The sequence below is a fragment of the Vidua macroura genome (assembly GCF_024509145.1).
Source record: "Vidua macroura isolate BioBank_ID:100142 chromosome W unlocalized genomic scaffold, ASM2450914v1 whyW_random_scaffold_30, whole genome shotgun sequence".
Classification (NCBI taxonomy): domain Eukaryota; kingdom Metazoa; phylum Chordata; class Aves; order Passeriformes; family Viduidae; genus Vidua; species Vidua macroura.
In genome coordinates, this window is record NW_026530534.1 from 5,436,124 (window position 1) to 5,508,212 (window position 72,089).

The 72,089-nt window shown below is 43.5% G+C and overlaps 1 protein-coding gene across 3 annotated transcripts; it reads right to left on the reverse strand.

Annotated features, from left to right (window-relative positions):
• Positions 1–6,717: 6,717 nt before the first annotated feature.
• On the reverse strand, positions 6,718–36,856 carry LOC128822720 (polyadenylate-binding protein-interacting protein 1-like). Of its 3 annotated transcripts, none has more exons than XM_054004533.1 (11): positions 36,516–36,856; positions 33,351–33,520; positions 17,954–18,142; positions 14,942–15,054; positions 13,204–13,315; positions 11,798–11,923; positions 10,340–10,446; positions 9,856–9,973; positions 9,674–9,728; positions 9,027–9,120; positions 6,718–7,070 (listed from the first exon to the last, which is right to left on the reverse strand). In XM_054004533.1, the coding sequence occupies exons 1-11, from the start codon at positions 36,742–36,744 to the stop codon at positions 6,977–6,979; spliced, it is 1,407 nt and encodes a 468-aa protein (XP_053860508.1). In that variant the 5' UTR covers positions 36,745–36,856; the 3' UTR covers positions 6,718–6,976. The 3 variants fall into 3 exon arrangements, with proteins under 3 accessions (XP_053860508.1, XP_053860510.1, XP_053860509.1); XM_054004535.1 differs by lacking the exon at positions 36,516–36,856 and adding an exon at positions 36,143–36,165; XM_054004534.1 differs by lacking the exon at positions 9,027–9,120.
• Positions 36,857–72,089: the final 35,233 nt, after the last annotated feature.

Consider the following 72,089-nt stretch of genomic DNA (forward strand, 5'->3'; position numbering starts at 1 on the left):
AACGTATGAAATAACTGTGACGTCTGCCCCTGTGTCGAGCATTCCTGTAATGACGACTGTCTTTTCGTTGCAAGTCAACCGACAAGTAAGGATGGGTCGGTCTCGGCTCAAATGTTTCACCCAGGATGCATGTACTTCCGCTTGATCACTAGAAAAGAAGCCTTGCCTGTCAAGCACTGGCATAATTTGTTTTTCTGCATGGGATGGCAAAGCCATGGCCTGGGCTATCGGTGTATTTTTTGGAATTGTCAAAGGTGGTTGAAGAGCTTTTGCCGTGACCATCAGCTCCTCTTTGCAGTTTGCTGAAATCAAGGATGGATAAACAACAAGTCCAAGAATACTGCTTCTGTCTCTGGCCATTATCAAAAAATCTTGTCTTTTCCAAGAAGTTCCAGTCACACCCGTGGGTATCACTGTGTGGCTGTTGTCCAAAAAACACGTCACTTTGGTGGTTGCCAGCACGCATTGGAATCCGGGTGGTACCAAGTCTGGGTCGCTGGGGATCTTGGAGATTGTTCTGCTGAGGGGATCTGCTTGTTCCTCTCCGAGGATTGCTCCTGCTGGTTTTGTGTCACCGCCATGATTTGTGTCGGAGCGCGCTGGCGATGATTCGCGCTCTTTTTCCCGTTTCCCGAATGCGGTAGAGGTCTTCCATCCACATCTGTCTGCGAATGGCATTCACTCGCAAGATGCCTTCCTCTCCTGCATCGGGGACAAAGATCTGACGGTTTATTAGATTTTGCAAATTGTGGGCAATTCTTTTTAATATGTCCTTGTGCCCCACATCCAAAACATCGCCTCCCTATGTTACCACTGTTCTTTGTGTAATCTGCAAGAACCTCCTTGACACTGCTCTTAATCTGCTCTGTTAACTCTTCTTTCACGATGGATGCTACATGTTGTGGTGTCCCCACCTTGCTGCATGCCTCTATTATGTCTGCCAAAGTGGCCTGATGTGTCATCAGGCTGATGATCCGCCTGCATTCCGGGTTGGCATTGGAAAATGCAAGGCTTTTGATCAAATGCGGTTTCGCCCCCTCTTCGACTACCTGTCGTTCCACTGCTTGGGAAAGACGATCCACAAATGAAGAGAATGGCTCCGAAGGACCCTGCCTGATCTCCGTGTAGATGCTGTCCTGGACTCCCGCCGGAGCAATCTGTAGGATTGCTCTCCGTGCTGCCTCCTTGATGTCGTTGAGCACGTTCCGTGGGAGCCTCACCGCTTGTTGAATCGGGTCGTCTTCGGGAGGATCACCAGCAAGCTGCGCCACGGTGAGGTTCGCGTTTGGCCCGCCCTGGTATCTGGCTCTCAGGTCCTCCAGGGATCTCCTCCATGCCTTTTGCCATATAAGAGCCTGGGTGTCTGTAAGAACTGATGTTGCAAGATATTTAAGATCATAGGGTGTTAAATCATACATACCAAAGATGCTCTTCAACATTTGTTTGAAGTACGGTGATGACAACCCGTTGTCTCGGATGGCTTTGGCTAAGTCTTTGATCGCACCACGATCCAGGCGTTCCCACCTTGGGTTTTGTCCCTGAGCATCGTAGGTCACTGGCATCGTGATGTTTCCCGAGCCCTGCAATAAACCTTTTTCCCGTTCTAATTCTGCTCGAATGTCCTGCCAGTCTAGCTTTGCGTTCGGTAGAGCTGGAAATTTTGTGGGTACTTGCCTGTAGAGTGGAGTTATTTGTTGTGATCGAGGCTTTGGTGCAGCAGAACTCACCGACATCTGTGGCATCTGCAAGGATGAGGACTGGGTGATTGCGGATGAAGATGGAACATCTGCCGCAGAGGAAAACACACGGCTGCCCTGTATTGTTTGAGAAATTTTCGAAAGATGAGTCAACAGCTCTGAATGCGACTCCAAGGCTGTGGTCAGATACTGTAAAAGAAACTCAACAACTCCTTTTGATATTATAATTGACTCTCCCTGACGTGAGGAATCAGCAGACCTTAATGCTGGAATTGTCCAGACTGGGACACCCTCCGAAGCAGTAATACATACAGTATCATCCTGTTGCTGCGCCTCAGCAGGAGTGTCCTGAGTCACATGTCGCTCTGGAATCAGCGGAGGTTCCTGCTGTCGTGCAGGTGTAGTCTTCCTCGCCCTAGACTTCTTCTTATATAAAACTGGAAAAAAGTGTTGCAGTGTTACAGACCCACCACTGGGTGGCGCGATGGCTTGGGCAACCGGCTCCGGCAAAATCTCCTGCAATATTGCAGTCCCGCCACTAGGTGGCGTTGTCGTCTGACCGGCTGAGGTCGGCACTGCAAAAGACTCGGACGTTTGTTCCCCTATCTGTATCTCTGATAAATCCCTGTGCAATTCTTGTAACAATTGATTTACACTTGCAAATCCCGCAGTCTGGGATGTCGACTCTCGCTGTATCAACTGCTTCAGCTTTACAATGTCTGAGACTGGCTGGGATTGGCTGTGGGTACAGGCTGAGTGCGCATGAGTCGATTGCCATGGGAACGGTGTGGAGGCGGTGCCCTGGCAAACGCTTGCACCCTGGACACGCCCCATCCCTGCCTGCGTCACCACGGGGGTGTGGACGCTCCCGCCCCGACCCTGGCCGCGCCTCCTTGCTTTTTCCAGCGCAGCCGCGATCTCGGGAGCGCTCTCCTCCTCCCCGAGACTGACGTCACCACCTTCCCGCTCCCACTCCGGCTCTGATGTATCCACCCCATACTGCCCCTCACTGGGACCTGCCTCTCCTGACTCTGCGCCAATGCCCACAACCCGAGCGCGTCGCTTCCGCCCCGTCTGTGCTCGTGTCGCGCCCGCCGCACGCGAGGTGCCCTCCCCCGCCCCGGCTTCTGGGTTTCGCCTCTCCACCACACGCATGCGCGTTGCCGCTGCTGTGGTTTGGGAGCCTTCACCCTGAGCCTGCCCGGCGGCTGCCGCTGCTGCAGCGCGGGCCCTCGCCATGGCACGCGTCACGGGACCCTCAGGACGCACGACCGCCGCGCCCACATCCCCCGCCTTCTCACTGGTCCCCTTTGCCCTCACAGTCCCCCCCGCTCTCCCTGGCGCCGCGGGCTGTTGCAAACTGCCCGCCGCCGCTCCTGCGAGAGACGGCTCCCCCTCCTCCCTGGGTTCTGCACTCCCATCTGCACCTTCCCCAGCCTGTGCTGCTACAGCCCCCCCCTCTGTGAGTGTAGACTCGGGGTATTCCCAATCTCCTCCCTCACCGAGGGTGACAACTGTCCCCGGCTGATCTGCAATCGACTGAGGGGTTTCTGCATCGGAGGACCCTAGAGATTCTGGGGGTTCAGGGGAATCTGAGGACCTGTGGGAACCCGGGGATCCTGGACGTGCTGGAAAATCGTCCCCTTGCTTTTCCACGGGAAGCGATTCTGCTTCCTCTTGATCTGTGGTGAAGAGAGCTGCCCCATGCTGCTGGCTGGGCAATTCTCCCTGTGCTCCTCCAGGAGCCTGAGCTATTTGGTGTAAAACAAGAGACTCCTTGCCGCGCTGTGAAAACGACTCTAACATTATTCTCGCGGAAGGTAAAAGTTTTGCGGCATTCTTATCTCTTTTTGTGACCAGATAATGCAAATGCCTATTGATCTCTTGCCAGAAATTTGGTTCGAACAAGAGATGTGTCTCAATGTGCGGATAATTACACCGCACCCACAACAACAGGGCCTTTAGCTCTTTTGGAGTCATCTCCACAGGATGTGTGGATGCCACCCTCTGTAGGGCTGACAAAACTTGGATCTGCTCTTGGGAGTATCCCCCCCCCATGTTCTCAATCTCAACCGATCTCACCAAAAGCCGAGTCGGCGCAAGGTCGGTCCGGAGATGGTCCTGATTACTGTCCAGCAGCTCACAGGCGAGAAATTCCAGGCGCGCTTCTGGTTTTTCTCCTCTCCGGGCTGTCCTTGGGATGATTTGTTTCGGTGAAGGTCAGGATGTTTCGTCTGGAGCTGTCCGCTCTCTCTCTCTGCGGAGTCTTCAGGGTGTGCCTGTTTCCCGGGTGGAAGTTGGAGGTCGTCTGGCAAATTAGTCTCTTGTCGGCGCCCACCCAGGGACGCCAGATGTCGGAGCCTTCCCCAGATTGGGGTGACTCCGGATGGTGGTAAAGTCTCTCCTCCAACCCGTGCCTTCAAAGAAAGACTCAGCAGTCTTCAGTCGTCCGGTCTCAAGGCAGTTTATTGCATGTTATCTCAAGGCACACAGACTCCCTGACATTGTCCCTGACTCTGTCTGTCCCCGTCTCTGGCTGTCTCCTCTCTCCCCTCCCCGAGGGGCTGGTGCCATCTTTTATATCACATATTACGTATTAGGTGTTTATAGTTTTTCCCCAATGCCCACTACCTATGTTGAACAGTGACTTTCTACTCTAAACCAATCTGTGAGTGCCAACATCACCAAGAACATGGAGAATAGGAAGAAGAAAGAAGGAGGACAGGGCACGCCCAAATTCCTCCATCTTAGAACCTCTGACCCCCATGTACAAACCTTAGACCCCCCTGTACAAGGCCTAAAACCCCCCTGTACAGCACTAAAAAATTCTACCATTCACCTTGTGACTACTTCTATTATAATATCTAAACTTTTGTGATTTCTTGTTCTTCCTGCAAAGTTGGTAAATTGTTCCATGGGTCAAGCTCAAGACCACAGGGGTCCCTGGCCGCCTGCCAGGGTCTCAGAGGCCTTTGCCCTGAGCCCAGAACATCCAAGAGTGTCTGAGGGACACCCTGGGTTCCGACAATATGGGAGTATATATAGTGTTAGGTACCACAACGATGTGGACAGACTGAGCAGCCTTGTAACCAGGGAGTTTTGTAGCTAATACACAAATGCATAGATGAAAGATGTTATCTCAACCCTATCATGCCTCATGTTGGGCACCAATTGAACATGGTGGTTTAACACCAGCTTGAAACTATACTCTAAATAAGGCACTCCCCTTCCCCCTACCCCCTTTGATAAGAGAGGGACAAAGGCAGAGACTATGGGTTGAGATAATTTACTGAAAGCAAACAGCAATGGAATAAGAAATCCACAGTGACAGCAGCAATATTAATAACAAAAGCATGTAAAAAAAAAAAAAGGTGCTTTACACACAAAAGGTGTTCATCACCTCAACTTAGTTCCATGTGGCCACTGGGACAAAGACAAGATGGCAGGCACTCCCTGCACTTGGCTCTCCCCATCCCTGAGCTTGAGACAATGGAAAACAACTATGGGAAAAACCTCTAAAAGCTAGATCATCCACACTGCAACATGCTGCCACTTCAGACTGCTACACTGAGCTTGGCTCCACTCTTTCACCACTGCTTCAGACTGCTCCCCTGGGCTCCATTCCGTGGGGCTGTTGCTGCTTTTCAGTTACGTCCCAGAGCCACATTTGCTGCTTTTCAGAACCACATTCCGGAGCTGCGTCTCAGAGGAGTAGGAAGGGAATGGGCAGCAGCTGTGGCAGAGGACAAGATGCACAGGGCTGATCCCAGCAACTCCCTCCCATGAAGAGGGAGACAAACGGTGCCATTTCAAGGGGTGTGCTCACCTTTTCTTCTCCCCAAAGCTACACTCCCCAGCAATGATGTAGGTGATATAGAAGAGCAACCTAGCCATGCCCACATGGCTCTAAACTCCACTTCCTCTCTGTAACCAGGACAAATGCATACTTAAATGAGAAAAAAAAAACAAACAAAAAAAACCAAAAACAGTTTAAAGCAAAAACACAAGATAGAGAAAGCTATACCAAAGAAAACAAAGCTGGTTATTTTTTTTTTTTCTAAAACCTCAACTTAAAAGAACATGTTAAACACCCAGTACTCACTGTATTAGCAGATACACAAGTCATTTCACCAAATAAGTAAAAATTATTTACATGCATATTTATAACACATGCTCTTTACAATTGCCTTTTGGGAAATATTTCCCATTTGCTTTTGATAAGGGGTTCTACTGAGTCTAACCAGTAACAGGTAATAGGAAGAAATACAACTGAATTTGGCAACAACTACAATGGTATATCCTAGGAAGACTAACATGATTATATGGGTTCAAAAAAACTAGCAGTTGACTTCAGAATGTCAACATTTATGAAATATGAGTTTACTTAAAATACAAAATTAAACTATATAAAATAATTAGAATAATGGAGAAAGTGACAAGGATTGCTGAGAGATTAGACATGTTAGATAGTTTCAAAAAATATACCAATCACTGCACGTACTCCTGGAGAAGCATGGGTTAAAACATAAATATATCCATGTAGTCTTGAAGAACACAGCAAATTACAGGATAGTTTTTGCTTGTAAAATTTGGAAATAAGCTTACCTGAACCAAAGGTCTTGAAATAACCTGATTTCCAAAACACTGGTTTTTCACATATCAACATGTAACATGTTTATTTTAGGAGAGAATCCAGACTTCATATATATGTGTTTTGGAAGAGGAAGGAAAAGGAAAACGAAAACCAAAACTCCCCACAAAAATAACCCTTCACAAACCACTTATCATGATTTCATGATTGTGATTTACAGAAAAAAAACCCAAAAAAGTAATTGATCATGTGCTCTTTAGTCAGAAAAAAAATTAAATACCAGATCTTGTATATGGTAAAAAGGATATGTCCTAGTGTATACTAAACCAAGCAAGCAATTAAATTGAAATTTATTTATTTTTCCTCTTTCCCCCCCCCACAGGTAATCCTATGGGACAGCTCCCCATTAAATTTTAATTTCCATTATGATACTTTTAAAATCAATTTTATTGCAGCCAAACATTGTTCATATACCTGTCCATAAAATAAATTGTGATATATACACAACACTAAGTTACAGAGCATAAGTTTACAACTTTTGGAAGATTCTGTTTAACAAAATGGAAATTGAGTAACTTGAGTACTTGGAGAAAGTGAACTTCCTTATTTTGTTACAAATGTTTTTTGCCTCCCTGTACTCTAACCAGACCTAAACTGGTTTAATAAACTAACGTTACTGTGTAACATCTCACTGTTTTCTCTTATGTTCTGATTCTAGACAGAATTTTTCATATGCTTCTTCAATTTCTGGATCCATCTTGTTATCAAGATCATTAAAATACCTAAAAAAACAAAAACAAAAACCCCCACCAAAACTGTTAAGTTTACGTACAGATTTTCAGAAACAGTAAATAGGTGAAATATTTTACATAAACATCAAGGATAAAACAGAGCTTATGGGCCCTAGGAAAAAGCAGCATAGATATGTACAAATTACTACAGTGTTTGTCACCATTTTAGATCATCTTAGGCTGTCCACAGGTTAAAAGACAGAAATATTTCCAAGATGACAGAAAAATGCAATAATGTAATACAAGCTTTCAAAAATGCAATAACACATTTGCACAGATGCATTTACAAAAAAATATTATTAGCATCATATTAGCAAAATTTTAGTTGGTTAACATCCCAGTTCAAATACTGTGTCAACTCTCTTGGTTGCACACTAGTCAGAAAAATATATTTATATAGAACACCTGTATTCCTATTTGTTGATATATGAAAGAAGGCGACCTTACTTCACCTCCCTTTTGTATCTGCATTATATTACCTTCTATTACATGTTAACCAGTCTTTTGGAAAAGATCTGTCTTATTTAAGTCACAGAAAAGACTGTATCCCAACAATGATAATCAGTATTGTGCAGAGCGGAGACTAACAGAGTTTCAAAAAAATCAAGATGGGAAGTGATAGGGATCACTTAACAGCTTTTATTTTTCTCCTCACCGTTACTGAGCAGTAACTTGAGTGTTCCCTGTTTTCTCTAGGTCCAACTGGAGTTTTCATCACCATAAACTAGGACAACAGAGTTGTAGCTTGAACATGATAGTGTATATAATTCTAAACAGCCTTAAAAGAAATCAGCAGCTATTGACTCTCATAAAGGGTGCATTAGTTTCAGGTGCACAGTTTATTACCTTCTGTGGTTTAGTCCCAAACAAGGGAATCAGCATGCACATTAAAGCAGATAACATATTTATTTTGTTTGTTCTTCCTTTCCTGTAGAAGTGTAGACTTGAGAAGAAACTCAAGAACCCTTCTCCCTGATGTCAGTCATGAGAAATAGCTGATAGAGGATCAGGATAGATTTGTCTAAGCTTTTCTTAAGCCTTCAAAGAAGGTTCCACAGTCACCTTGCATGAAGATTGACTCACAGTCTTTCACATGCCACTTTTCAGATTTGCTGTGTTTAACTGCTGTCTGTATTCATTTTGCATTTAAGTTGTTCTAAACACAACAGTTCACAAGGGTAGTTTTTTCCACAATATGATCTTGTTGATTTCTGATGACATCACTAATTTATCTTCCAAAGTTCCTGTAACTCCCCTCAGCTAGTTGCCATCTAAAAGTTTTCTAATTTACTAACAAAAACAATGATCCAGACCAGCACTCTTATCACACAAACACAACACTGAAAATGCTTTTGAGTATCAAATCATGATCTAAAAGTCCTCCTTCATCCAGTACAGAGTTCAGAGCAATTTATTTTAGACTTTCTTTCACAGATTTCCTATCAAATTCTTATAAATTGGTGTCAGAAGGTGAGACTATATTCCCATCTACTGCTTCCCCTTTGGCCATTAATTGAGGGAATACTACTTATCCTGAAGAGAAAACCTTAACAACCTTCTCCCTTTGAAAAACACTGAAAGTTCTGTAATTATCTCTAGCTAGAATGAATTCAGGTTGTCTCACTACCAACACCTGAAGGTATGATGCATCATTTTGCTTGCAAATTTTTTTCTAAAATGCAGAAGAGAGTATGTTTGCATATGGGCAAAAATATATGAAGTTTAATTGCCCTACTCAGTTGGATAAATATAAAATGTTTCAAACTTGTGTGATTACAAACCAACTTACATCTGAACAAACACATAATAATTATTATTTAATTTTGCAATGGAAATTAATTTCATTTTTTACAAGACTGGATTCCTAAATTTGCAGTAAAAATAACTAGTGTTAAAAAAAAACCCAAAACCACCCCACAACAACTATCACTCAAAAAGAAAACATACTGATCTCCAGGTCCTGATAAAGCCACACCATTTTCTTCATAATCTGGAAACAAATCCTCTCTTTCAAGCAGTTCTTGGTATTTTTCTTGGTAATCTGCCATAGTAAAAATTAGACCCAGTAATATATTAGTCCTCTAAATTAATGTACATCTATACAGTTTGAAAATAGCCTATTTAATGAAACCATAAATGGTATGAAACATTATCGAAAAAACTCCCACTACAGTGTTTTCTCAGGACATCAATCAAACTCCAAGAATGATACCTACTTTCCCAAAGAAACAAAGGTAGTCACAGTTGTTTTTACCTCAAATGATGTTGTGCCATGTTGTGTTCAGATTATAGGAAACAAAGAAACAAATCCTTTTGCTACTAACAATGGACAAACAAAAGAGCTGTGGAAACCAAGTGCCGAGGACTATGGCACAAATTCTTCTGAACTATATGAACTCAACTGCACATTCTCCATTTCAAACATTTACCTTCTTTTAACACAGAATAAGGCATGTGTTACACAAAGCCAGGAGTTCAGCTACAATTTTGTCTGTTAAATTGTATGAGTTTCAAATATTTTAAGAACAACTTTTTATGTGCTTCAACAGGACATAATTGCAACTTTTTAAAGATTGAGAAAACAGGGGACATACCCGGATCTGCTGCAGTGAAAGGAACGCCATCAGAAGTGTAAAATGTTGGTTCATTCTAAGAATAAAGTTATACGGTAAGTTATATGAGTTCAGAGACAGATGTTTGTAGCTTTTAGCAATATGATTGTCTATGAATCAAATTCATATTAAACTAAGGAACTGAAATATCAGTACATTCTTACCATAAAATAGTTAGGGTCATTTTCAGGAGTAGCTTTTGTATGTGGAGAAGTTTCATGAACTCTACCCCAGTTACTTGATCGTAGTTCCACTACTTTCAGAAGCATATGTTTCACATCTCTGAAAAAACAAAAGCAGCACAAAAGTTAGAATGATTTGTGCAAAACAATAATTGGGCTAATGGCTGGCAAATGGGGGAGGGAAAGGACTTAAACCAGACAAACAGAAAACAAACAGAAAATAAACATACACAAACATCTCATTAAGTGGAACATTAATCTCTAGTAAAAGATAAAAAACAGAACAAAACCAAAACTGAAAGAAACACTCCCCCCACAATTGCTACATGAAAGTGACCAACATACCTTACTTTTTATAAATGAAAGTTTTTAAAGAAACATTTTGGACATGGTCATTATTCTTGAAGATTTTTAAGATGCTCTGTTTAATATAAAAGCAAAACTGCAAACAAATTTATCTTCTCACCTGCTACAGTTTGCATCCAACACAACATTTTCAATTCTCTGAATCACTTCCTCCATATCATTCTTTCCTTTTTCTTTCCAGGCATCTTCTAAAACTGAGCCTGTCAACTAAAGACAAGGTATTAGGTTTTGTTGGGGATTTTTTTACTTAGTATTTTTTTTTCTCTTTTAAAGTGAATTATAAAAGTTTAAGAAACTGTCAACAAAAGAGTTTCTTTAGCAATTCATAGCATTTAGATTCATTATGTGACTACCTATTGAAGGTTCCAATCTTCGACATCTTTTTGTTGAACAGATTAATGACCACATAAATAGTTTATTTTAGACTACAGACAGTATGGTAACTCTATGTCCAATGTTGCCTAGAATTTCACAGCCACTTCCCTCATTTCAGTCTTGAAATGTGATTTTGAAACAACTCTTCAGTGATTTAATTACACTGCGAAACAGTCACATTACAACAAAATAAGTTTTTTAATATTGCAGTGATTTCTTGTAAAAAAGTGTTACATTTCATCATCTTTCTGAGACTGTGTATCAGTGGGACATGGACCATACTATTACTTGTGTCACGTCGACACAAAAATATTACAACATTCTGAATCCTGCTGAAAGGACTAACAGCATTTGTCAGATCTTAATTGCTTTAAATACATGCTATGAAAAAAGAGACCATATTTTTGCAGATGATGCCACAGGCTTACCTGATAATAACAATAGGCTAGTTAGCTTTAGAAAGACTTCAGTCAACATACCTAGAATCAGATATGCCACAGAATTTCACCTGGGTATGTGTAAAGAGGAGCCAAGAATTATCTGACCAAGCCAACTTGAGTTTTAATACATAAAATCTATGAGACTGAAACTGTTGCTGAGAGAGTGTTAGCAGCAGACAGTCTAGAACTGCTATGGATAAAAGCTTTTTCTGTTAAGAACAGGTACTTAATTCATTGTCCAATAATTGTACAGTAGGAGATAAGAGTTAAACTACAAAAAATTAATTTTCCCACTATGGTCAAACTTAACAGCAGTTCCTAATCTACTCTGCATAAATACTACATGATCTAAAAATGCTTGGAAAGGTGTCTGATGATACAAAGGAATAAAATGCAAATATAAAAGCAAGCACTTGTTTCACATTCCCAGTTTTCTACTGCGGTCCTGCATTGATCCTAGGTAATTAGATAACAACTCTAAGACAGTTTAATTAAAAATAAATATACCACAAAGCAAATAAGTGAAAAGCCTGTATCTACCACTATATTAAATTGAAAGGACAACAGGAGACATCTATTGCTTCAGTAGTGAATCCAGTGTTTGATGAGGTAGCCCAGTCTAGCTACAGATACACTTCAACATTTTTAGATACTTGGAGCTTCCCTCTTCATTCAGGACTATGATGATATATTAAAAGAAATTAAAAACCAACTTTTTTTCTTATTTAAAACTACTGTCTCACCTTGAGCAGTTTCACTGCACACATCAAATTATTATCCACAGGGTTAGAGAAGAGCACATTTAGTAATTCCCGAAGGCCTTCTTGAAGAATTTCTGCTCGTGTGACCTGTCCCTTTGTTCCTTTAATCTGCAAAATATATTTAAAGAAAACAAAACCCAACTACATTTAAAAGACTTAAGTTTTAGAAATTAATTTAGTCACATTTTCTCTCTCAGATGCTGTATGATTTGGTTTGTGATTAACATAGTTGAGCTCTTCAGTTGAAAGAACACGTCAAATACCGTAACTATTTCTAGAATATAGAGTAGTATCCTTGCAATTCTGACATATACATAACAATGCTTGCCTAGCATTTTTTCATTGCTAATAAATTGCTAAGAAAAGCTGAAAAATGCCTGGCAAGTGATCCACATCATCCCAAATTCTCAGAATCCCATGCTCTTTTCCCATCCTACATTATGCATTCTCTGCAGCTGTAGAGTACCTTACTTCTAGAAGGCATTCTTTATATATTTTAAAATTAGAAAAAAATGCTTTAAAAATAAATGGTACTCCAAACCGGGCAACTTCCCCTTCCCCAAATCCTTTGGAAAGCTTCCTTTTTACTTCTAGTAAGTGAAAATTAGATTTCAAGGCCCACTTATGAATAAAAATGGAAGTGTCAGAGTTTTCTTTCCTCATGCCAGCAGAACATTTTAGTAGTGTTTGCTTAAATCAAACCTTTGAAATAATTCAGTGAAAAATATATTTTAAGGACACTACACAGTAGTCAGTGAACTTACTGAACTCATGGGTATAAGAGTCAAAGAACTTTTATGTGTACATACATTTTTTTGTACATATCAGAAACAAAAAAACTGATCTAAATACAAAATTTCATGCTTCATGCATAAGCCAAGGACTCAACCTTCAGAAAAAATATCTTTCAAGGTCTGCATTTTTATTGTTCACTTTGAAGATGCCCATGCCTTCCTCAAGCATTTGAAAATAGCTCCTATTAGTGGCTGAATACTGAATTACATGGGTTATTGATATCTATCTGCTTCTGCTAGGTTGTAACATTTTCTATGTTGTTTAAGTGTAGTAATCTGGTGGGTTTACCAGACAAAAACAAATACCAAAAGGTTCATTCCCAAGGCGGTTTATGGCTGGTTCTTTTTAGGTATTCTTATACTGTTTTTTAAATCTTTATATATTTCTCTTCTGATGATCTTGTCCTTTTTCGTTTATCTGTTTCTTGGACACACATTATAATTAAACTGTTCTTAAGTTCTTTTACTTTATTCCCTTTTCCCTTTAAAAAAACAAACTCAAAAAACTCACACCTTAAATGATATTCCATTTTAGTGTTTACTTAAACACAACAAAAATTAATGAATATGAATGACATACAACTTTCTTCTTACCTCTAGGTTAAGGTAAAGTTCAGCTAAGAACAACACAAAGGAATGAAATTGTTTTCGAGCAGTCTCATCTCCTTTGGCAGCTTCATCTCTGTTTTCATACTCTGTTTGGCACCTGAAAACATTAAAGCAAAAATCAAATAATCTATAGACAACCTAACATATGCAGCATGCTACTTATTTAGTAGAATGCTAAGAACTTATTCACTGCATTAGAACTATTAAATACTGAATAGTAGGAACTTTGATTTGTGAAGGAAGTGAGAGGACTTCACAAAGGATGCAGATTTTTGTTCTTCTAGGTGAGCACTGAGGTATCTGAGAAAGCAAAACGAAATAGGGAAAACTACAACATGTAAAAATTAAGACAGTTACACAGTTTATATATCAGAATATGGGTCCAGGAAGTTGAACATGGGCAGACAAACATCAACAGAAATAAAATACGTGTACTCTGAAAGATGTTTTCCCCCTTTCAGGGTGCTGCCCACATTGTTTTAGATGCCTTTACATTTATTTGATAAATTCTTTATCCTACCATTTTAAGTGACAGAAGCAAAATTTAGATATAAATGCAAACAGTTAGGATTAAGATAACATCACAGTGAGGTAATTTTTTAGTATTCAAAAACGGTGTTCTTTTAAGTTTATCATGCATTTACTCCTAAAAATAGGTGGACTAAGTGAAACTTTTAAAGTAAGAATCAAGTCTGGAGCTTAGGAAGACAAAAGTCCTTAAAGAAAAAGACTAATTTCTAAAGACTTCTGAATTATTAAAGTCTACTATTCCTTCAAGTGTCATACAGTAAGATTTAAAAGGAAATACATCCATTTAAAAAATGTTGCATTTTTGTCAACTGTGAAGTCTAATCATTACTAAACCTTAATCCCCCAAATTCTGTAGTAAGTGAAAATTGAAGAAATTTATCCTTCGTGATTTTATGTATCATAGGTGTAAAGTCAGTGAGCAAACCAACAAACTTTTCACAGCAACTCCAGCCAGAAAAGAATTAAAGAAAAAACACAATGAAATAAGCCCTGGCAAGAGTCAAAGGACAAAGACAGTACATATACATGCAATTAGTACACATTTAAAGTTGACTACTGTGGCAGGCACTTTTTTCTCCTCTTAGGATTTTTTTATAGAGGAGCACAGAGAGAAGAAAGAGAAAACAATTTCTATTTCTGCTCCTTGTTTTTCCCATGTGGAATGTGTTTGGATAATTGTTTATCTGGGGTGATTGCTTGATTAGATTCTGGTGAGGATTGTTTGAGCCTGATGGCAAATCAAATCCACCTGTGTCTAGACTCTCGCAAGAGGGTCGCGAGTTAGATATGGTAGTTAGAAAAAGTAGGTATGTAGTTTTAGTATCTCCTTTAAATAGTATATTAATGTATTATAGTATAGTTATAATAAAGAAATCATTCAACCTTCTGAACTAGAGTCAAACATCATCATTTCTTCCCACTGGGTTCACCTGCATTTACAATAGACTACCTTTTGAATTTACCCTATAACTTGGTATCAGTACAATATACTCAACTTAAAGGAGCCTACAGAATTTGGAGTCCTATTTTCATATTAAAAATATATGTGTTAGATATCTAGTATGTACCTATGCTTTAATAATCCTCAATCTAATTTTCTATTTTAAATATGCACAGTATGTTAAGAGTTACATACAGAAAAGGAAGACAACCTGAGAAAGCAGCAGGCTTAAAATGACACACTGATACTGACCTTTGAAGTAACAACTGCCGAAAGCTCCCACTTTGTGTACTAATGGTTAGATTATGAGATAGATAGTTACATAATCGTGCTCCCATGTAGGAAAAATTTGGGACAGATGTGGCCTTCCAAAATAAAAGTGGAAAAATAAATTATTCATAGCAGTCATGATTAGGTTATCAGGAAATATCTTTAAGAGATTTTTGAAAATCTGTCTTTAACAACAGTTGACTAGACAATTGCAGAACAGAAGATTAATAATTACTATTTCTCATGTTAATTTTTCTCTCATAAACACTTTGCTATATGCATTTCAGCACTTTGAAGTTCATTATATTGATTTTGTGGCTTTAAGAAAATAACCAGCATTGTGCCATTTGTTCTCAATTCTACTTCTCCATTGTGACCTACACCAAAGAGTATCTGAAAGTCACTTTCAAACTGTTAATAAAAAAAAAAAAACAAAAAACAAAAAACCAAAACAAACCCAAGAGTAGACATTAAGACTTTTTTCAAGGACCAAACAGTGTGTTAAAATAAATATATCACCTTCATTCAGTCTAAGAGCTATTTATCCCAGATTTTTATTTTTGGGAATAAGGAACGCTCAGGGAAAGAGTACGAGAACATGGTAAGTAAAGATAAATACTTTCTCCTGTACATGCTCCAGCAAACTTCTGATTCAGATATTAAAACTGTATCAATACAGTTAATAGTTCTTGAAAAGTCCTTTTTTCTAAAACAAGTCCTGTTACTTTGAATATTTATACTTTTATAATCTAAAAACAGGTGGTGGCAACGAAATTCCACAACATAAGTTATACATTGTCTGAAAAATATTTTGCTTTGAAACTGATACTTGAAAATTCCAAGAGGTGGTAAAAGTAATTTGGAATCCATTAGTGTTTACATTCAACCTCTCTTAGAACTTAAAGTAGAACATTCCCTTATTTTGGCAATTTATTACTGCTCATTTGTTTTGAGCTCTCTTCTAACAAGACTTGAATTTGATATCATTTCTCAGATATAGTTTCAGTGAGAAGAGGCTCTGGTCTAAGTAATTTTATCAGCTCTGCCTAACCCCCCCCCCCCCCCCCCCATGGATGCTAAGAATTCATTAAACTTTTCCTTTGGCTTTATCATCTTCGAACATTCCTTTCACATCTATCAGTGCTACAACTTTAGTTTCCAGTAAGAGGCATATGAAATAGCTAACGAGCATTTTGGTGCTTTAGTTCAATCAGTTGCTTGGACTTGAAGAGGTGGCCCCCTTTTTATAAGGCAAAATATGTCACTTAAATTACACTTCTCTTTCCTAAGGGAAAAAAAAAAAAACAAACCCAAAACCAACCTCAACCAAAAAAAAAGCCACAAACAAACAAAAAACCCCAAAACCACCATAAAACACACAAAACAAACCACCAAAATCCCACCAAAACAAACTACCACACAGTCAAAACCAAAAACTACTTCAAACATCATCTGTATTTTTTTAAACCATTAGCTTCCCAATCAGTTGGTCTGTATTTGTGGTTGCATCAAATACTGAAACAATGCTATCTGGGGTATTCTGACCTGGCATAGCACACAGAGACTAAATAAATAAATAAATAAATCTCATATCTTACTAACCACTCATTATAGTACAATAATGTCTTTCCTGAATTATTGTTGCTTTGTAATCCCAGTTTATCTCCAAATCCAAAAAAGTCAAAATCTAAGCATGAAGGCTAGCCTACCAATACATATCTTGAGAAATTTTACTTGCTGTAGCAGCAACAGTACACCATACTAACTACACAATAGTCAAGACTTCTTAAGCAATGAAGTCAGATGCTTCTCAGTTAAGGAAGGCACATCTAACCCTACCACTGGACTTGTTTTAAATAGGGGGAGAGAAAAAGAGGCAACATTAAAATACTTATCTTAAACAAGAGTCAATTTATTAAACATCTATGAAGTTTCTTCAAATAAAGTTATATGGAATATTTTCATCTTTTATTAACTTTTCTCCATGTGTCCAAATAAAGGATGAAAAAATTATGCTGCCAAACACAGCACAAGTAATCTGAATGTATAACTAAACTGTTCTTAATTAAATGTGTATCAATTCTGTATTATAGTAAGAAACTTAAGACTCTACAGTTCTTAAGACTCTACACAATACATGACAATCATGTAGGTTCTACATACCCCAGATTATTTCACAGGAAAAAAATCTGCAATATCTGCACTTAAAAGGTGCATAAAGTTTACATTCTTCAATGTAGAATTTGAAAGCAACTCAGGATAATGGGAGATACCTAATGTAATAAATAGCAAGCAGAAGTGTGACTTCATTTTCTGCAGCAAGCCCAGAAGACAGTAGCAGCAGCTCATTTGCTAAACAACACAGATTAAGCTGGTTTTTCCAATAGCTCCCCCAATTAGTACAGAGTTCAGCTCAAGGTCTCTGTCCTCGTTTCCATGACCATCAATGGGACTAGACCGAGGTACCAGCAGACTAACTTTCCTTTTTTTCTAATTATGATGTTCTGAAATAGTTATAATACCAAATTAAGAACAAAGCCTGTCAGTAAAAAAGAGCATTTCCCAAAGTAGGTATCATTTTTTTTAAATACAAAAGAACAAAAAATATCTATTATGAAGAATATTTTTGTAGGATAGAATAAAAATGTACAACTGACAGTCCCTGCTATGTAAATCCAGCAATTCAAATATAACTTCTTTAATGAACTGCTGTAATTTCAACTCTAGTATGTGATCTGAGAGATTCAAATACACAACAAAGGAAACAGAGTAAATTAGGGAAATTTATCAATCAGCCAAGTATATCTCACTTGAGATATCATTACAATTTATTGAGAAAAATCTTTTGCTATACATTTCAGTCTAAAAAGAAAAATTCAAACCACTAAAATACTATGTAGGCACAATGATATAACAAATAATACTAGCATGCATATCTTGCACACTAGGTAACAGAGGCATAACATCCATGTTAAGACAGAATACACAGGCTACCTGTTGATATATGAGTTCAACAAGTTCTTGCAAAGTTTCATCCGCAGTGACCCAGCCATTCACTGTTTCGGCAAAGTGCTCTATTTCAGTTTCAAAACAACCTGGTTGCTCAGCGAGGTGATTTAGAAAGTCTTGTACATATTCTGCCAAAGTCAGATAGCCATCATATTCATCTTCAAAGGAAGAATCCTATAGCAGTGAAAGAATATACCAGCTATTTAAAAGAAACCTTAAATAGTCACACTTACTATCTCCAGAAGTAACCAGAGCCCTTAGTCTTGAGTAACTCCTGATGCTCTGCATACTTGATAGTGATCTTTATTACACATTTCACTTAAACATTTTTAGCAAATATAGACCTCTGCAACAAAAAGCTCCAGTAGTCAAGAACTAGGTAACATGTTTTTATAGAGATTAAGGTCTCCCAGCAAAACACATAAAAAGACAGATTAAAAAGAAATTAGTTTGCCAAGTTGACTGTAAGATTAACTAACAAACTAACACGTAAGTATACCTGCTAAGAATAAAATTACCAAACTGAGGCTCAACACCCTTTCCTGATGCACACACAAACTTTGCTACAGCTATATGAACTGTAGAAGAAAAAATAATTGAAAATTGGAAACAAAATATTTTGAGCTTACCTAGAGTACAAAAGTGCTCCAAAATATTCAGGAGGGGGAGAAATTGCAGAAATACAATACAGTATAATGTTCCCATGTATAAAATACAGGCAGGAAATAATGCATACTTTATCAATGTTTACGCTCCTGCTGATGGAACAGAAAGCTGCCCTACTGGGTTTGTGTGGCCAGGTTTTGGTAGCAGGGGGAACTGCAGAGGTAGCTTCTGTGAGAAGCTGCTGGAAGCTTCCCCCATGTCTGGCAGAGCCAACACCAACCGGCTCCAAGATGGACTTGCCACTGGCCAAGCCTGAGTCAATCAGAGATGGCAGTGATGCCTCAGGGATAACATAGTTAAGAAGAAAAAAAGTTATTGCACAGATGTAATTGGGGCCAGAGGAGAGTGAAGTGAGAATATGTGAGAGGAACAACTCTGCAGACACCAAGGTCAGTGCAGAAGGAGGGGCAGGAGGTGCTCCAGGCACTGGAGCTGATTCCCCTGCAGCCTGTGGTGAAAACCATGGTGAAACAGCTGTGCCCCTGCAGCCCAGGGAGGGCCACAGGAATACAGAGATCCACCTGCAGCTTCTGAAAGAGCCCATGCTGGAGCAGGGGATGCCTGAGAGGAGGCTGTGACTCTATGAGATGCCTGTGCTGGAGCAGGGTCCTGGCAGGGACCTACAGACCCGTGGAGAGAGGAGTCCACACTGGAGCAGGTTTCCTGGTAGGACTTGTGACCCTGTGGGGGACCCACGCTGGAGCAGGCTGTGCCTGAAGGACTGACCCTGTGTAAGAGTGACCCACGGTGGAGCAGTCTGGGGAGAGCTGTTGCCTATGGGTGGACTCACACTGGAGAAGTTCATGGAGAACTAGCTCCCATGGGAGGGACTCCATGCTGGAGCAAGGGAAAGACTGACTCCTCTCCCAGAGCAGTGGCAGGAACAATGGGCGATGAACTGACCATAACCTCCATTCCTGTCTCCCTGTGCTGATGAGGGTGGAGAAGGTAGAGCTGGGAAAGGGAGGGAAGGTGTTTTTAAGGTCTTATTTTACTTCTCATTATCCTGCTCTGATTTTGTTAGTAATAAATTCAATTAATATCTCTAATTCAAGCCTGTTTTGCTCATGGACAGTATTTGGTGAGTGATCTACTCTTGGTCCTTTCCTCAACTCATGAACATTTGTTATATTTTCTCGCCCCTGTCCAGCTGCAGAGGGGAGGGAGAGAGAGGCTTTGGTGGGTGCCTGGCATTCAACCAGGGGCAACCCACTAATTTTGTCCATTCAAAAATGAATGTATGTAAGTCTCTAAAGTCAATGCTGTCCTGGATAATTACAATGATAGTATATGAGAGGAATAGCATAGGAAGCAACATACTTTGTGATGTAACTAGTAATAACACAGTACCAGTAATTCACCTTTTCATACTGTACAAAAGATTGTGAAAAGTATCTCATGAAATCTCAGAAGAGCAAGCAGGAACCTGAAGAGGGAACTGCTAAAGAGCTGACAATTAGTGATTCAAGACATAAGGGTAACATAGAAGATACCAGAATTCTCAACTGATCTACTATTTAATGTGAAAAAGATTTAAATATATCTACTGTAATGAAAAATCAAGCTAAAAATGGTAACTGCTTTTTCTTTACTTAGTGGACATAAATACACTGATAAGGTTTATAATTACATTCTCCCTCTCCCCACCATCCCTCCCTTAATGAGGGAATATCCTTTACTTTCTGTCTTCAAAATGCCTCATTCTTTTCTCTACTGCAAAGCAACATGGATCTATGAAAGATAAAAGCTCTGGATACAAACTGTGGAGAAAGACAGATACACATTGCTGAAAATCAAGTATTGGCATTAATTTCACAACCTGTAAAGAATGTGTGGGGGAAAATTCAGATTTTCCAAAATTCTTTAAAGACCTGTGTTGTAAGAGTATAAAACTTAAGCTAATGAGGGACACATCAATATAACAGAAGAAAAACTAGAAAGGTTTCATATGATGCTTAATTAAGTAGAATATTTGCCCAGTGAATAATACTGAAGACAAAGTTAATGTGGCCCAGCAGAAATAGGAAAAAAATTATGGATTTAAGGAAATGGTGGCAAATCATTACTCATAAGGATAAAGCCTTCAACAACCTGATCCAAGTTGATTTTGCTCTGAGTTGGGATCGGACCAGAGGAACTTCAGAGGTCTTTTCCAACTGAAATTATTCTATGATTCTAATGGTTTAGAGCTTATGAAGCCAAAGAATAAAAGCTAACAAGCATCTAACTTGCTAAATATTCTATTTCTCTAAAGGAAATAAAATTTTACTAGGCAATTTCAAATAGCTCAGTAAAGGTTTTGTACAACTATTTTGGTCCACAGAACTATGACATTATTTGTGCAACAACTGCAGCTTAGTCACATACAGCACAACTAGTATCTCTTCAAACAACCTGTTTGAAAACTCTCCAGCCAAGTTGCAGGGGGTGCAGCTGCTGTAGCTAGTAAAAGAAGCTGCTCTTTCTGAAAGCCATCAGGTTGTTATGAGATCCTCATTTAGTAGAGAGGAAGGCATATTCCTCTCATCCTCACCTGATAAAAATTCACTCTTGGAGGAAACATCCTTGTTCTGCAAGGGACTCCAATCCCATTTGGTATACTGGTGTCCTCGTATTCATACTCCTCTTCCCATTTTGCAATTAAAAGACTAACCACAGAGGCTAAACTCAGCCCCACATTCATCTATGTAATAAAAAGGTCTTTGTTCATTAAAACGAACATTGAAAGAAAATAAGAATTTAAACTGAATAGAAAATTTCAGACTGTGAGAAGAGAAAGAGGAAAAAAAAAAGGGGGGTAGTTTGATAAACAACAAGTATTCTACTTAAGAATTGTGCAAATGCAGCTAGCACAGAAGACTGTAACTAACTATATACAAGCTAACTTTTAGGCCAAGGACAACCGGCAAAGAAGATAAGGAGCCTTCATCCCTATGACCACCAAGGGCAGAGAGAAAAAGGACCCCCTAGCAACCAATTGCACCGGCGCAGAGTACATCGAGAGAAAATACGTCAACCGAAAAAGAGGGGGGACTATAAAAACCAAAAGGTCAAAGGGGGAAGGTGCGCCGTGGCAGAGTAAAAACTCCCCGGCCGCCCAGTGCTGTTTTTTTTGCTTAATACCGCTTGCTTAATAAATTCTTGTTAATTGATTTATCTATAATTAGCCTCCCCAATTGAATTTGTCCATAACAAATTTGGTGCCGTGACTCGGATAAGGGCAAACGGGCAGGAATTCCTAATCAGGGAGGCGCCCCGCTGCCTTTTCAGCGGCCCTGGTGCAGGCTTTTCCTTCTCGGGCCCTTACCGACGAACCTAAATTCGGTATTAAGCAAAAGGGATACCGGTAACCCCGTAATCTTTGTGCACGAAGCCCGGGCGAAGACGCAGGACAGTGTGAGTATAAAAGTAAGATCCGCTCAGTTGGGGTTGGGATCCCAAGACATAACGTACGAGACGTCCTTTTAAGACGAGGCAAGTGTGGACCTCTAAGTAGTGCGGTTTCCAGACCCCGAGAGGGGCTGGGCCACGAACAAGGGGCCGCGAGTGTGTGTGTGCATAAAGGTGTCCTAGAAGATGGGACAGAGGAAAAGCAAGCCCTCTAATTCCATGGGGACGGGGACCCCAGTAAAGTTTCCCCAGATACCACCTGACAGTCCGTTAAGTTTAATAATAAAATCTTGGGATAAATACCCTTCAAGAAAAGGGAAGGATAGGGCAAAAATGATACATTATTGTATAGAAGTATGGGGAGGGAAACAAATCCGTGGTGATAATTTATTTTAGCCAGTGTTTAGAAGCTTCGAGGACTAGATTTGCCAGGCATTAAACATTTATGTAAATTCTAAAGAACCTTTTGATATAGAAGAGAGCAAGTACGCTGCTCTCTGGATAGTGGGGGAAACAAGAGCAAAACTTTTTGCCTTAAGCACCCAGGGAGAAAAAAAGAAAAATAAAAAGCCTGAGGAGGTTCCAACTACACCCCCTCTACCATACATACCTCCCCCTCCTCCACCTCCACCAGCACCACCAGTAGTCTACCCCAATTTAGATCAAGGGGGGGGGGATCTTGAAAACCAGGAAGTAGAAATCCTAGAACCGGTCCCTGAGGAAAATCGTCGTGTTACTCGTAGCCTAACAAGGGGGAAAAGCGAGAGGGAAAGGCAAGCTCTATATCCATTAAGGGAAGTAGCTTTGGGAATGATCCCTAATCCTAATGCTAGTCAGCAGGGACAACCAGCCCAAATTCCGGGAATAGGTTATGTGGAGGTACCTCTTAATTCAAGAGATGTGAGGGAGTTCAAGAAAGAAATGGGACATCTATTGGAAGACCCCCTTGAAGTTGCAGAGCGGGTGGATCAGTTTCTGGGGCCTAACGTGTATACGTGGGATGAAATGCAGTCAATACTGAGGATTTTATTCACATCTGAGGAGCGAGAAATGATCAAGACAGCCAGTATGAGAATTTGGGATAAAGACCATCAGGCAGGACCCCAAGCAGATACTAAATGGCCTTTACAGCGTCCTAATTGGGATAAGCAAGATCCCCTGCATAAGACACATATGGCAGACTTAAGAACAATTCTTATCCAGGGGATCAGAGAATCAGTCCCTAAGGAGCAGAATGTGAATAAAGCTTTTTGTAAGAGTCAAAAGAAAGATGAGGACCCCACGGAATGGTTAAGACAGCTCCAGAGATCTTTTCAGCTGTACTCCGGAGTAAATCCTGACACTCCGGAAGGACAGATGTTGTTAAAGACCCAGTTCGTGGCCAGAGCCTGGCCTGATATTAGGAGAAAATTAGAAAAGATTGAAGATTAGCATGGTAGAGGCCTGGATGAATTGTTGCGGGAAACTCAGAAAGTGTATATACGGAGAGAGGAGGAAGAGCATAGGAAACAAGCAAGAGTGATGATAGCTGTAGTACGTGAAGGGCAGAGGGGAACGCTTAGTCAGTTCCAAGGAAGTAAGCCGAAGGGCCAGAAAGTAGAAGAAGAGAGAAGAGAAAAGGAGAGTGGACAAGGAAGCTGCTTTTATTGTAGTAAGAGAAGGCATTTTCGGCGGGAATGCAGAAAAAAGTTGGCAGATGAAAAGCAATTCAAGGAAGATTGAGGGGGTCAGGAGCTCTATTTGCTAGGGACCCAAGAAAAAACAGAGCCCCTGGTAAAACTAAAAATTGGTCCCCAGCAGCAAGAATATGAGTTTCTTGTGGACTCAGGAGCTGAGAGATCAACGGTTCAAACCCTTCCCTCAGGGTGTAAATTATCAAGAGAAACAATACAAGTAGTTGAGACAAAAGGGGAAGCCTTTAAAGTGCCTGTAATCAAAGACGTGATTTTTGAAACCAGCTCCAAAATAGGTATAGGGTCACTGTTGTTAGTTCCAGAGGCTGACTATAACTTACTGGGACGAAATTTGATGATTGAATTAAGAATTGGAATCGACATAAATGACAAGAAGCTAAATATTAAATTATGTCCTCTTTGGGTAGAGGACGAACAGAAAATTAACCCTGAAGTGTGGTATACCCCAGAAAAAGCAGGCCGATTGGACATAAAAACTTTTGAGATAATATTAAGAAATCCTGAAGTCCCAGTTAGAGTTAAGCAGTACCCAATTCCAAATGAAGGAAGGAAAGGGGTCAAACCTGAAATTGAAAGATTAAAAGCACAAGGGTTATTAGAACCCTGCATGTCCCCTTTTAATACTCCTATCCTTCCTGTTAAAAAACCCGATGGGAAATACCGTTTGGTACATGACTTACGAGAAATTAACAAAAAGACTGTAGAAAGATTCCCTGTAGTAACTAACCCTCATACTTTATTAAGTCAGTTAGGCCCCGAAAATCAGTGGTATAGTGTTATAGATTTAAAAGATGCATTTTGGGCATGTCCCCTTAAAGAAAGTTGTAGGGACTATTTTGCCTTTGAATAGAAAGACCCAGACACCCACAAGAAACAACAACTCCGTTGGACGGTACTCCCACAAGGGTTTACAGAGTCCCCTAATTTATTTAGCCAGGCACTGGAGCAGCTGCTTACAGATTTTCAGTTGGGAGAAGGAGCTGTCCTGATTCAGTATGTAGATGACTTGTTAGTAGCTGGGAAAGAAGAGAAAATTATCAGGGAAGAGAGTATAAGATTACTCAATTTTCTAAGCCTGAAAGGACTCAAAGTGTCAAAATCCAAATTACAATTTGTAGAAAAAGAAATGAAGTATCTCGGACATAGACTGAGTCAAGGAACGAAGAAACTAGACCCAGAAAAGGTTAAAGGAATCTTAGCTATGCCAAGGCCAAAGACAAAGCGAGAGGTTAGACAGCTGTTAGAATTGTTTAGGTACCGTAGACAATAGATAGAGGGATTTAGCGGGAAAGTAAAATTCCTATATGAAAAACTAACAAAAGAAAGCTTGCTTAAGTGGACTCGGGAAGATGAAATAAAACTACAGGACCTCAAGGCAGAATTAGTAAATGCACCAGTTCTCAGTCTTCCTGATTTAAAAAGGCCCTTTTATCTTTTTGTAAACATTAAAGATGGTACAGCATATGGAGTATTAGCTCAAGATTAGGCAGGGAGTAAAAAACCGGTGGCCTATTTATCAAAACTGTTAGACCCAGTATCTAGAGGTTGGCCCACTTGTTTACAAACAATAGTTGCAGCAGCAATGTTAGTAGAAGAAACAATAAAAATAACTTTTAGAGGGGAATTACATGTACTATCTCCCCACAACATTCGAGGAGTGTTACAGCAAAAAGCAGAGAAATAGATTACAGATGCTAGGCTCCTAAAATATGAAAGAATTCTGATTTCCTCACCAAAGTTAAGCTTAGAAACCACTTCCCTCCAAAACCCTGCTCAATTTCTGTATGGAGAACCTAGCGAAAACCTGACACATGATTGCCTAAAAGTTATTGAAGAACAGACAAAAATAAGGCCTGATTTAGAGGAAGAAGAATTAAAAGACGGTGAGAGATTATTTGTAGATGGGTCGTCTCAAGTAATAGAAAGAAAAAGAAAATCAGGTTATGCTGTAATTGATGGGAAAACTTTAGAAGTAATAGAATCAGGGCCATTAAGCTCAGGGTGGTCGGCACAAGCTTGTAAATTATATGCTCTATTACGGGCCTTAAAGCTGTTAAAAGGAAAAGCTGGAACTATTTATACAGACTCAAAATATGCTTATGGGGTAATACATACATTTGGAAAGATATGGGAAGAAAGGAGCTTGATTAACTCACAGGGAAAGAGATTAATTCATGAAGATTTAATTAAGAGAATACTGCAAGCTCTAAGGTTGCCTAAAGGTATCGCTGTAGTTTATGTAAAAGGCCACCAGAGCGGGATATATAACCAAGTAAGGGGAAACAATGTCGCTGATCAAGAGGCAAAGAATGCGGCTCTTAGAGTGTTAAAAGAAACTGTAATTACCAAAAGGGGTAGGGAAGACTGCCCCGATTGTAGAGCTGATTTAGAGAGTAAACCTTGTCACGATTGTCAGAAAGAATTTAGGATGTGTAGAATAAATTGTGTTTGCAAGAATCCCAACAAGAAGTATTGTATACTACATAGACCAATCCAGATATTGGTGTTCACTAAAAAGGAGCAAGAAAAACTAAAAGAAATAGAGATTATAGAAAAGAGAAATAGAAAAGAATTACCAAATGGCCGTGAGGTACTCCCAAAATCAGTAGCTCGAAAAATCCTGGAAGCAATTCACACAAAAACACACTGGGGTACCCAAGCATTAATAGATCAATTTGCAATTAAATATACTTGTATGGGGATGCACACCTTAGCTAAACAAATAACACAACAATGCCTAACCTGTCAACGGGTCAACAAGAGGCAATGGAGACAAAGAGAAATGGGGGGACGGGAATTGGCACATAGACCGTTTTCCCACATTCAAATAGATTTTACTGATTTGCCTAAAGTAGGAAGGTATAAACACTTATTGGTGATAATAAACCACTTGACTCACTTTGTAGAGGCATTCCCTACCTCCAAGGCAACTACACAAACAGTAGCAAAAACACTATTAGAAGAGATAATCCCCCGTTATAGACTAGTAAAAGTAATAGACTCAGACAGAGAGCCACACTTTACCTCCAAAATAATTAAAGAAGTAGTTACAGCTCTAGGAACGAAGTAGCAATATCATACTCCCTGGCATCCACAAAGCTCAGGTAAAGTAGAAAGGGTAAATGGGGAAATTAAGAAACAACTAACTAAATTGATGTATAAAACACAGTTATCCTGAGTAAAATGTCTACCTTTAGCCTTGTTAAATATACGAACTCAGCCCAAAACAGATATTAGAATTTCTCCATTTGAAATGCTGTATGAGATGCCTTATGACATGAATTCTCCGATAGACCACCCTAAAATAAGTAATCAACAAATTAACCAATATGTCATGCAACTTATAAAGGCTCGGGAAGGGTTTAGAAGAGCTGGGTTACTAGTGCAACAACCTCCTTTAGACCTAGCAATCCATAATATAAAACCAGGTGATAAGGTGTTAATAAAAACCTGGAAAGAAACCTCACTAATCCCAAACTGGGAAGGCCCCTATGTTGTTTTACTTACTACAGAAACTGCAGTCAGAACCGCCGAGAAGGGATGAACACATGCGAGCCGAATAAAAGGACCGATTACTGCTGCTGCTGCCAAAGACCCCTGGAGAATAACCAGCCAACCCGGAGATCTTAAGGTCACATTTAAACGGACTTAATGGACTCAGTAAAAATTGTACAAACCAGCTAGTATAGTGAGATATTAGATTATGGATATCCTATAACTAATGATTTTAGAGTCTATTATACAAATAAAGATTGTGATTATTACCCTTTTGTATGCTATATTTGTAAAATCTGCCAGGAACAGTAGTGAGTCCATAGTTATAGAAGTACCCCTCCTAGGGGTATTTGTAAAGAGTGTTACCAATTAGAAAGAGAACTGACAAAGTCAGTCCTAAAGATTAGAGAAGAGAACGGGACCCTACCAAGGGAATCCCAAGAGTAGTGGAAGGTGTTTACTAAGGGGGCTAGGCCTGAAAATTGTTGTTACCACTCTAATGAACCAATTCCCCTAATTGTTCAAATTATAAAAGGGAATTGCCTGAAGACTTTACCTGGAATTCAGTGTAATTCACCGCAAGTGAAGGATAAAAATTGGGAATCATTCAAAAAAAGGCAGCAAAAACAGAGTAAGGGTCCTCCTGAAGAATATCCTTGCTGCCAAGAAGATAGTACACCTCGCGGCTCGAAGCAACCGAGTCGGCGAGCGAGGCAGAGGGATAAGAAGCAGTAGAAGAAAAAGCCCTCAAACTGAGACAATTCAAAGGTATTTCAAGAACTGCCTCAAGGGTACTGATCTCCCAAGGGTAAAGGTGAGCCCGGCAATAACATGTCAAACCAAACAGTGGGAAGGGGGAAATAATGATAATCAAGTTTTAGGGCGGTTTGGACTCCACCCTTGCTAGCAAATTCTGTACATATTAGTTATATGTTGTACCTAGCCTGTACAAGGGGACTATGCACACCAGCCATTTAATTGGACTCTGACCAAAATAGACCAAGAAAAAGTTGTTAAGCAAAATGCCACCACTGTAGCTCCTACTTTTTTAGTTACTAATGAGGACTTGGTGAACTCTATGTGGAGATCAAGTAAACCTGACTTCCACGCTATCTATTAGTGTCCTAGCTCCAATCCTGGGAGGGGATATTGTAATTACCCTGGGGAATATCTATGTGGATATTAGGGCTGTGAAACCATAGCAACTGCCTGGGCTGTCACCCATCCAGATAAATTTTTACAAGTCTCATGGTATCCTAAAGGATGCAAAGTTCCATGGTATGGCACTCAAGGAGAAATTCTGTATATAGGGAATTATAAGTCCTTAAAAATACAGGTGCTCAACCCCCTGGACCCAGGATGGCTGGTAAGAAAAACTTGGGGAGTAAAGTGTTAGGAACCGGGTAAGGATCGTGGAAGGTACATTCAAATAAAAAAAGAAATCCTACCACATGATCCTCTACCCATAGGCCCTAACTCTGTAATTGCTGAGGAAAAGTTAACCGAGACAGCTATAGAGACCAGTGACACCACAATGCCCAGAAATGGGACCCTCATACTCCCAACCCCGGATCCCCAGCAAAGTACCCTTTGAAAACTTATGCAGGCAGCGTACCAAGTCCTCAATGTAACACGACCTAACATTACTAAACAATGCTAGCTGTGCTTTGATATTAAACCTCCTTTCTATGAGGCAGTAGGGCTCAATGAGAAACCCAAGCGAGTTAATAGGAGCAATCCGCCACAATGTAACTAGAAAGACCCCCAAACCCAAGGGATAACGTTAGCAGCAGTAACTAGAAAGGGACGATGCATAGGGAGAGTCCCGTAGCAAAAGAAACATTTGTGTAAAACAGTCAGTAAAGCACAGCATAAGAGTAACCCGGCAAAATAGTTGATTCCAACCAAAAATACTAAATGGATATGCTCCAGAGGGGGGCTTACACCCTGTATTGCTCTTGACCTATTCAACGAAGTCTCTGAGTTTTGCATACAAGTGGTAATAGTCCCTAAAATCATTTATCATCCTGAGGAATATGTGTTTAATGCTCAAGTCACTTCTGAACATCACTTATCAAAAAGGGAACCCTTCACAGCCTTGACAGTGGCTACCCTAATGATTATAAGTAGAACAAGTGTTAGCACCGGGATGGCATCATTAGTAAAACAGAATCAAGAATTTAATTCCTTAAAGATTGCTGTAAATGAAGACTTAGCCCGCATTGAACAGTCGATCTCAGCCCTTGAAAAGTCTGTAAGATCCCTGTCAGAGGTAGTATTACAAAATCGTAGAGGATTAGACTTAATATTCTTGCAACAGGGAGGATTATGTGCTGCCCTTAAGGAGGAATGCTGTGTATATGCAGACCACACGGGAATTGTGAGAGATACAATAACTAAACTAAGGGAAGGCCTCGAACAGAGAAAGAGAGAGAGAGAGTCACAGCAAAGCTGGTATGAGACTTAGTTCAACAGCTCCCCTTAGCTTACCACGCTACTATCAACCCTTGCAGGTCCTGTGATATTGTTGTTACTAGGTTTAACTTTCAGACCTTGCATTTTTAATAAAATCATAGACATTGTAAAAAGAAGACTAGAGGCAGCTCATCTAATGCTTATTAGGGAGAGGTACGAAACATTGCCCAGGGACTCAGAAGTAGATGAAACCCTGGTCTTAAGCCACCAAGAGTTAAAGCGTTTTAATAAACAAATTGGTAAAGAGAAAGAGGAGGGATTGTAATAAAAAGGTCTTTGTTCATTAAAACGAACATTGAAAGAAAATAAGAATTTAAACTGAATAGAAAATTTCAGACTGTGAGAAGAGAAAGAGGAAAAAAAAAAGGGGGGGTAGTTTGATAAACAACAAGTATTCTACTTAAGAATTGTGCAAATGCAGCTAGCACAGAAGACTGTAACTAACTATATACAAGCTAACTTTTAGGCCAAGGACAACCGGCAAAGAAGATAAGGAGCCTTCATCCCTATGACCACCAAGGGCAGAGAGAAAAAGGACCCCCTAGCAACCAATTGCACCGGCGCAGAGTACATCGAGAGAAAATACGTCAACCGAAAAAGAGGGGGGACTATAAAAACAAAAAAGTCAAAGGAGGAAGGTGCGCCGTGGCAGAGTAAAAACTCCCCGGCCGCCCAGCGCTGGTTTTTTTGCTTAATACCGCTTGCTTAATAAATTCTTGTTAATTGATTTATCTATAATTAGCCTCCCCAATTGAATTTGTCCATAACAATCTACCTCTACTAATTATGCAACTTCAAAGGCAGTCTAGGTTTTAGTAATTATGCCAGGGAACAGAAAAAATGGGAGAGAAAAAAAATTCAAACTTTATTATATGTTGTATATTGTTAAATTAGGAGCTCTCAATACTTAAAACCTAATTAGATTTTAGTCCAGTAACTTCTAGACATAAACCCCTCATGTTTCTCACTGGGAGATTTTAAGCTTTAACAAAGGAGATAGAACCACGTACTGTATCAACTAAGTTTTGGGTTTTTATCTTCAGATTATACCTACTCAGCAAGTATACAATAGTTAATGCAAAATTAGGTATAAAGACTGTTACAGGTACAAACCTCATAAGACATGAATAGGTAATTTAATTGGCACCTTAATGTTTGACTAAAAGTATAAACCCCACTAGTGAGGCTGCTTAACCTCCTTTTGGAAATTAGTTGAAGAAAAAAAAGAAAAAAGGAGGTGGAGGAGAAATTCCACCTAAGATAATAAAAATATCACTCATAAAACTATTAATTGAGATCATTATGCCCTTCTGATAGAGTAAGTCATATTATTCTCATATATCCATGTCAGAGAACAAGTCTGATATTTCCTACTGGCAATCCAAACCTAAATCTAGTCACCAGTTCTACTGTAGATATCCACAACTTCCAATGGGATGGACAGCTGTATGCAAACAGAATCCTGTGGAAGGGGCTCACAGCTGGCCTGTGAATCAGAACAGGTTAGTGAAAGAAGAAAAGCTGATAAGAGTTGCCTTTGCTCCTGAAAGGAGCCTTACCAAGGCCGTCAGCATGGAAAGGAGGGAGAGAAAGAGAGATAAATGAGGGGCAGGTTGCTTTGCTCCAATGAATGTTGTATTGATTTATTTTGACCAATGTCTAAGTATAAACTTTGTGAAAGACTATAAAAGACAGCATGCTGTAAAATAAACAGAGAGAAGCCTTCCTAAATACAGTGTGCTCCTCAGTCTGTTATGACCATCTTGACAGTGACAGAATCCTACAGAGATCTTTCCTCCCCAAAGTCCTGGTAAAGTTTTTCTGAAAAATCTAGTATGCCTTGGATGCTGTAGCCCTTAAAGTATCTTCACAGGTAGCTGATATTTTTGAGTATCAGAACTAACTGGAGATTAAATAATCTAACAATCAAATGTTATATGGACACACATAGTAATTACAGTAATGTACAATCAAACAAGGAATCAACCAACACATTATTTCTAAAACTATAAATGTTTAATAAATAGCAAAAAACAACATGAATTTTCAGATCTAAAAATTTCAGGGAAAATTATAAATGAAAGCTAAGTATTACTTGTAAGAAAAACTGAATTTTCTCAAAACTGCTTTGTTTCAAATTTTAAAACCCATGGTGAAAATCTGTGTAATAGTAAAGTGTGCTAAATTCCTTATTTTTATTGCAGGTGGATCCAGTTTACAAAATTAATTCAGCTATTAAAGTAAAAAAAAAAAACAAACCTCCAAAAAACAACAACAAAAACTAACAAACAAAAAAATCCCCAAACTCGGTAATAGTGAAGAACTAACAAGTCTGAAACATCATTATTCTATCCCTAGTATACTCTGATTAGATTAGGGTCCCTACAACATACTTCCAAATAAATGTTCTAGGTTTTGCTACCATTTTAAGAGTTATTTTCGTTAACGGACAAGTCACTTGTATTCATAGCATATTCCTACAACATGCCTGTGTGTTTTTGCAAAACAGCTGAAAAGCAACATTGCTGGACTCAAAACTTTGTAATTATACATATGAACACTCATGCCATCCCAAATAGCATTTTTTATTTATTCATAGAAACCATGTAACATGTACTGGGGCAAAGTAGTATTTTTTCCTCCTAGATGATCCATTCACAGAAGCATGTTTGTACTGGCATTTGTCAATGGTTGTATATGATTATGGACTTTTATTATTCAGGACAGTGATTTTATTCAGTAAGCTGGTAACATCCAGATAACATCGATTTTACTGGTGAGAAAAATCCTTTCAAAATGCCAAACCACCATGTTTAGCATTCAAATCAAGTATTTTTCCCTAAGTTATTCAAAATATATTTGTTTCATATAATTGTTTATTATAATTTGATTGTATTTGTAAAAGCAATAGTTCCCACCTACTTATACCAGTATCAGTTTATCTGCCTGCATAACAAAAAGATATGCCAAGAATTCACATAGATCTTCCCTAGAGTAGAATTACTGTAGCAACAATATGGAAGACATGGAGAGTAGAAAATAAGTACCAACTTTTATTATGCGGTGAATGTACAATATGGATCAGAGATTACCCTTAGCCTGGCTGCAAATATATTTCATATTAGGTATGCTGCTAGGAATGAGCCCAAACCTACTTTTTGCCCTCTGGTAATACAATATCCCTGAAGGAATTAAAAGACATGTGATGGTACATAAAGTTAGGCAGTCATGGCAAATCATACCCATGGCATAGTAAATTTAGGAAAGGTAAAGGCTATGCTTAGAAAAGCTAAATTTCAAGTTTTTCCCACACTTGCTTCAAAAACCCATGCAATCTGAATAAAAATGCAGCTAAGTTTTTAATGAAAATGCAGTGCAGATATAACTATAACAGAGGTAGTTGTGAAAAAGACAGCTTACGCTGATGTTGGGTGTAATCAATAAGGAATGTAGTTATCTGGAGCAAACTTCAAGCGAAATACTAAAGGCTCTCACAGTATAACATTCACTTATCACAACATTCTGACTGCATCTCTGGAGGTTATCATCCAAATTTTTGAAATTTCTTCAGCAAATGCAGCATTCAAGTTATCTGATACACAAGAGCACAAGAAACAATGTTAAACTGAATTGGCATATACTAAGAAAAGACTAACACTCACTGCAAAGTTCTGGTTATATCCTGATGGATAAAACTCAGGTGCTTTAACAGACAATTTTGATGTTACCACAGGAGCCACAGCCATCTGAGATTCAGCCATTTCTGGTCCAGAATCAAGAACTGAAACTTTTTCTTGTGATCCAGATGGAATTCTTGCTTGTTGCAGGTGTTCTGAAAAGTTTTTGATAAATGGTTTTTGTTAATGGTTTTTCTTATAAACCACTAAATTAGTATGTATTCACACAGAGTACACAAAAACATCACTTTTTGGACTTTAAATATACTTTTATTTATACTATAAATATATTTCCTCCAAGCTCAGGAGGGATGCATCCCAATAAAGAGGAAGTCAGGCAAAATTTCCAGAAGACACCTGCATGGATGAACAAGGAGCTCCTGAACAAACTCAAACACAAAAAGGAAGCCTACAGAGGGTAGAAGGGACAGGTAGCCTGAGAGGGAGACAGATTGTCCAAGCAGCCAGGGATCAGGTTAGGAGAGCAAAAGCCCTGAGAGAATTAAAACTGGCCAGGGACATCAAGGGCAACAAGAAAAGCTTCTATAGGTATGTCCTACCTGACAAATTTGGTGGCCTTCTACGATGGAGTTACAGAAGTGATGGATGAGGGAAGAGCAGCTACTACCATCTACCTGGACTTGTGCAAAGCATTTGACATTGTCCCACACAAAATCCTTGTCTCTAAACTGCAGAGACATAGATTTGACAGATGGACCACTCAGTGGATAAAGAACTGGCTGGTCACACTCAAAGAGTTCTGGTCAATGGCTTGATGTCTAAGTGGAGACCGGTGACAAGTGACCTTCCCCAGGGGTCAGTACTGGGACCAGTGCTGTTTAACATCTTTGTTGGTGATATGGACAGTGGGATCAAGGGCACCCTCAGTAAGTTCGTTGATGACACAGAGCTGTGTGGTGCAGTCAACACGCTGGAGGGAAGGGATGCCATCCAGAGGGACCTGGAGAGGCATGAGAGATGGGCTTGTGGGAACCTCATGAAGGTCAACAAGGCCAAGTGCAAGGTCCTGCACCTGGGTTGGGGCAATCCCAAGCACAAGTACAGGCTGGGCAGAGAATGGGTTGAGAGCAGCCCTGGGGAGAAAGACTTGGGAGTGTTGGTTGACAAGAAGCTCAACATGAGCTGGTAATGTGCACTTACAGCCCAGAAAGCCAACGCCGTCCTGGGCTATATCAAAAAAGACATGACCAGCAGGGCGAGGGAGGTGATTCTGCCGCTCTATGCTGCTCTTGTGAGACCACACCTGGAGTAATGCATCCAGTTCTGAGGTCTCCATCCAGTTCTGAGGTCTCCAACACAACAAAGATGTGGATCTGCTGGAGCAAGTCCAGAGGAGGGCCATGAAGATGATCAGAGGGCAGAAGCACCTCTGCTATGGAGATAGGTTGAGAGAGTTGGGATTGTTCAGTCTGGAGAACAGAAGGCTTTGGAGAGACCTTATGGTGGCCTTTTAGTACTTGGTGGGGGCCTACAAAAAAGCCAGAGGGTGTGGAAGAGGTTTTACAGCAACTTCTGTGAGCCAGAGAGAAGTTTGATAAGAAGATCCATGTTTACCCCTGAAAGAATTTTATACCAAGGTCATTGACATAGAAACCAAGAAAGAAAGAAGAATAAATAAGAGAAACCTGCAACTGTCTATTCCAATAAGCACTCTGTCTTTCCTGACCAATGAGTAAAGCATAAACTTATGAGTTTTGTAAGAATGTATAAAAAGCATGCATGCTATAATAAAACCAGGTGTGAAGCCTTCTGAAAATGGAGTGTTGCTTTGTATTGTGACCGTCTCAACTACGACAAGAGGGGGAGTTTTTAAAAGGTCATGGAAGTGATAGGATAAGGAGGAATGGCTTCAAACTGAAAGAGTAGGTTTAGATTGGATATTAGGTAGAAATTCTTCCTTGTGAGGGTGGTGAGGCCCTGGCACAGGTTGCCCAGAAAAGCTGTGGCTGCCCCATCCCCGGAAGTGTTCAAGGCCAGGTTGGATGGGGCTTGGAGCAACCTGGTCTAGTGGAAGGTGTCCTGGCCCATGGCAGGAGGGTGGAACTAAATGGTCTTTAAGGTCCCTTCCAACCCAAACCATTCTATCATCCTATCCTTCAAATATATATATTTAATATGGATAAAGCTTTCACTTGAGCAAACTCTAGGCATCTTTCTACATGACAGAAAGTGAACACAATCAGTGTTCATGTGAAGATGACCAAAAAAAGGGTGAAAGAGAGCCCTCTCTTTTCCCATGAAAACATGTTTTCTAAGAGCTAACCTGAGAAACTAGTAAATTTTCTTATTATATTCTTGCTGCTTTTGGGTTTTTCTCATAGATTTTATATGTAAAGGCAAGACTCTAAAGGTCAATAAATGGAAGAAATCACTATTTTTTAACATAATCCTTAAAGACACTTAACTATCATTTTTGTACACAATTTTAAAAATTAATCCAATGAAACGGTGTTTTTTAAACCACATTTTCCAAATCCATGTTTATAAATTAGCTCCTAAATTTACTGAAAACATAATCTGGATCTACCTGAAAAAGGTAACCAACAAATAATGCTTGATGTTACTGTTGGGTTGGGTTTATTTTTTTGTCAAACCTTTAGTCCAGAGTTAGAGAATTCTTCTATAAGGGGAAGAATGAGAACATCTGTAGCCAGATGAACAAATGGCTAAAACACATACATACAGATGTGTGGGCACAAAAAGGGAGGGAGGGACAGACAGAAAGATTGTAAGCAGGCTACAACGGTACATCATACCTTTACTTGGGCACAGGTCCATAGCTCAGAAACATGAGTGCTCATCTAAGGAAAAGTGCGGTTGCCAGGCCCCCTACGCAGCTCATCTCCATGCGGTGGCCTCTAAGCCCCTAGGTGCGTGGGGTGGGAGAAAGTACGTGTCCCCGTGGCTAGGCCGAAGGGAGGTGTGTGAGGGAAGCCCCAGGGCTCCACTCTCAGTGGGACGGCGACGGGAATGGGGGTGGGGGGTGCCGGAGCACCAAGCGAAGCAGGAGCAGGGCACTTTGCACAAAGAAGGGGAGCTCAGCGGACTTTAGGGGGCCACTCCTCGATACCTTCGGCACTGGGGGCCTCTGGAAGGGCGGGGAAGGGGCCACTGCACGGCGGCCAGTACCTGCGTTTCCGGTGCTCAGCGGCGCTGTCTTCGGAGGTCGCAACGGTTCCTGCTGCAGCAAGAGGCCGCCCGTTTTATGCTGCTTTTCGGCCGAGACTGTACTGTGGGAACCACTACCCCCAAGACAGGCCCCACCACCGCTCTCCGACGCGTCCGCGCCGCTGAGAGCAGCGCCACCTCGACCCCAGCCCCGACCAGCACCTGGAGTTCGGTCGAAACTATCCGACATACTCGGGTCAGGGTGGCTCAGGCGCTCATGGGAAGGAGCCAGCGACTCAATCTCGCTTCTCCGCGACCGGAGCACTTCACTTTCAGTTTCACCCCCACACACACCGCCACGATGGTCGCAACCCAGGCCGGCTCACAGCGCCCCCTCGCGACCTCTCAAGAACTGTCGCCATAGCAACCTCGGTGGCACTGAGGCCTAGCACCACCCGCCGCCGGGAGGGGGAGGAGCACGGCCCGCCAGGCGGCCAGGACTCCGGCCCGCCAGGCGACCAGGACTCCGGCCCGCCAGTCGCCATAGTGACCCGCAGGTTTGGGTCAGGCGTGGTATTTGTGAGAGTTGTCTCCATCAGCTCGGCTGCTCGGAGTTAAAGGCTCTTGCCTGGATGTCAGGCTGTGTAGCTGTTATAAATAGAGGCGAATAATTTGTTCAGCCTTTCAAAGGGTCAATAAGAAATTTATTGATTACAGCAAACGATGGCAAGCAAACAGCGCTGGGTGCAGCCGGGGAGTCCCTGCTCCGCGAACGGCTCACACCGTTTCCCCCTTCCCAGAGTCTTTTTATACTCTCTTCCTTCCGTGTCCGCTGTATCTCTGGGTGTACTCTGCGCTTGCGCCCTCTGTTGCTAGGGGGTCTTCTTCTACTCTCTGGTGGTCGCTGGAGGAAGGCTCCTCTCTTCTTCCTCGGTGAAAGTCCACGACCCTGTAATGGTCTTTTCCATATAAGGTTATATGTTATATGCATCTAAGCTCAAATCCTGTTACCTACACAAGGCTTCCCCTTTGGCTTCCTGTTATTTACACAAGGCTTTCCCCTTTTTGTCCTGATGAACAAAGAGTCTTTTCTAACTTATCACATAGCCAACCTCATCTGTTCAGAATTGATGAGTCAGCGTGCCCCTCTTCTCCCCTAACACGGTCTCAGCTTCCAACAACAAAAAAGTTTGTGGTTTATTTGTGTCAGCAGCTGGTTCTGAGGCCTCAGGATGTATTTGAGTCACACCTCCCTCAAAAATCACAAAAGATTGGAAATGGCATTTTCAAAAAGACAATATTCTCTTGTAATTGTTTCCTACAGGAACTAATAACATACTGTGACCGTAACAGGACCAAGATTGTAGCTACACATGCTAAGAAACCTGTAGCTACAGGTGTCTGCTTTTAAAAGCATCATACTACACTGTGCATATGCGGTTTTTCACAAGAAAGGGGTTTGTGTGGAAAAGTTGTAGGCAAGATTGTAAATTTAAGCCAGTAAAGTTAACACATCAACTTTTATGTATGTCAGAGTGTCTGGTTCCTCTTTTGGGAAGCGACCTGTTAAGTAAATTGGAGGCTCAGATTATATTTAAAGATGGAGAAGTAGAATTATTTGTACTGGAGACTAAAGCCATTGAGGCAAGGACTTTTATGTTGCAGGGAACACCAGAATCAGACAATTCTGGAGGAATACAGTAAGCAGTAGAAAATGCAGTAACACCCTTGGTTTGGTCCAGTGGAACTCCAGGCCATTCCCAACAAGCTCAGCCTGTAAGCATTACCCTAAAACCTGTATCAAAGCCAGTAAGGCAGAAGCAGTATCCTTTAAAATTAGAAGCTAGAAGGAGAATCAAGAGTCTAATAGAAAATTTCAGGGAATTTGGATTATTGATAGAATGTGAGTCAGAATATAACACTCCTATTTTGCCAGTTAAAAAGCCTGGGATGAATAAATACAGGCTGGTACAAGACCTACGAGTGATCAATTAAATTGTTCAGGATATCCACTCTGTTGTAGCCAATCCTTATACCTTGTTAACAGCCCTTATGGAATATCACCAATGGTTTACAATAACAGATCTGAAGGATGCTTTCTTTTGCAAACCTCTCGACAAGCAAAGTCAGGGCATTTTTTCCTTTGAGTGGGAAAATACTCAAACTGGCCAGAAGACTCAGCTTACCTAGACTGTGCTACTGCATGGATTTAGAAATAGTCCAAGGATTTTTGGGAACCAACTGGCAAAAGAATTAGAGGTCTGGGAAAAGGACAACCCCAAAGGGTTGGTCCTGCAGTATGTTAATGACATCTTGCTAGCAACTGAAACTAATGAAAAGTGTATGGAATTGACTATCAGTCTTCTAAATTTCCTAGGCCAAGTAGGCTACAAAGTGTCTTAGGAAAAATCTCAGATCATGAAGCAGCAAGTTACCTACCAAGAATTTGAAATAATACCGGGACAGTGGAAATTAGGAATGGACAGAAAAGAAGCCATTTGCCCGGGACCCCAACCGGTGACTGCCTGAGATTTAAGAGCATTCTTGGGTATGGCTGGATGGTGCAGATTGTAGGTTTCAAATTATGAACTTTTAGTTAAACCATTGTATGAGCTTTTAAAGGAGGCCCTGGAAGGACCTTTGATTTGAACTCCTGAGGGTGAACATGCATTACATAACTTAAAGCTGGCCTTGATGTCTGCACCTGCCTTAGCACTTCCAGACTTAACAAAGCCCTTTGAGCTTTTTGTGCACGAAACGACAGCCCCTAGCCTTCAGAGTTCTGGCTCAGAAGGTAGAAGACTTCAAGAGGCCTGTGGGGTACTTTTCAAAACAGCTTGACAAGGTCAGCCAGGGATGGCCCAGATGCCTGCAAGCCATAGTGGTGACTGTTCTCCTCATCTAAGAGGCCAGGAAATTGACTTTGGGACATAGATAGCAGTGTACATTCCACACACTATAACCACTGTATTAGGACAAAAAGAGGAGTATTGGCTTTCCCTGAGTCATATGCTGAAGTATCAGACTATTTTAATGGAGCAAGAAGACGTGGAGTTGAAATTAACCACAGTGTTAAATCCAGCCTAATTCCTAAACACCCTGATGCAAGGGAATGAACAGCTAACCCATGATTGCTTACAGACAATTTAGCAAGTTTATGCAAGGTGACCAGGCCTACAAGACACACCCACTGAAGATCCAGAGACAGAGTTCTTTGTAGATGGAAGTAGCTTGGTGCAAGATAGAAAACGAAGAGCCAGCTATGCTGTAGTCATGTCAACCAAGATAATAGAAGCTGCACTGCTGCCCACGGACACCTGAGCACAAAGGGCAGAGCTCATAGCCCTATGAAGAGACCTGGAATTGGCAGCAGGAAAAAGACCAACTTGAAATATGCTTTTAACATTGTGCATGCCCATGGAGCTATATGGAAGGAAAGAGGCCTATTAATAGCACAAGAATCTCCCATTAAATATAAACAAGAAATATTGTCCCTTCTCAATGCTATCCAAATGCTCAAAGAAGTGGTTGTACTACACTGCAAGGTACATCAGTGTGGAGATTCCTGAATTCATACAGGAAATAGACTTGCAGATAAAGTAGCACAAAAGGTAGCACAATAAGGCATCCTAGCATTAATACCTGATAAAGCTATGTCACTGCCAGAAGGTAGCCCTGGATATAGCCAAGCAGATTTAAAATTAGCTACTTATCTAAAAGCCCAAAATAAAGAGGTTGGATGGCTGTGAACTCCCAATAACCAGGTCATAGTCCCACCACAACTGATGTTACAAATTGTAAAAGAGAAACACCAGCAAACCCACTGGGGAATTGATGCTATGATGACAAGTCTACGGACTCAGATACTCAGTGTTCAGATGACAAAAACTGTCAGGTCTATTACAGAAAAATGCCTGATATGTCTTAAAAATAATCCTTTGAATTCAAAAAGACCACCTATGGGGATTACTAAAAGAGGAAACACTCCCAGGGAGTACTGGCAAATTGATTTTTCTGAGCTACCACACCAACAAGGATACAGGTATCTCCTAGTATTGGTGGATACCTTTTCCAAGTGGCCAGCTTTCCCCTGCCTCACCAACAGGGCTAGAGAAGTTTCCAACATACTCCTCAAAGAGATCATACTCAGGTCCAGAGTGCCTATAGGGATGTTATCTGATAGGGGACCTCATTTTATATCTGAAGTGTTACATCAACTTAGTAAACAGTTGGGTATAAGTCAGGATTTACATACTCTGTGGAGACCACAATCCAGTGGAAGGGTTGAGCAAATGAATCAAACTTAAAAGAGACAAATTAGCAAAATTTGTCAGGAAACTTTCTTGAAATGGCCACAGGTGTTACCATAAGCATTGTTATGAATTAGAGTGCAACCCTGAACTAAACTGATGGCGAGCCTGTATGAGTTGATGTTTGGAAGACCGTATTCTGTTGCAATTTTCTCTGGATCTGAAGAAGAAATTTGGAATCAGGAAATAGAACAATATTTTGTTTCATTGGGGAAATCCTTGAATGAACTAAAAAGATTTATCATTGTCTCAGAACCTCTTACCCTAGACACCCCAGTTCATTCATTTCAGCCTGGGGATCACATATACATCAAGACCTGAAAATCTGAACCACTTCAGGAGCAGTGGAAAGGACCTTATCTAGTTCTGTTGACTACAAGAACAGCAGTGAAGGTGAAAGGAATTAAATCCTGGATACATTGCACCCGAATTAAGAGGGCTCCCAACTCAGAGTGGACAGCGGAAAACACCAGACCCCTGTGGCTGAAAATTTTGAAGACATCTGTAAACGAGCAGCAAAATGTACAGACTAATGTTTATGGGAATCTTTTTATCTTCAGGTGGAGGTGTTGAAGAAAATTTAATTTTGACTTTAATACAAGGGTTTGGTAAGATTCTCAATCTGTCCAGCATTACAGCCTGCCTCCCTATCCCCAGTTCAGCAGGGGAACCTATTCCTTGGGGGATTATCCCTATAGATCTGTCAATAGTGATTCAATATGATAATCCAACTAATGCAATAGCAAAGGCCAATATCACCCACTATTTGGATGAGAAGGAGAGATGTAGGCAATGAAGAGATGGTATTCTTGAGGATCCAACAGCTTGGAGGCCAGGAGATAATAGAACTATTTCTGGAAAAAAAAGAAGTAAGGCGTGTCCAACAGGATCCCATAGTCTCGACCAGCATTTTTTAGAATTCGCCTTAGCAGCCTCAGGAGGAGAAGCAACCCGGCTGTGAGATTTATGTGTTACTAAAAATCACACCCAAAATGTTTCAAACTTGCCAGAGTATCAAACTCTCTGAACCAAGCCTCATACCTGGATGAAGCCCTAAGACGGACAATGGCATGTCCCAGATTAAAAGGCAAGATGTATTCCATTTACCATCTGTATAGCAGTTGTCTTCTGTTAAGTAGGCAGTTTTCCTTATCTCTTCCACAACCAATCCTCTCTCAGGGGAGACATCTGCTATTGAATGTCACTGCATGACTAATCAGAACTATAACATCCCATTGTGAGATACTCCGCCCAGAGGGAGAAGCCAAGCATTTCTACCTGGATATAATCGTGAGTTTCTGGAACACCAGCACAGCTTTTTCTGCACTAGATTTCCCAGAAGAACAGCTGCCTCTGCAAGAAGACTACACCCTTTTCTACAAAATCACTGCTCCAACAGAACCACACCTAACACTCCGAGAAAACTGCAGCCATAATTCCCAATTAGACTGCTACCAACACCCTGACTAACAGAGTGTCAGGTTGTATTCTGACTCTGTCAGTGTTGTTTTAGTTTACGGCATTGTTTATTTTATCTTTTTATTTTCTTCCCTAATAAAGAACTGTTATTCCTGCTCCCATATTTTTGCCTGAAAGCCCCCCTTAATTTCAAATTTATAACAATTCAGAAGAAAGAGGTCTACACTTTTTTTTTTCCATTTCAGGGGAGGCTCCTGCCTTCCTTAACAGACACCTGTCTTTCCAAACGAAGACATGGAAATACTTGGAGAAGGTGGGATGTTGTCTAGATTGGGGAATCACATGTATGTATAATCTAAGTAAAAATCAATGGAGGTGTGGAGAAAAACAAAACAATGGAAGTCAGCCCAGCACTATAAGCTGGATGGCCAAATTACTTGTAAATTGAAGTAACCAACCTTTAAATTGCATTAAATCTCTGAAGTTCCTTCCCCAGGTTATACTGTTTGGGCTACCTCAGGCAGATATTGGGCCACCTGACTCCTGTTTGGACCCACCACCAGGCAAGTTACCTTAGAGTTATTAACCTTATGCCCAACTTGGAAAAGAAGCCCCATAAAAGCCCAGTATTGGGGTATGGTAAAAAAAGACACCAAGGATGAATGGGCAGGGCCTTCAGCTTCCATACAGTTTGGATGGGCCATGTAGAGTTTGCTCTTGTCAGAAGCCATGGCTCTGGAAAACAGAATTTGTTAGATAATCTAACTTGGCAAGTAAAGAAACTATCCTAAGCCACAGAAAGGGGATTTCAAATTATAAATTGGGAAATACAGGCAAATACTGAATTGACATTACAAAACAGACTGGCCTTAGATCTATTACTGGACAAAGAACAAGGGGTCTGTGGGTATTTAAAATTGAATAGAGAACATTGTTGTGTACACATCCCAAATGTAACAGAAGATCTTCAGAAACAACTTGACAAAATGCAGCAAGTTGCTGAAGATAGCAGTGCTATCCAAATGGCCTCAGAAATGAATTGGTTTGATAAAATTCTTCAAGGAATAGGAGGATGGTCCCTGAAAGGATGGCTGGCTGGAATACTGGAAGCTATCATAATTGTGATTGTGATTGTAATAATTATTGGTCTTGCTATTGGTTGTGTTTGCAAAATGATCAGTCATAATCTTGCAGGAATATATGTGACTATAGATAAAACCTGAGTTGAAACTTGTCAAATGGCCTAAAGGAATTTGAGACGTTTCAAAGGGGGGAATTGATACGAAAAGACTTAATCCAATTTCTACTGTGCCTGTGTACTTTTAGCAATAAACAGGGTATGTAGCATCTGTTTTCTCAGCAAGAACAATTGGAAGATAAGGGGAAGACATCTGTCTTAGGAATGCAGCTACAGCCAAAACAAGAACTGAACCTGGGAACTTCAGGAGGGTTTTATGGTAACAAGCAAATCATAATATGCATGTGGTGACCACATATAAGCAACACACTTGTAGAAGATCCTGTGCATGCAAGGCCCAGAGGCCTGTAATAAATAATGCCCTTCTTAACACTAAATTGGTGTTAAGGATTCTTATTTGACTGGTTTTCAGTTAATTTTGGTGACACTGCCAGGTTTGGGGCATCCACAACCTCCCTGGGCAAACTGTTCCAGTGTCTCACCCACCCTCACAGTAAAAAATTTTTTCCTAATATCTAACCTAAATTTCCCCTCTCTCAGTTTGTACCCATTACTCCTTGTCCTATCACTACAGTTCCTGATGAAGAGTCCCTCTCTGGCTTACCTGTAGGCCCCCTTCAGGTACTGGAAGGTTGCGATGCAACCTCCAGGCTGAACAGCCCCAACTTTCTCAGCCTGTCTTCATAAGGGAGGTGCTCCAGACCTCTTATCAACTTTGGGGTCTTTGTCTGGACTTGCTCCAACAGTTCCATATCCTTCTTATGTTGGGGACACCAGAACTGTACAGAGTACTCCAGGTGTAGTCTTATAAGAGTAGAGGGGGAGAATCACCTCCCTCGACCTGCTGGCCATGCTCCTTTTGATGCAGCCCAGGATTTAGTTGGCTTTCTGGGGTGTGAGTGCACACTGCTAGCTCATGTTGAGTTTTTCCTCAACCATCACCCCCAAGTCTTTCTCCACAGGGCTGTTCTCTATCACTTTTCCACCCAACCGGTAGGTGTGCCTGGGATTTCCATGACCCAGGTGTAGGACCATACCTGAGGGAGCCTACACTAGAGGTTACACTAGTAAGATTGGGGATGAAAAGATCTCTTTCCGATCTTCTTCAGCAACTACTGTGTCTATTCACTGCCTCTTTTAGCTGCTCCCATATGGTCACAGACTGGTGTCTGGTTGCTGTTTTGCTCTTACCTTGATTCTCTCACTAGGCTGGTGGAGTGGCCTCCTACAGAGAGGAGTCCTTCCTATGTGCCCTTCCTTGAAAACTGCCGTGCCACGCCCTGGCTGATGTGGCATGCCCTGTTTGCCAGCTGTCTTGGTTTTGCTGCAGGTTATTCATGCTCTTTAGGGGCCCCTTATGAGCGAGTGGGAGTGGACACTGTTTCTGCTGGCTCCGCCCATGCTAAGTCACTGCTCTAGTGTGAACTGCCAACCATATGGATTTTGGCACTCCTACTGTTCCCCTGACTCTAGAAACTTGCCCCATTTGCAATGATGGGGGAAATGCCTGCACTGGACCTGTTCACCTTGGTGAGTGATGGTGTTCAAGGCCAGGCTGGATGGGGCTTTGGTCATCCAGGTCTGTTGGAAGGTTCCCTGTCCATAGCAGAAGGGTTGGAACTAGATGATCTTGAAGGTCCCTTCCAATCCAAGCCTTTCTATGATTCTGTGATTCTGTGATTCAGGTAGAGTAAACAAGTGACTATTTCTACTGTATTGTGCTTTCATAAAACTGCTAAGAAGTTAATCACCAAAGAAGAACTCCCAAAGACAAAAGAAGTTGCTTAGCTTGTCAGCATCAGGGAATTGGAGATGTATAAATATGACTCATATCTAGAAGTGAATATTGCAGAAGCTAGTGGATGATCTAATGTCCAGTTTTAGTATTATGGGCCAACACCTCCCCTTGCAATACAAAACTGTAATTGTTCCTTCATATATAAATATGTTTTAAAGCACTTTCTGGGAATCTTTCACAATGGAAAACAGGATGGGTTATTTTAATAATTCCTGAAGTCACTGGGGTTTTCTTTAACATTTAGCATTCTCTAATTCTTGAACAGAGAAGGATACAAAATGCTGGCAATGATACTTGTCCAATAGCATATTCAGATAGTAGTTTCTGATTTTAATTTTGGGTAGTTTACCATTTTATAGGAAAAATCCTATCATCACTGCAAATTATTGGCCTACTGTCTATACAGTGCTGTCTGAAGGTCCCAACACAAGGTTTTCAGGAATATGCAGATCACAGTCATTTACAATCACATGAGATATATGAGCAAAGTATCTTTTGCTTTGTCCTGAACCTAATATAAAAACTCTGGATAATGCCCTGAGATTTTTGACTTTTCATTAGAAAACAATAGTCTTCCTATGAAAGCCTCCTCACTTGTTTCTTGAACAATTAGTAATATTCATTGCCTGCCTTACCGGAAATTGGTGGGTAAAAGTCTTCCTCTGAAATCTGCATCAATTTCACAGTCTCAATTCCTATTATTGTTTGTAGATTAAGTAACAGAATTTGTTCTTCCCAAGCCTCTTGTGAGCTCTTGGTAGAGCCTCTGTGATAACATATTTAAGAAGGGGGAAAAAACCCTGCACAACACCAGCAGCAGTCAGAAGAGAGGAGTGAGAATATGTGAGAGAAACAACTCTGCAGACACAAAAGTCAGTGGAGAAGGAGGGGGAGGATGTGCTACAGAAACCGGAGCTGAGATTCCCCTGCAGTCCATGGTGAAGACCATGGTGAGGCAGCTGTGACCCTGCAGCCCATGGAGATCAACCACGGGGCAGATATCCCCCTGAAGCCCATGGAGGACCCTGCGCCAAAGCAGGTGAATGGAAAAGTTTGAACAGAAAACAAAAACTCTTTCAATATCATTGTGGTTTAGCACATCAGAAATTTAAAGCTATTTTGTATTTTAATCTCACATTCTCAACTCACCTCAGCCATGAATCAATCTATGAAGAGATAAAATCTGATAAATAATAACAATAATCACTCATAGAATACTGTTAACTTTTTTTATATTCTAACTAAAAGTAATTTGACACAAATTACCATTTTAGACAACCAGATACTGCTGAGATACATGAATAGAAGATCCTGAATGTACACCCCAGATCCTGAGAAGCTACAGACCAAGGTACTGAAAATACAGTTTTGGACATTAATTGAGGGAATTGCAGATGCTTAACAAACATCGAAATTGTGAAAAATTCAGGGCAGATGCAGGAATACTTGATTTATCTTATGAAGAAACATATCTGAAGCACTGAAATAGACCATTAAATAAAAATCCTTTCTGTGTTAACCTAGTTTAAAAAACTGTATGGAAAGGGATATTTAAGACAACATGACAGAAAGCACATTGATTATTGCTCTATCTCACTTAACAGGCCAGGTAAAATTATGTATGCTATGCCCAGTTCCCATAAAAAAAGTGTATCAGACTAAGACATCAAATTCTTTTCCTCTCTCCATGTGAATCCCTGTTATCCAATAAGAAATATAGAATCAATACTATTAAAAAATTCTCTTGAAGAATAGACATTTCTTCTCTATAGTAAATTGAAGTTTCTTTGAACTAGATTCATTTTCAATGTTTTAGTGATGAGTATAGGGGGAAAAAGGAATGACAGCAGAAGGTGACAAAAGAAATTAGGAAAGAAAACAACTAGAGATTGGTTTTCAAGATTGTAGGGGTATGAACAAGGTGTCCATATTCAAAGGAGAACCTAGATTAAAAGTTAAAGAACCCTTACAACCAATCTTGTGGAATCAAAATCATATTGTTGTGTGAGGTCACGTGGTGGGGGGGAGTAGGCAGGAGACAAAGACCACTCACCCCAGTGTTCATATGGCCGCAGAGAGTGTTTACTTCCCAAGCCCTTCCTTATATAGTGAATTTGAAAGACCCAGTCTGGACGCCCTCATTGGTTTGAACTCTACGCCCCTTCGGGTCCTGGACCACTGAAATGCCTGCAGTCTTATGAAAGATCTCATTGATTGAAACCGTTGTCAATCAGCCTAGGGGCTGGTAACATGATACCAACATCTCACCCTTTCTTTTCTATAAAATTTAATTTGAATTAGAGCTGCAGCATTTACGTCTAGGACCTGATAGGGGAGAGCTCAGGTAAATATGCCACAGGCATTATGCTTATAGGTTACAAATTACAACTTATTTGTAAAAACAACAAACCTTTTAACCCTTGAAAAAAAAGAAAACTGTCTGTAAGAACAAAACTCATTCAACCCTTATAGAAAAACCCAACTCAAAAACTAGGAAACAATCTGCAGACAAGGAAAACAGTTTGTAATCAGGGAAATAATTTGTAAACAGATCGAGTCTTTATGTGAACTGTAGTCTCAGATTTCCATGAGGTAGTCATCAATTGCTCTGTTCACACAGCTCTGTGATGTCTGCTGAGAGTTTATCAGGAGGGTGCTGTCTGTGGTCCTGAGCAGGACACAGTGCAGGCCTGACACATCTGGCAGGTACCCAACGTGTCCCACTGTCTGTTGAAACACATGCATATCCCCGAGCCCAAGGAATGAGATCCCAAGGACCCCCCCCATGTATTGGTAAGGACATCTCTTACCATTACCTTGGGTTTGAGCAGTTGAACATCACAAGTTGATTGTAGTGATAAGAAGTGATTTAGAATAACTGGGTTCTGGGATTTTTCTAATGCTGTAAAGTGATTTAATGTGTATATAGCTTTAGCTCTTCTGCTTTGTGGGGTTTCACCACACATACCTCCCTTGTTTATTACGTATATCTTTTAAGGTACCATGTGCCCTTTCCACTATGACTTGTCCAGTTGGTAAATGAGGGATACTGGTTTGGTGTGATACACCCCAAAGCTGTAGAAATTGCCTGGTTTTCTGTGAAGTGAGAGCCATATTTGAGAGCCATTCAGGAACGGGAGGTGGAGCTTCCTTTGTTCCTGAGTGACTGATTATAAGAGGCCTCTGGGGAGTGCGGCAACCAGGAGCATGGCGAACAGGAGCGGGTAAACAGGTACGGGCAAACAAACAGGAGCAGGCAAACAGGGGCGTGGCACGTTGTCACACTACGACATGAAATAACTCACACATTCACGCTAGATGCAAAAGAGGGAAAAGAGAGGAAGTTTATTCCTGACCTCACAATATATAGAATTCCAAAAGTGACAGTGGATTGGAGGATCAAATTGCCACCTCTCCAACCACACTGGTCAAACCAACAGTCTATCAATTCTCTCCTCCCACAAAGAAGAATGCAAAACAATCATTATTTACATGAACAGTGTGAGAAACTCCAGTAGAAATATGTAAACATCAGAAGGCATTGAAAACTTTTAGAAGAACTTTAAAACTTTTAAAAGAACAGGGTGACAGCATGTCTCTGGGGCATGGTCATGGCAGTTTGTGCGGCAGTTCAGGCAGGCAGGGCAAGCAGGCAGGGTTGCAGGTTTTCTTGCTAGAAAGGTGTGCTGTGTGTTGTTTGAGGTGTTTCTGTTGGCTGCTTGATTTTGGGCTTTCTGCTAGTAATGGTTTTAACACGGTCGAAAACTGTGGTTGGTACAAGTGTATGTGACCAAGTGGAGCCCTCAAAAAAGGATGCATCTGTACAGACTCATTCCTGCCCGGAGTGTTTGAGCTTATCGGTGGTTTCAGGGGGTGTTGTGGAGGAGGACTGCCTATGGCGTGAACAGGTGAATGACCTCCTTTCGCTGGTGGCCAAGCTTAGGGAGGAAGTTGAAAGATTAAGGAGTATCAGGGAAAGTGAAAGGGAGATAGACTGGTGGAATTCAGCCCTTATATCTTTAAGGGAGGTCTACCAAGAGTCAGAAGACTCATATGCCTCTCACTCTCAGGCAATAGAAGGGCACCTGGTAGATGAAGGGGAGTGGAAATGGGTCCCTGCTTGGGGAGGTAATAATAAAAATTCCTCCCGACTCCCATCCCCTAGCCAGGTGCCACTTCAGAATAGGCATGAGGCCCTGGATCTAGAGAGCCAGACAGATGATTTAGAAGAAAATTATCAGCCCAGTGAGCCTCCCAATTATGACTCATCTGTAAGATGGATCACCACCTCTAAACATCAAGAAAAAAAGAAGGGTGATCGTAGTGGTTGATTCCCTTCTGAGGGGAACAGAGGGCCCCGTATGTCGACCGGACCCATTCCACAGGGAGATCTGGCTGTCTCCCTGGGGCCTGGGTACAAAATATCACTGAGGGACTTCCTGGGCTGATTCAGCCCTCTGATTATTACCCACTGCTGATACTCCAGGCTGGCAGTGATGAGATTGAAAAGAGGAGTGTCAAGGCAATTAAAAGGGACTTTAGGGCACTGGGTCAAGTGGTTGCTAGGACAGGGGCACAAGTAGTGTTCTGCTCAGTGCCTTTGGTGGCAGAGAAAAATTATGAAAGAAATAGGAGAACTCACATCATTAACAAGTGGCTCAAGTGTTGGTGTCATCAGCAAAATTTCGGATTCTTTGATCATGGGGCAACTTTTACGGCACCTGCTCTACTGTAACCAGATGGGATACATCTCTCTGTTAAGGGCATAAGGTTTTTAGCTCATGAACTGGCAGACCGTGTTGAGAGGGCTTTAAACTAGGTATGAAGGGGGAAGGGGATGCATCTGGGCTGTCTGGAAGCAGGCCCAAGGGTGGTAAGCCTGAGTTAGGGGAGAAATCAGTAGCCCAGCTGAGGTGCATGTATACCAATGCACGCAGCATGGGTAACAAACAGGAAGAGCTGGAGGCCGTGGTGCAACAGCAGAACTATGATGTAGTTGCCATCACAGAAACGTGGTGGGATGACTCATAGTTGGAGCACTGCACTGGATGGCTACAAGCTCTTCAGAAGAGACAGGAAAGGGAGAAGACGTGGAGGGGTGGCCCTTTATATTAAGGAGGCTTTTGACGCCATAGGTATTGAAACTTATGGAGTTGAATGTCTATGGGTAAGAATTAAGGGAAAGGCCAATAAGGCTGATAGCCTACTGGGAGTCTGTTATCATCTACCCAACCAGGAAGAAGAGGTGGACAACTTATTCTATAAGCAGCTAGATACTGTTTCAGGATCATCAGCCCTTGTTCTTGTAGGTGACTTCAACCTGCCAGACATCTGCTGGGAACTTAATACAGCAGAAAAGAGGCAGTCCAGGAAATTTTTAGAGTGTATGAAGGACAACTTTTTGTCGCAGCTGGTGAGTGGGCCCACCAGGGGAGGGACTATGTTAGATCTGTTGTTTGTAAATAGAGATGGGCTGGTGGGAGATGTGGTGGTTGAAGGCCACTTGGGGCACAGTGATCATGAAATTATAGAGTTCTCAATATTTGGTGAAATGAGGAGGAACACCAATAAGACTCTTACATTGGACTTCCAGAGGGCAGACTTTGGCCTACTTAGGAGACTTATTCAGAGAGTTCCTTGGGAAGCAGCCCTTAAAAACAAAGGAGTTCAGGAAAGGTGGGTGTGCTTCAAAACAGAGATCTTGAGGGCACAGGAATAGACTGTCCTTGTGTGCTGAAAGACAAGTCAATGAGGTAAACGTCCAGCTTGGATGGGCAAGGAAGTTTTGAAGGAACTTAGGAATAAAAGGAGGCTGTATCATCTTTGGAAGGAGGGTCAGGCCTCTCAGGAATTATTTAAGGGGGCTGCTAGAAAATGTAGGAAAAATTAGGGAGGCCAAAGCTCAGTTTGAACTTAAAATGGCGACTTCTGTAAAGGATAATAAAAAATGTTTTTACAAATATATTAATGGTAAAAGGAAGGGTAGGACCAAACTTTTTTCTTTACTGGATGAGGGAGGGAACTTAGTAACTACAGATGAAGAGAAGGCAGAAGTGCTTAAGGCATTCTTTGCCTCAATCTTTAGTGGGAAGACGACTTGTCCCCAGGACAACTGTCCTCTTGGGTTGGTTGATGGTGCCAGGGAACAGAATGGTCCCCCCATTATCCAAGAGGAGGCAGTCAGAGAACTTCTGAGATGCTTGGATATTCATAAATCTATGTGACCAGATGGCATCCATCCCAGGGTGATGAGAGAGCTGGCAGATGAGCTTGCAAAGCCACTCTCCATCATTTGCCAACAGTCTTGGCTCACTGGGGAGGTTCCAGATGACTGGAAGCTGGTCAATGTCACACCCATTCACAAAAAGGGTGGGAAGGAGGATCCGAGTAATTATAGACCAGTCAGCCTGACCTCAGTACCTGGCAAGATAATGGAGCAATTTATACTGAATGTCATCATGTCGCATCTACAGGATGGCCAGGGTATCAGACCCAGCCAGCATGGGTTTAGGAGGGGTAGGTCGTGTTTGAGCAACCTGATCACCTTTTATGACCAGGTGACCCACCTGGTGGATGCAGGAAAGGCTGTGGATATTATCTATTTGGATTTCAGCAAGGCCTTTGACACTGTCTTCCACAGTGTACTCCTGGAAAAACTGGCAGCCCACAGCTTGGACAGGAGCACTCTTTGCTAGGTTAGGAACTGGCTAGATGGCCGGGCCCAGAGAGTGGTGGTGAATGGTGCTGCATCCAGCTGGCGGCCAGTCACCAGTGGTGTCCCTCAGGGGTCTGTGCTGGGGCCAGTTCTGTTCAATATTTTTATTGATGACATGGATGAGGGGATTGAGTCTTTCATTAGTAAGTTTGCAGATGACACTAAGCTGGGAGCGTGTATCGATCTGTTGGAAGGTAGGATGACTCTGCAGAGAGACCTGGAACGGTTGGATGGATGGGCAGAGTATAACAAGATGAAGTTTAATAAGTCCAAGTGCTGAGTCCTACATTTTGGCCACAATAACTCCCTGCAACATTATAGGCTGGGGACAGTGTGGCTGGACAGTGCCCAGGCAGAAAGGGACCTGGGAGTACTGGTCGACAGTCGGCTGAACATGAGCCAGCAGTGTGCCCTGGTGGCCAAGAAGGCCAATGGCGTCCTGGCCTATATCAGGAACAGTGTGGCCAGCAGGAGCAGGGAGGTCATTATCCCCCTGTTCTCAGCACTGGTGAGGCCACACCTTGAGTACTGTGTCCAGTTCTGGGCCCCTCAGTTTAGGAAGGATGTTGAGATGCTTGAGCACGTCCAGAGGAGGCAATGAGGCTAGTGAGGGGCTTGAAACACAAACCCATGAGGAATGGCTGAGGGAGCTGGGGTTGTTTAGCCTGGAGAAAAGGAGACTCAGAGGTGACCTTATCACTCTCTACAACTTCCTGAAGGCTAGTTGTAGTCAGGTGGGGATTGGTCTCTTTCTCCAGGCAGCAACTGACAGAACAAGAGGTCACAGTCTCAAGCTGCTTCAAGGGAAATATAGGTTAGATATTAGGAAAAGGTTTTTCATGGAAAGAGTGATAAAGTACTGGAATGGTCTGCCCGGGGAGGTGGTGGAGTCACCATCCCTGGGTGTGTTTAAAAAAAGACTGGATGTGGCACTCGGTGCCATGGTTTAGTTGAGGTGTTAGGGTGGACTCGATGATCTTGAAGGTCTCTTCCAACCTTGTGATTCTGTGATTCTGTGTATGCAGGGCCACTATCAGTTTTGATGGTTTGAGGAATGCCCAAGGCTGCAAAAGCTGATTGCCAGTGTGCGATGGCATCCCGTCCTCTTTCCCCTGTGTGTACTGTAGCCCATATTGCTGAGGAAAAGGTGTCAATTGAGACATGGGTATATTTTAAATGACCAAATTTAGGGATGTGTGTGACATCAGTTTGCCAGATTTGCAAATCACGCAGCCCACGAGGGTTTACTCCCATCTGCAATGGTGCAGCATGACCTTGACAGTCAGCACAGATGCTAACAATATTAAGAGCCTCTGTGCTTGACAACTGAAATTGCCGCTGTAAAGCTCGAGTACCTTGGTAGAAAAAAATATGTGATGCCTTTGCTTGTGCCAGCATATCTGGTTGTGGTGCTGTCCAAGCAGGGCTAGCTAGCATATCTGCTCTGGCATTGCCCTCTGTGATAAAACCTGGTAAATTTGTGTAGCTTCTGATGTGTAGGATGCAGTATGGGCAAGTCCTGGCCTGGATGGTTAGGCATAGAAATTTTAGCAATTTAAACAACTTCACATGATCAATCTCCTTTAGTAGTGCTCAGTCTAATCTTTGTGCAATGTCAGCCACATATGCAGAATCAGTTGCGACATTTAGGGGAGAGTGTGGAAAACGTTGAAAAGCCATAGCTACAGCCCATAGCTCTACTATTTGAGGTGATCCATTCTCTTGTCCTTCCAATGTTTGCCACTCATCCTCCTCTATCCATGTCACAATGGCCTTTCTCGTTTTCCCAGAACCGTCAGTAAACACCGTAACACCCTTTAGGGGTGTTGGGCTATTTAGGGGTTTTAGAGAGAGTGTAGTTTCACCACTTAACTTCAGCAATTTATGGCTCGGTAAGTGGTAAGTGATTTGTCCAGGAAAGTTTTGCAGAGTGCATTGCAAGGCTGTGCAGTAAGCAAGACTCCATTCAAGTTGCTCTTGTGTCACAGGAATAATAATTTATGAAGGGTCTTTGGCATTCAATTGCAGACACCTGTGATGGCATTTAATGATTAGTTGTGCAGTTAGCTCAGAGATGGTAGGTGCTGTCTTTTTGATCGGTGAGGTAAGAATACCTACTCAAGAATGTGCAAAGGGTCAGGCCACTGTGTGCTCCACTGTCCAATAATACCAGTAATATGAGAGTCAACAATGATAAAGAATATGGTGATACATACCTCTGGGCATATCTGGTGGACCTGTCTGTTTGTGATAGCTTGCTCTACTGTTTTGAGAGCAGCTTTTGCCTCAGGGGTTAATTTTCTGGGGGAAGTTAATTCAGGATCCCTTTTCAGAAGGTCAAATAAGGGTGCTAATTGTGAATTGGTTATTCCATGGTATGATCTGACCCAGTTTATAGTACCCAAAAGTTTCTGTGCATCATTTAAATTCTCAGTTTTGGTTGAAAATTGAATTGATTGTGTCTGTATTTTGTTCATTATTTTAAGTCCCAAATGTTTCCAGGGTGCTTACTGTTGCACCTTCTCTGGCGCCACCTGCAGCCCAAATGATTTTAATGCTTACAGCAGGTTTGGTTGAATCTGTAAGAGTTCCCCTTTTGTTTGGGTTGCAACCAGGATGTCATCCATGTAGTGATAACAGTATGCCCCCTGGAAACTGTTCTCTCATGGATGAGAGTGCTTGTGCAATGAACCATTGACAGATATTGGGACTGTTTCACATTCCTTCTGGAAGAACACACCATTGATAATGCTACGCTGGTGCAGCGTTATTAATGGAAGGCACCATAAAGACAAACTTTGGGGTATCGTTTGGGTGTAGTGAAATAGTGAAAAAACAATCTTTTAGGTCCACAATCAGGATGTCCCAGGAGGCAGGTATCATTGTAGGAGAAGGCATACCAGTTTGCAAAGCCCCCATGCCCTCCATCACCGAATTGATTCTTCTCAGGTCATGGAGCAATCTCCATTTACCTGATTTCTTTTTTACCACAAATACAGGGGTATTCCAGGGGCTCATAGAGGGTTCTATGTGTCCTTGTGCTAGTTGTTCTTGTACAAGTGTGTCACCAGAGGACACAAGGAAAAACGATGCACCACAGCTATGGTCACAATGAAGAGACTAATTTATTTCCTCTGACTCCAATCATTTATAGTTCTCAAAAGGTGCCAGTGGATTGGAGGGTGAACGTGCCACCTCTCCAACGACACTGGACAAACTACCAGTACATCAAATTTCTCCGCCTCTATGAAAGAATGCAAAACAATAGGTTGTTTACAGAAAGTTGTGTGAGAAAGTTCTCTACAAGAATGTAAACTCAGAAGGCTTTAGAAAACTCTTAAAAATCAGGGTGACATCTCACCCTTCTCAGTTTAAAAAAAAAAGAAAAAGGAAAAGAAAAATGAACAATGTTCAGTGTCCATTCATGGAGGACTCATCAGAGTGATCACTCGTGTTGTCCGCATCCGAGTCATCACTCAATGATTCACCCACTTGATGCCTTTCAGGTTGGTCACGGCTTCCATGTTGCCCTTCGGCCAGATTCTGTCTCTGCGGTTGCAGGTCAGGGCGAACACACTTTGAAGGTACCCAGCGTGCCCCAGTATCTGTGGACACACAAGCATACCTGCGCCCCGAAGCGATAAGGTCATAGGGACCTTCCCACTGTTTGGTGACTAAATTCCGCACTCGAACCTTCGCTCGAGGCTGATGTGCCTCGTCCGCAGCCTGCAACGAGAAATGATGATTCAAAATGACAGGGTTATTTGAGTTCTGCTGCACCATAAGATGACTGATGGTATACAAAGCCTTTTCCAACCGACTGTGCGGGGTTTCACCCTGCATTCCCCATTTTTGTTTTTGAAGAACCTGCTTCAGAGTACCACGAGCACGTTCTACAATAGCTTGACCAGTCGGGGAATGAGTGATACCAAACTTTTGTGACACACCCCACAACTGCAGGAACTGCCGCACCTTTTGCAATGCATAAGCAGGACCACTGTCGGTTTTCACAGCAGAAGGTACACCCAGAATAGCAAAGGCCTGCCTCCAGTGGGCAATGACATCGCGGGCCTTCTCTCCAGTGTGAGCAGAAGCCCACATCGCAGAGGAGAACGTGTCCACCGTGACATGCACATACTTGAGCCGGCCAAACTTGGCAATGTGGGTGACATCGGTCTGCCAAAGCTCCAAGGCCCTAAGGCCTCTGGGGTTTACCCCTGCTGGTAAAGGTGGAGCAAGCGCATGGCAGTCGTCACAAGACTCGACAGTGTCACGAGCCTTAGCTGGCGTCAGCTGAAACTGCTTCTGCAAGGTATGTGCGTTCTGATGGAAAAACCCATGCGATGCCTTGGCCTGTGCGAGTGTATCAGGCTGAGGTGCTACCCACACTGGGTTAGCCAACTTGTCAGCCCTCGCGTTACCTTCTGCCACAAACCCTGGCAAACTGGTGTGGCTCCTCACATGCAAAACGTAAAATGAATGAACCCGGGCCTGAATGGCACACCACAAGGTCTTCAGTAAATGAAACAAGGCAGGATTACTGACCTCCTTCAAGACCGAATGACCCAGTTGCTGTGCAATGACAGCCACATAGGCAGAATCCGTGGCCAAATTGAAAGGTTCCCGGGAAAATCTCTCAAATGCCATGACAGCAGCCCTCGATTCAACCAATTGGGCTGATCCATCCTGATGACCTTCCAGAACCTGCCACTCAGATCCATCCTTCCAAGTAGCAATGGCCTTTCCTGTCTTCCCCGAACCATCAGTAAAGACGGTGGGCCCCTGTAGCAGTCAGAGGCCCTGCAAGGCCTCCATGGTGGTCACTAGCCTAAGATAAAAAATGCAGAGTCATGATGAGTGGACCAGAGCTGCCCCTCTTCCGCACTCAGACCCCTGATATCTCTCTGTAAGGCTATAGGTCGTATTCTCCTCGACCCCAGCCGTAGGACAATTCCCAATCCCTCAGCAGTCTACTTAAACCCATACCTTTGCCCAGTTCAGACAGAAGAGCTGTCACTGGAACCCTTTGCAGAAGCTGCCAATAAAGACATCTCCGCAGAACTCCACACAGCCTTCACCTCTCTCCATCCCTGCGTCTGCTGAGGCACGTTGCGAGCACAGAGCTGAAATCACTAAGAGCTGAAATCACTAGAGCTGAAATCACTCCACAAGTGCTCGCTAAATTTGCCAGCGGCTCGGAGCTAGCCGGGGGGCCCAGACAGGCTGTGCCTCATCAGCACAGTGCTATCCGGGACACCTACGGCAGCTGCTGCCCCGGAGGCCAGACGGACCCCCGGGACTCCAAGACGCGATACGTGGCAGCCCGAACGGGTGAACGGGCATCCTGGTACTCCTGAGAGCAGCATTCCTTCGTGGATCGTTACTGCCTTGGCCCGCCACGACCCTCTGAGGGTAACTTCTCCGTTATAGAAGAAGTTATCTGGAAGAGGCGTCCAACGAACCTGAACATCACCATCTGGGATGAAAGTCCTCAGGAGTTGGACAGAGCAGACCACCACCCAGCAGTTTCTGACCCAGTTTCAGCTGAAAAAAGTGTAAGTTTAAAACAGCCTTTCTGCGTGCTTTTAATCTTGGGTCCCCTTTTTTTTTTTTTTTTTCTTTTTTCCTCTTCTTCACTGCTGGGGGGGGGGGGGGGGCAAGGGAACTTACAGCAATGGGATCAAACTCTAGTAAATTAAAACAATCCCAGAACGAGAGAGATATATATTTACAAATCCTAGAAATCCTAAATGCTAACAACTTTTCTTTCTCTAAAGGCAATCTTTCAAAAACTAACTTGAAAAAATTTATAACATGGATCCTTTCTCAGTTTCCAGATGCTAACATAAGCATGATTAATTCAGACTCCTTTTGGGACTTAGTAGGGACAAGAATATATGTTTTCCAAACCAAAGAAGACTTTTCTGTTACGAAATTCCTGCCTATCTTTCACTATATCGCAAAAGCGGTGGAAAAAGCTAACACAAGCAGCTTAACAGCAGCTGAGGAAATTCCAAACTAATCTTCTATACCAGATCCTTCAAATGCTAATCTCTCAGATAACAGTCCTCTCTCTGTCGGCTCACTCCTTCCTGGGATGGGGAACAGCGGAACTGCGCCGCCCCCACCCACCCTTCCTGCACCCGCGGGGTCCGCGGAGCCTGCCCGTCCCTCCACCTCCCCCCACCCCTCCGCCCCCATTCCGGACGCGGCAAGCCAGAACTCAGCTCCCTCGCTTATGCAAAGCATGGAACGGTGCTTGCACTGCACCCCTGCCTCACGCTCGGGTACAATCGCGTCGATCTCGATTGGGTCTGTCCCGCCCTGCCCCAACACCACCCTGCAGTCCGCCGCGCAACCCGCCGCGCCCCCTCCTCTCCCCCCCGCTGCCGCGACTCTCCCCACCCCTGTTACCACCCCTACCGGCCTCCCTGCCGCAGATCCAGCGAATATCTCTGCAACCCCCGTGGTGCCAGCGGCAGCAGCTCCCCCCAACCCCACCGCCTCCTCTCCCGCCCTTCTCCCCTGCCTGCATTCCGAAGCGATGCATCCACCCACCCACCCTCAATGCCCACCTAACGGTAACCCCCAATACCCTGTCCAGTCTCCCACACCCCTGCAAAAGGTCGCTCCAACACGCCCAAAAAAGCACAGAGCACCTCCTGACCACACCTCATCAGAGGACAGTGAGTCTGAATCTGACACAGACGAAATTGATCCATGGGCTCTAATTAAAATGGAAGCAACTCGGGCAGGGGATTGGGAACTAGCTCAGAGAATTACTGCCTTCCCAGTAAATTATATAAAGGGGAAAAGAGGGGGGGCCACTACTAGAACAACGTGGGAACCTAACACAAATAAAGAATTGATACAACTATGAAATATAGCCAAAGAACATGGTAGAAGTTCACATATTTTCAGAAACTTCCTTGAAGCGCTTCTTTCGGCGCATATTCTGGTCCCTCATGACCTTAAAAATATTGCCAACTGCCTTCTTTCCCCGGCAGAATATATGCTATGGGAAAGACAGTGGAAAAGGCAATTAAAAACATTATCAGACACCTATGCTCAAGATGCAAATAAGCCAGATTTTACAGTCCAACAGCTGGCCGGAGAAGGGGATTTACAGAAACCCTCTGACCAAGCTAACACCTTACCTAAAGGAGCACTACAAGATGTGGCTATTGCAGCAAAAACCTCATTGCTTCTTACCCCAGATGACTCTATCCCTACCCAACACTTCTCTAGTATTAAACAAGGAATAGATGAAAGCTTTATCAAGTTTGCAGACAGAATTAAAGATGCTCTGGATAAACAGATAGAGAGCACAGAAGCAAGAAAAGAACTGTTGTGCAAGCTTGCTTTGTCAAATGCAAACAAACAATGTAAAACAATTCTGAGGGCCTTTCCCTTGGATACAGAATCCACCATAGAGCAAATGATGGAAAGCTGCACACGTCATCTGTCCACTGAAAACACAGTGGCCCAAGCAGTCTCTAAGGGTATTGCAGAAGGAGTTTCTGGTGCGTATGCAGTAGTAACTTCCAAAGACCAGGACCACTGCTATTACTGTGGGGAATTTGGACATTTCATGAAGGACTGTCCAGACTGGTCACCTATCCGAAACCCTCATAACACCTACCAAAGACCCCAGAACCAGCAGCGCTGCCAGCAGCGCTCGGGAAACTTCCAGCGGAGCGCAGCCAGGCCCCGCGCAAAGACAACAAATCAAAAGCCACCCAGATCCAGTCACGTGCCATCCCAGCAGATTCCAGGACACGTGGAGAGGATCCAACCCACGGAGAGATACAGATGGGAACACGGTGCCAGTTGGTAACAACTTTAACCATTGACTTTAATAATAAGGATGTTTATTGTGTTCCCACAGGCAAGCATGGGCCAAAAGGTGGTCCCTTTAACATCTTAATTATAGGGGACACTCTCCATGGCCCAGAGGAAATCTTTGTCATTCCAGAGGTACAGACAGTGCGCCCAGGACAAGAAATCTCTGTTCAGCTGTGTTGCACAGACTTACCATTTTTTCTTTCAAAGGGAACTCCTATCACACAAGCCTTTCTACTCCCAAAGAATCACAGGGAACAGCTTCCTCTCAACCCGACAGTAATGTGGGCACAAGTTGTGGGACCAAGTAAGCCTACCATCGAGTGCAGTCTATCCTACAGAGGAGAAAAGTTCCACCTACCAGGGACCACCAGCCCTTGGAATTCTCCAGTCTTCATACTGCAAAAACCTGGGACGGACAGGTGGAGGCTCCTCCACGACCTTCGCAAAATTAATGCGGTCGTCGAGGACATGGGTGCCCTCCAGCCTGGCCTGCCTACACCATCAATGCTGCCTCGAGACTGGACACTTGCCATGATAGACATTAAGGACTGCTTCTTCAGCATTCCACTGCACCCCCAGGATGCTCCACGGTTCGCTTTCTCCATTCCCTCTCTTAATAGAGAGGCTCCACTCAAAAGATACCATTGGTTGTATCTCCCCCAAGGACTAAAAGTCTCACCCACCATATGTAAGTGGTACGTTGTTCACATCCTGTCTCCTGTTCGGAACCTATTTCCAGATGCAATCATGTGCCACTATATGGATGATATCCTGGTCTGTGCATCAGAAAAAGCTTACTTAGAAAAAGCGGTTAAAGGGACAATCGAAACCATAGAAAAAGCAGGGTTCAAGATCCGTGAGGACAAAATACAATACACCAACCCATGGACTTACCTTGGATTCCTGATCCGAGAAAGGACAGTCGTACCCCAGCAGCTTGCTATCCGAGACGACCCAAAAACCTTGAGAGACTTACACAGTCTGTGCGGATCCATCAACTGGGTACGCCCCTTGCTAGGAATTACAACAGAGGACCTCGCTCCCCTGTTCAACCTTCTCCATGGCAACGAAGACCTAGACTCTCCACGCACGCTCACAACAGAAGCCCGAGACACCATCGCCAAGGTCCAAGAAGCCCTGTCTTCACACCAAGCCCATCGCTTCGAGCCCAAGCTGCCTTTCCAGTTTGTCATCCTCAGAAAAGCACCTCGGTTCTATGGACTGATCTTCCAATGGGATCTTCAAGAAGCCCGCGGAGGCTAATCTCCGACGGCGTCACACCAGGGATGGACAGAGTACACGACATCTCGGGATGGTCTTTGGTCAGGACAGCGGTCCAGTGAACTTGAGGCGGCCCAGTGTACCCAAAACCGTCGGCCCCACGTGGCCGATCAGCCATCCTGCGAACAGAAGAATTAAAACGTACAAGTTGAGCAAGCCGTGTCCCCTTCAGGATCGTGACAGGGGGGGTGGGTGTGGAAACCATTGCACAGATCTACCCTGTGAAGTCTGCATCAATGAGACCCAGGTGCACAATGATGCCCTGAAGGGTGGCACTAGACCTCCCCATAAGGAAAGCACTCATGCCTTCACCCAAGGGACCAAAGGCATCCAGGGGAACCTTGCACATTTTAGAAGATTCTAAAACAACTGTTGCTGCTGTGCAGACATCCACGCCTGCTGAGCCGCGGGTGCTGGCTGCAAGCTGGCTGTGCAAACCTCCATGGGCTCCAGGGTCTGGAGATGAACTTGTGTCTGGGCGCGCTTCCCCTTCGCGCTCCACTTCCCATTTCCCGGGCCTGGCAGTGCTTGGCCATTAGCATGAACAGTTGCCTTGCAGGTGTATGACATATGGTCGGGCCTTCCACACCGGCCACACAAGAACAGGGGAAATTTTCCCTTCTGCACTTTCTTCCACTGTTTGGTGCTGGTCCAAGCATTCCCCCGCTGCTGCTGCCAGACCTGCGGCACCGCCCAGACTGGCTGCGCAGCAGTAGCCCAAGCAGCCATCTTTTGAACCGAGGGGCTGAGGTCTGCACAGGCCTCTGCCATCTGCGAGACAGTAGCCGCACCAGGAAGAGCCCGTATGACTCTCTTACATTCTGCGTTACAGTTGCTCCTGGCCAGGTTCACAAACACAGTTCTCCTTGCCTCAGGATCTGCCAACTGCCTCTCCACAGAGGCAGTCAGCCTCCCTGCAAATTTCATAAAAGGCTCATCCACCCCCTGAACAATGGTCGCAAACGGCTCCAACGGAGCAGCCATTTCCAGGGTCTGAACCAGTGCTGCCAAGCCTAGCGTCTGGCACTGGTCAAGCACAAAGGGACCGTATCCGGCTTGTCCCTGAGGATCAGCGTAATTGCCTGTGCCCAGCAACATGTCAGCGCCAACGGCGCTCCTGGGATCCTGCGGCCCCCGCATAGCATTCTTTTCCACTGCACTGGCCACCAAACGAGCCCACTTGTCTTCAAAAATGTCAAACTGCACAGGGTCAGAAGGTGTCAGCATATCAGCCACAAGCATTCGGAGCGTCTGCATAACTTCAGCAGACCCAACACCATGCTGGGCAACGGTATCACGGATTTCTTTCAGTATCTTAAACGATAAAGGCTGATGTGTGTTATGAGTAACACCCCTGAGCACAGGGAAAGCCTGGGGACCCCCTGGTAAGGTTGCATCATCTGCCGTGTCCCGTGCCGTGGGTTCCACAGGGACAGCGACAGCCGCCTGACTGCGGGACAGTGCAACCTTACTTGACACCCCGTCCCCCGCAGCATCAGCAGAGCCAGAGGAGCCTCCTCCGCGATCCTGCAAACGCTGCGAGGAAGCAGAGTCGCACATCTGCTCAGCCTTATTTAGGACCTCCTGCCAAAACCGCCCCTGGTTCCTCGGACGCACGGTCATCTGGCAGGCGGGGAGGGTCCACAAAGCCGATGGGGAGGATCCGCGGCCACGGGAGCCCACCGGCCTCCCGCCGACCGCGTCAGCAGTCGCGCTAAAGGTAAACACCTCAGCGCCCCGCTGCTCCGCAGCGTCAGCCCCCGCGGCAGGCGGGGAAGGCGGAGCCGAACCAGCCGGCAGCTCGGCAGTGCCGTCCACCGCAGCGCTGGCAGAGGGCACCGTGGCGGACGCAGGTGCCGACCCAGACCGCGAACCCGGCGCGGGAGAGGGATGGGGCGCAGAGAGAGACGCGGCGCGCGGAGTCACGTCACCGCGGGACGACACAAGGGAGTCGAGCACGCCCCCAAGGAGCGTCGGACCTGTGCCGCGCAGCCGCGCAGCGGGCACCGCCCCCACCGGGCGGAGCGGGGCGGGCTGCCCGCCTGCTGGGGCAGGCCTGACGGAACACTGACCAACGCCCCGCCTTCGGCGGCTTCCACTGCCTGCGCATGCCCAGCAGGCTGCGCGGGCTCAGAAATTGGAGACAACCTCACCCCAGAAGACGAATCCGAGATCGAAGCGGGTGAGCCCGCTCTCGCCGCCCCCAGGGGGTATGCCGTAGAAACGCAATCAGAGGCAGGGGCTGATCCCCGGACCCCACGTCGCCCCCGAGCGCTGGGAAGGCACAAAGAGAGGGCCGTTCTGCCCCTGGTTCACTGCGTCTGCGGCGCAGGGCAGGGCGAGGCGGCCAAGCCGACTCCTCCGACCGCTCACTCAAGGCCAGCGGGCTGGGAGCCCGATCCACCTCAGAGGGGGAGCCGTCTTCCAGCTCACCATCCCGGGGAGAAGGGGAAGTGCCTGCATCCTGCAGAAACTCAGATTCCCCGTCGTCCACGTCCGAGACGGACGGTTCCCCTAAAGAGCCCCGAGAGCTACCAAACTGAGATCCGGGCCAAGCCGCGTCTAACATTTTCCATTGCACCAGCAATGGCCCAACGTCCACAGAGCAGTCATCAAACAGGGCTTCCATGAGACTGCCCCCCACTTGAGATCACACCTCTCGGGACATCGCCTCCCTAGGGTCCGAAAATTACCCCTGCTGCCTTGCCCACAAAAACAGCCTTTCAAAATCACTTCAGGAGACGGAAACACGGTTCCTCTCCAGGACATCCCTCCAAAGATCCAACATCAGAGATTCCATCCCGAAACCGATAGAGGTTTCCATCACTAACACAACAGGCAAAACGCCAAAGAGGAGGGGGGGTAAGCACACTCTCACCCGACCTAGGCTGTAGTACACGTCGGGGTCACCAGATGTCACCAGAGGACACAAGGAAAAACGACGCACCACAGATATGGTCACAATGAAGAGACTAATTTATTTCCCCTGACTCCAATCATTTATAGTTCTCAAAAGGTGCCAGTGGATTGGAGGGTGAACGTGCCACCTCTCCAATGACACTGGACAAACTACCAGTACATCAAATTTCTCCGCCTCTATGAAAGAATGCAAAACAATAGGTTGTTTACAGAAAGTTGTGTGAGAAAGTTCTCTACAAGAATATAAACTCAGAAGGCTTTAGAAAACTCTTAAAAATCAGGGCGACACAAGTGTTTTTAGGGCATTGTCGTGGTTTGACATGGAAGTGAATTTTTTTTCAGGAAGTTGGGTCAAACCAATCAGTGGTCATGTGAAAAACGCCAATCACTTGTTTTAAAAATTTATAAAAGTTTAATAAAAATAAAATGGTTATAAAAATAATAATACAAGTATAGTAATAAAGGTTAGACAATTAGAGTTAGGACAATTAATGAGACAATAACAGCAAAGAGTTACAGCCCGGGCTGGGTACCTCTTTCTGGACAAAATGAGCCAGGAAAAAGGACCCCGTTAAAAGAGAATTTACCCCTTAAGAGGGGTAACCTGTTGCATATACAAAACACTTCATGATTATGCATATATTTTGTTTAAAACAAGAAATTCATCTGGTACTTGTCAAAAAGTTTCTGTTAATCCCCAGGCGCCTTCTAGTCTAAGTCAGGCTTGAGGAAGTTCGTTTCTGTTGATAAGGAAAGCCATCAATTCCTCTCCTCTGGAAAATTTAGAGGTTTCTGTAATTGTTATCTCTGTGCGAAGAATTTCTTGATTATCTTATCTCACACACATAGTTTCTATTTTAACTACTAAAGCTTAATTTTAATTACAAAACTACATTTACTCTATTATTAAAATGTTAATACAGCATAACTTTCCAACATTACACATATAATATTCATTGAAACATTTGCAAAAAGCCAATCATAAAAGATGCATTTTTCACAGTCAGGTTTGGATATTGGCACCTGGAGTGACCACTGAAAGTATGGACATGCCTCTGAGAACACAGGGGGTTAAAAGCAAGAACTCCTAGGGGAACTGTCTCTTTGCTTCCGGTCGGCAGAGAGTGCAGACTCTCCCCTGCCCAGGCATAGGCTGGGTGGGGGACGGGAAGCCACGCGGCCTGGTCCAGGTAGGCCGAGGGGGCTGAAGGTCTGGAACCGAGCCAGCTTCTGCGGACGGAAGGGTGGAGAGAAGCAGAGATGCCTTTGTGTCCCCCACCCCCCCCCCCCCCCCCCCCCGCCATAGGGAAAGAGACAGAGAGTCTGATGGCACCTGGAAATTTGCCGGCAGAGGAGAAGGAGAAGGGGGGGGGGGAGGGGGGAGGGGGGATGATGCCCAGTGTGGGAGTTGAGAGTTCTGGGCAGAGATTTCAGCTGTCCGGGGAGTCTGAACTTTTAACCCTTTCCTGGGAAATGAAGGCTTTGTAAAATATTACTCCTCCTCGATTTATAGTGGAAGAGAGACAGTCTGGGACCTGAGATGTTAGAAGAAGAAATTTTTAGGTGGGAGGAGATGATGGAGTAGCTTTTGGCTGGACTTTTCTTGTTAGCCATAGACTGAACCAAATTCTCCTGCAATAGAGACTGCATTTTAGGGGGATGCAGTGGTGACCCAAGGAGACCTGCTTCAGCAACTAACAGCAGAGGAATGGCAAGAACAGAGAAAAGCTGAGGAGGGAATGGTGATGCCCTCTGTCTTCAGGAAGAAGATGATCTCTGTTCCTGGACCCTTGGCCCCAGGGGAAAATGGGGGGGACTGTAGTCCCAAGATGAGAAGCTGAACTGTTGTCTCTTTTGGTCCATGGCAAAGCATCCTTAAAGGAGCCCTATGAGCAGTCTGTCCATGCACGGTGGTGAGAGCACTGTGACATGGAAAGAAGAGTGTCACACTGGCAGATTTTCTCCGGGTGGTTGCCATGTGTGACATGGAAACACAGGAGGTGGCAACTGTGTTTCGTGGGGGGGGGGGGGGGTCTATGGCGCAAGAGAGACTCCTCTCTCCCTTGATAGACTGAGTATTGATTATCTGAAGGGTGGCAACTTGATCAGGAATCCTGGGTGATGTTTCATGGTGGTTGTTTTGGAAATTGGGAGGAGGAGGGGTGTTTTAGAGGGTCTTCATCCTGGATTTAGTGTGTGTGTCTTTTATAGTAGTAGTAGTTTAATAAAGTTTTTTTCCTTTGTTATTAAGCTTGGGCCTGCTCTGCTCTGTTCCTGATAACATCTCACAGCATTTATTTGGGAAGGTGTATTTTCATGGGGGCTCTGGCATTGCGCCAGTGTCAAACCATGACAGGCATTTAACTTTTCTTCCTCAAAGGCCCACTGCGGTACCCACACAGGCTGATTTGTAAGCCATTTTAGAGCTGATATGGAACACCTTATGCCCTTCAACACAGTGGCCCCTGTTAAAAATCTGTCCCCACCCAGACCTCTCATGCAGACAGAATGTCCCTCCCTCGCAGGTTCACCGGTGCAGTAGTGATGTATGGCCGGACTGTAGCTGTTTGGCCCTCAGGATTCTTTATCAACACAGGATTGCTGCTTAAGCAGCTCTGTATGACCCCTCCAAGGCCAGAAATGGCAGATCCCGAAGGTATAGTAGGCCATGATGGAGGCCACATGTTGGCAGAGATGATGGTGATGTACGCTCCTGTGTCAATCATCCCACTGACCCTTATCTGCGAGAGCTTTGCCTTAGGCATTGTAACAGTACAAACCATGTTGGGTCTTTGATTACCCACGACCTGAGTCCAGTTCACCTGGGGCTGTCCTGTGGATCCGAAGCCTTGGTCTCCTTGCTTCCTAGAGTCTGTTTTGAGGATATAAGACTTAAAAGAGACAAGGTGAGCAATTCTGTTTTTTTCGGGAATGGTCACAGGTGGAGTAGGGGTAGAAATCATTGCATGTATTTGTTCAGCAAAACCTGTATCGATAACACTAGGATATACAATTATACCTTGCATTGTGGCACTGGACTTTCCAATTAACAGTGCACTCAATCTTTCCCCGATTGGCCCCCAAGCCTCGAGAGGGACCCTATGTACCGGTGAGGTGCATATATTTATTGTGACAGAGGTGGACACATCCATTCCAGCTCCTCCTTGAGCCCCTCTTGCGAGCTGATTGCATACGCTCGTGCCGGCGGGTGGGAAATTACTTGTGTCGTCACGCGATTTCTGTCCACGCTTGGTATCCTGTTTCCCTGGTTCTTTAGAAATTGACCATTAACATGAACTTTTGACTCGCATACCTTGGTTATATGTCCAGTCCTTCCACATTGGCTGCAGCTGGTAGATGGTCCGTTCTGTCCTTGAAACGTCCCCTGTGGAAAGGACTTCTGGGGACAGTTCGCTCTCAGGTGAGCTTGCTGACTGCACCAGAAGCATTGAGGTGCTACCCTCGCAGCTGCTGTTTTAGAATCTGTTAACATAGTCATGTTATGGAAATTAGATCCAACCTTAGCACAGGCGTTTATCAGGTCATTTAGTGACGGGTTCTGATTAGGTAGAAGTTCTATCACCCTCCAGCAGTCCTCATTGGCGTTGTCTTTTGCCAGCTGTAAAATTAGCTGATTTCTGCACTAACAATTTGTTTTTCCATTGCATCTTGCAATGTCTCTATGAATTGTAAGTACGGTTCTTTAACTCCTTGTCTTATCTTTGAGTATATTTGGGTCAGGTTTGTCATGTTAGTTACTTTAAACAGTGCTTGCAGACCCAATTCCTTTACTTGTGCCAGTATTAGTGGGTGTAACCTGGCCTGGAGCCTTGTATCTTCCACTGGGGTGAGACCCAGAAGCTGAGGGACCCCTGCCCCATAATGTGGACCCTCTCATGGAAGCTTTAGATTTTTTTAACCCCTGTTTTTCAGCACTGGTCTTCTATGCTGATTCAAAAAACATATATTGGACAGTTGTAAACATCAGTTTTGCTAGTTGATTCATACCAAAAGAAGTTACCTCCTCGGTGGTTAAGAACTGTAGCAGCCAGAGGCCCTGCAAGGCCTCCCTGGCGGTCACTTGCCTAAGATAAGAAATGCCTAATCATGATGACTGGACCAAAGAAGCCCCACTTCCGCCTTTGGACCCTCGTTATTTCTCTGTAAGACCATAGGTCATATTCGCCTCGACCCTTACTATTGGACCATTTCCTAAAACCTCTGTACCCTTTATAAACCCCCATTTCTGCCCAGTTCAGCAGAAGAACTGTCACTGAAACCCTTCACAGGAGCTGCCAATAAAGACACTGCTGTGGAACCTCATACAGCCTTCTCCTCTCTCTCTCCCTGCGTCTGCCCGAGGCACTTAGCAAGCTAAGAGTTGAAATCACTGAAGAGCTGAATTCACCAAAGAGCTGATCTCACTTAAAAGCTGAGCTGCTTGTTGGATCTGGCAAGGCTGTCATCAACAAGACGACTATGGTATTGTCATGGTGTTCTGCAGGGGGACGATGATCCCTTGTGTTCCTTGCCGGCATGTAAGGCTGTAATTCCAGTAGAGGTGGGGCTGAGGAGATGGCTGCTCCATTTCCAGGTCGGATGTCTGCTGGGGTTCCTGGTGGTGACGTTCCCAGACCTGCCCTTGGGGGCAGGGCCACTCCCACTAGAGGCACAGCTGTGTTCCTCGGAGGCTGGCTTAGGTGTGGGGCCCTGCCTCCTGATGCAGGCAGGATCGGGGGTGAGGGCACATCCCCCGATGTAGGTGCGGCCAGGCTCCACGGAGGCGTGGCTTTGAAGCCAGCCCACTCTGTCTCAGGAGGGGGCAGTCTTGACGCTTCCATGGTGATGGGAGGTGCCGGCAGTCCTGATGCAAATGATGGGGGGCGATCTCAGCGGCTGCGTGACACGGTATAATTCCCCTTTATCCCGGGAGGGGTCTGAGCGGCCACCACGTGGTCTGGTCCCCCAGAACAGGGTGGCATGGCGTGCCCACCTGGATTGGTGATATATTGGTCCGAGGTGGCTGCATAGTGATTACAGCAGTCCGGAGTGGACACGGGCCATCTCGGAGTTGCTGGGGCTGTGGCGACTGCCATCTCTCCACGTGTCCGGATTGCGCAATCCAACTCCCCGCCTCCCTGAGCAATGCCAGCAGCTGCAGCTCAGGCAGCCTGTGGATAGTCTCTGCTTCCTGGGATTGCGCCACTCCCCACGGTCACTCCGCAGCGGTCAGCCGCAGTCCCATTGTAGCAGGGTACATTTTCACAGCAGCCAGGGTCGGCCGGCTCCCTGGGCAATGCCAGCTCCTGCGTGGGGTGGAACAAAGAAGCGGCTGCGCTGCTGCACTTCCCCCTTTGCCTTTCATAATCCAATTGTTTTAACAAGTCCAGTTGCGTACTGATGGCTGCGTCATCACCAAATGAGGCTGCCGCAAATATATTTTGTCCAACCTTCTCTCAAAAGGGCAAATCTAAAACAGTCCCTTCTGATACATCCAGCTCATGGCTTTCAGACCACATGAGGAAAGCTTGTAGAGCTTGTTCATTGTAATTAATCCCTCTCCTTTTAGAGAAAAAGATCCATGTGTTATAGGTAAAAATTGACCCAGCCGAATTAAAAAGGAAAAAAAAATTTTTATTATAAAGATCAAATTCTATCTGAGCCAGCCACAAAGAAAAGGACAGTGCTGAACCCAGGATCGACGCTGGGTGAGACACAGGTCCAACCGCTCTAGCAGAGGGTCTCCTATGCTTCATGCCATCCGTCCTGCATGAGCAGTTTTTATACAGTTTATTTTGCTTGAAGCCGGGATTTCGGCGATCAGACTTTTCTTTCTATTCAAAGTCCCACATATTCATAAAGTCCCTTTTCTCTGCGCCGGGTTGAACAATTCGAGTTCCGGGAAGCAATGTACATCGGTGATTGAGTTATAGGAACCCGGCACTGAGATGCATCTTCCAGTGATCCCAATCTCGGGTAGTTGTCAGGACAATCATCACTTGGGAGTTCCTAGATTATCTCGAGAAACGGCCCATCTCCGAGCGAGCCACATGTATTAACTTGCAAATGAAGCCTTATCGGCCATGGTTTCAACATACGTGAGGCAACCCCCTTGCCTTGGCTCGCCTGCTTTATGTCTATATTTTAATCATATAAAACTTCTACCCATATGCTGTGGTGTGGTTTTTGCTTTAAGTTTGTGTTTGCCCACTCTTCTCCTCCCTAATCTCCTCCCCTCCCGAGTTACCCATCTCCCCAAGCCCTTCCCTAACTTCCTCCCTGCCAAGTTGTCAATCCTCCCTATCCCTACCCCTTTTTCCAGATTGTTCCTTGCCTATCTTGTAGTATTCGATACCCCATTTGTTACTTTGTATTATCCCCCTCCCCTGCTCTCCCTGATAGGTTTATAGAATGTTAGTCCTGCCCTAGATTTCTCCCCTGCCATGTCCTCATTGGTTGGTTTCCCTATACCACTCCCCCTATAAAAACCTCTGCAGACCCCTTGGGCTTTGTCTTGGGGTCCCAGGTTGTGGACCTAATAAACCCATCCAGTTTTACCCCAAGTCCTGTGTCGTCGTTATCTGTTCCTGCGCCGGACCAAGCGATAACTGGGAATAGCAGAGCTCACAGGGGGAAGGTCGCGCCCCTGCTGTCGCTGCCCAGCACGATACGACAGCACACTGCGACACCCATACATCACTTTATAGGCGTGAATTATACATACTACACATAACAATCCCTCCCCTTCTATATTAACACCTTAATTCGTGCCTTTCCTAAAAACTCTACATTTAGTGATTCCCTTGTTGATCCCATGTAGTTACCTTCTAATACTAAAAACTTCTTTAGTTCCTTGTGATCCCATCATCCCATTCCTCTCTTGGAATTTCTTGGTAAAACTTGTGTCTCCTTCTCCCTTTATTTGCCCTTCAAACCTGGCCAAGGCTTCTGCTGCTCGGCTGTGTGGGTTTTCTTCTCCTAATTTCATGATTTTTGATACCTGATTAAATTTTCCTGTTGCACATTCTGAATCCGTGGGCATGGCCGCCACCTGCATCCCTTGTACTACTGAGTGGATTAGTCTGATAAAACAGGGTGTCATGGTTGGACACTGGCGCAATGCCAGCGTCCTTATGAAAATGCACTTTTCTTAAATAAATGCTGTGAGATGTTATCAGGAACAGAGCAGAGCAGGTCTAAGCTTAATAACGAAGGAAAAAAAAACTTTATTAAACTACTACTAATACAGAAAACACATAAACTAAATCTAGGATGAAGACTTTTTAAACTACCCTTCTTTTTCTTAATTCTAAAAATACTTAGCTATGAAATATTACTTGGGATTCTTGATTAAATCACCACTCTTCAGGTAATCTATACTTAAACTATTAAGGGAGAGAGAAGCCTCTCTTGTACCACAGACCCCCCAGGAAACACAGCTGCCTCTCTGTGTTTCTCTGTCACACATGGTAACCGCCTGGAAAAAAAAAAATTTGCCAGTGTGACACTCTCTATTCTATGTCACAGTGCTCTCACCACCGTGCATGGACAGACTGCTCATAGGGCTCCTTTAAGGATGCTTTGCTACGGACTTAAAAATACAACAGTTCAGTTTCTCATCTTGGGACTACAGTCCCCCCCATTTTCCCCTGGGGCCGAGGGGTCCAAAAACAGGACTCATCTTCTTCCCGAAGACAGAGGGTATCACTATTCCCTCTTTAGCTTTCTTCGTTTCTTACTATTCTTGTGCTGTTCGAAGCTGAAACAGGTCTCCCTGGGTCACCACTGCATCTCCTTAAAATGCAGTCTCTATTGCAGGAGATTTTGGTCTAGTCCATGGCTAACAAGAAAAGTCCAGCTAAAAGCTACTTCGTCATCTCTTCTCACTTAAATATTTCTTCTTCTAACATCTCAGTTCCCAGACTATCTCTTTTTTACTACAAATCAAGGAGGAGTAATACTTTTAAAAAAGCCCTCATTTCCTGGAAAGGGTTAAACGTTCAGACTCTTTGGACGGCTGATATCTCGGTCCGGTGTTCCGCCTCCTACGCTGGGCACTATCCCCCCCCTTCTCCTTCTCTTCTGCCGGCAAATTTCCAGGTGCCGCCAG

What these genes read in the sequence shown, in the direction of transcription:
- LOC128822720 (XM_054004533.1), bottom strand. Translation starts at nt 36,744, where the DNA reads ATGTCGGATAGTTTCGACCGAACTCCAGGTGCTGGTCGGGGCTGGGGT. An exon ending in GCTGAGCACCGGAAACGCAG is followed by an intron (nt 33,521 to 36,515) that starts GTACTGGCCGCC and finishes AAAACTTTTCAG; the next exon opens with AACACCTGCAACAAGCAAGA. An exon ending in CGGCAGTTGTTACTTCAAAG is followed by an intron (nt 13,316 to 14,941) that starts GTCAGTATCAGT and finishes TAATGTTTTCAG; the next exon opens with GTGCCAAACAGAGTATGAAA.